Source organism: Porites lutea, chromosome 4 (genome assembly GCF_958299795.1).
Source record: "Porites lutea chromosome 4, jaPorLute2.1, whole genome shotgun sequence".
Classification (NCBI taxonomy): Eukaryota; Metazoa; Cnidaria; class Anthozoa; order Scleractinia; family Poritidae; genus Porites; species Porites lutea.
In genome coordinates, this window is record NC_133204.1 from 28,245,628 (window position 1) to 28,317,490 (window position 71,863).

At 39.4% G+C, this 71,863-nt stretch overlaps 4 protein-coding genes across 5 annotated transcripts; 1 reads left to right on the forward strand and 3 right to left on the reverse strand.

The window, feature by feature from the left end:
* Positions 1–401: 401 nt before the first annotated feature.
* LOC140933198 (nucleolar protein 56-like) lies at positions 402–11,547 on the reverse strand. Its single transcript, XM_073382712.1, has 8 exons — positions 11,496–11,547; positions 11,198–11,399; positions 6,079–6,445; positions 5,288–5,475; positions 3,947–4,098; positions 2,863–2,963; positions 1,766–1,914; positions 402–1,006 (listed from the first exon to the last, which is right to left on the reverse strand). Exons 1-8 carry the CDS (start codon positions 11,496–11,498, stop codon positions 561–563), a joined length of 1,608 nt encoding a protein of 535 aa, XP_073238813.1. The 5' UTR covers positions 11,499–11,547; the 3' UTR covers positions 402–560.
* An 8,039-nt stretch (positions 11,548–19,586) lies between these two features.
* Positions 19,587–40,391, reverse strand: LOC140933201 (STAGA complex 65 subunit gamma-like). The gene is made up of 12 exons (XM_073382715.1): positions 40,196–40,391; positions 38,802–38,949; positions 37,121–37,251; positions 35,918–36,027; positions 35,169–35,290; positions 31,312–31,455; positions 30,461–30,513; positions 28,798–28,855; positions 27,082–27,122; positions 26,575–26,609; positions 20,484–20,536; positions 19,587–20,126 (listed from the first exon to the last, which is right to left on the reverse strand). Exons 1-12 carry the CDS (start codon positions 40,357–40,359, stop codon positions 20,055–20,057), a joined length of 1,131 nt encoding a protein of 376 aa, XP_073238816.1. The 5' UTR covers positions 40,360–40,391; the 3' UTR covers positions 19,587–20,054.
* Positions 40,392–40,424: 33 nt separating this feature from the next.
* Positions 40,425–52,962, forward strand: LOC140933199 (solute carrier family 49 member A3-like). Of its 2 annotated transcripts, none has more exons than XM_073382714.1 (9): positions 40,425–40,759; positions 42,160–42,318; positions 43,014–43,230; positions 44,137–44,213; positions 44,626–44,760; positions 45,382–45,498; positions 47,783–47,939; positions 49,753–49,906; positions 50,658–52,962. In XM_073382714.1, the coding sequence occupies exons 1-9, from the start codon at positions 40,556–40,558 to the stop codon at positions 50,977–50,979; spliced, it is 1,542 nt and encodes a 513-aa protein (XP_073238815.1). In that variant the 5' UTR covers positions 40,425–40,555; the 3' UTR covers positions 50,980–52,962. The 2 variants fall into 2 exon arrangements, with proteins under 2 accessions (XP_073238815.1, XP_073238814.1); XM_073382713.1 differs by having other exon boundaries at positions 47,783–47,935; positions 49,749–49,906; positions 50,658–52,961.
* Positions 52,963–66,231: 13,269 nt separating this feature from the next.
* On the reverse strand, positions 66,232–67,658 carry LOC140935247 (uncharacterized). Its single transcript, XM_073384789.1, has one exon. It carries the CDS (start codon positions 67,518–67,520, stop codon positions 66,270–66,272), a length of 1,251 nt encoding a protein of 416 aa, XP_073240890.1. The 5' UTR covers positions 67,521–67,658; the 3' UTR covers positions 66,232–66,269.
* Positions 67,659–71,863: the final 4,205 nt, after the last annotated feature.

Consider the following 71,863-nt stretch of genomic DNA (forward strand, 5'->3'; position numbering starts at 1 on the left):
ATGTTTTTATCTGCACATTTTTCTATTTTGAGAAATTCTCAACATGAATCTGACGTTTGCCGTAAAAGTCACTCTAAATCTCTCTAATATCTCAAAATTTGCCGAGAAACAGGCAAATGATTTCAAGACGTTAACTTGAAATACCTGGAGGTAAGGATGTTTTAATTTGGAAATATCTTGAATTAAAAATACAACACTTTCATAGGATAAAACAAATTACTGCAGTCTTCGGCGGATAACACCCTCTTCAATCTGCATAATCCTTCATGTCATACGCAGCCACATTCAATAATAATTTGGTTAATACCATGAAGCCTTTAAAAATATACTATCGTGACTATGAGCAAACAAAACCAAGAAAAAAAACGTTGAACATAAACTGTCTTTTAATTTACAGTATAAGACAAAGAGTAGATCATTCTCCACTTCACTTCGGCCAAACATCACTTAGCAAAAACAGGACCAAAGAGAAAAAAACACTTTTCCATCACAATGCATCATTATAACAAGCGGCTAACGCGAACAGTTTATTACAATTTTCTTCACAGAACAATTATGAATTATTCCTCATCGGTTCTCTTCTTCTTTTTCTTCTTTTTCTTAACAGGTTCACCGCTTTCTTCACTCTTGGCCGGTTCAGCTTCCACCTCTTCTGTTTCTTCCTCTGCCTTTCTCTTCTCTCCTTTGTCCTTTTTCTTCTTCTTCTTCTTGCTGCTCCCTGGTTCCTCGTGACCATTTTCCACGACTGCGGAGTCCTCCATTGTCGTATCTTTCTCCAGCTCTTCCTCTGCAGCTTGAGCTTTTTCTTTTTTCTCCTTTTTTTTCTTCTTCTTTTTCTTCTTTTCGCCCATGTCTTCGCTCGCTTCCTGACTTTTTTCCTCGAACTCGGCGATGGCTTCCTTCATCACATCGATGTTCTTTCGCGGAGCCTCTCCAGTCTCGTAGAATTTCAGTCTATCTTCCACTTGTTCATGCAGCTTCTGGCCGAATACACACGACTGCGTTTCTGTACAATGACGAAAAATCACAAATTCCAACATTCACTTGAATCCACACAAAATTATGCTTTCATCATTTAAGGCCCAGAATCGTTTAAGAAGCTTTTAAGGAAACTAAGAAAGATAATTCATTGATTTTGACTGTTTTCGTAAACGACGAGCTGTAAAGCACCAAGTGGCAAAAGAAACGGGTTTTTGAGAAAGTCCTCGCCATATTATTAAGAAGAAGAAGAAGAAGAAGAAGAAGAAGAAGAAGAAGAATGATAATTGTCAATGCCCTGATTTTAATAAGACGGATAGGGTGCTGATCCATTAGACGAGGTATAAATCTACAGCTAAAATTTAAATCTCTAATAGTAATAATAATAATTATTATTATAACTATTATTATTATTATTATTATTATTATTATTATTATTATTACTGCTATTACAATAGTACCTATTAACAATTAATTTCGCTGAAGAAAAAAAAACTATTCCGTCAAAGCACTATTTACAAATCATTCCATTTCATAGGCTCCTGTTCATTTCGATTAAACAAGAAATTCATTTCAGATCTGAGAAGTGACACGTCATCAGTATGGGAGATCTGCGTTCTTTCCTCACTGATGTCATTTCGCGAGGACCCAGTGGTGTCTTTGCGAAACGTCGGCTGTTTTCTCACGCTAGTTTATTGTACAACTGATAATAACGCAAGTTAAAGAGAGCAGTTCTCGAAATTTAATGTATCTGCTAGCAAAAGTCTTGGTACAATAAATACGTTACCTGAGAAGCAATCGATTCTGGATGCGATAGAGCACTTATTTGCTAAGTATCTTGAGATTCGGCCCTTGTTCTTGGTACCAGCGCGGCCAATAAACGATGAATGGAATATAAGGCCATACTTTGGAGTGTTACCTTTCTTCTTTAGAGCTCTGCAGAGAGCAAGAAAATTGCAGAGTTATTTGCAGCAAATCTGGTTTCTTTTTTCTAGCCATCCACTTATGTTCACTTGCATCCTTACTAACGTTTTCGAATCGTTTTGCTCCATCCATAAAAAGTACAATGTTCTATTCAAAAGTTAGTTATCAATCGCGAATCGTTTCTCGCGTTTTCAACGTCAAACGAGAACAGGAAAGTGTGCAGAAAGGCCTAAACGCGACTTCCGGTGCTCAATTTACCACTCAGCCACTGGTAGAGCCAGATCATAGACCTGCGCGTGCCGTCGACAATGTCGTCGCGTTGTCTCTGCTAAATCTTCCAAGATGTTGCGAGAATCACTATGCGAGCTGAATCGGCAACACAGCCATAACATTTAACAAGAAAAATAAAGATCTATTATATTTGCAATTCAGTTCTGTTTCAGGTTAGGAACTTAGATCTTCAAGGTAAAACATGTTTACTTCACTACACACGGGAGCGCAAACTACCTTTATCAAAACATTGTTGACCCAAACAGTTATCAGGGGCACCCAACGTCAATTTTCGGAAAATATCTGTTCGGAAGACGATTTGAGAACTAGAATTTTCGGATCATTTGTTGAAAAATTTCTTGCTTGCCTGCCTCTCCTAGGATTTTCGAACATCTAAAAAATGGTGTAATTGCCCATTTTTAACGGATTTTTACCCTGAAAAGGTCACCTAGAATTTTCGGGAGCCTTTTTTCTGGCTGAAATTTTCGAAAAGGTAAGTTTTGATCCCTATAGTTTTCGGATCACTAGACTTTCAGCTAGGAAATCCGAACAGATGAAAATTTTTAGGCGATAAAAATATGCCTATAGATATCTACCGTTGAAATACTAAAATACGTTCAACAATGTTACGTTTAAGTGGTTTTGAGCTATATTCTCGTTGGGTGCCCCCGAGTTATCAGCAAACCTTACCTAAAGAGGGCTTTCTCAGCTCCCAAGATCTGAACTGTTGAAGCAGGATATTTTGCCAGGTTTGTCAAGCTACCAGCATGGGAAATCAGCCGTGCTCCAACCTAACACATAAAGAACATTGCTGGATTAGTCATTATCCTCTCCATTAACATTACCAATATCATTATTGAGCTTAATGATATCAGTAGCTCCGCATTTTGGTGGAGAGTCTGTACAAGTATCTGATTCACAAGTATGCAGATATATTCTTACCGTGGTGATTAGCGTAGGGAGCCCAAGTTTTGATTGGCCAAGCGTCCATTGTATATGGCATACAGAACCATGTCACGGAGAAAAGAGACCAACAAATCATCTTGCGGTTGTTATCATGTCGTAAATCCTCCATTAATCCCCCCTGGGGGGCTTATTTATTTCCAGCCCATTTGAGGGGGGAGGGGGGGGGGCTTAATAGAGACGGTGGCTTATTTAATTCAGAAAAGATGATGGTATCAGTTCTCCATAAAGAACTAGGATACAAAGTGGAAAAGCTCAGGTACAAGAAGATTGAAGGTCATGCAGCCGAGGATCAGAATCAAATCCGAGCTTTCCGTTGGTAAATAAACCATCCCGGATCAGTCCACACGACGCTTTACAGTTGGTGATGGATTAATACAGTCTATCATTTATTAGTGAAGAATAATTAGGGAAGGGGAGGGGGGGGGCTTATTAAAGGGAGGAAACTTATTTGAGAGGGGAGGGGGGCTTAATAGAGAAGTTACAGTAGTTTTTGTTCACTTAACAAAAAATTCTTAACACAAAAATGTTCTCTGATGAGAGAGCGCAAGTAACAAACTAGTTGCAGTTGTTAATACGCCTGTTAGCATGGCGATTTCATCCGGAGCGTGACTGAGTGGTGAAGCCGCAAAAACAAACAAGCAGCGAATCCACGAGAAACGTAAATACTTGGTTTTTCAAGTTGCTTCCACCCCAATCTCCTCGTGGCTGCTCTACCCTTGCCTGCCTTTATTATTTAGTGTGCCCAACCAAAACTGCCATGCTATGCAGGCTAGTTGTTAACTGATGAAGACAGAAAAATTGTAAATACCTGTTCTCCAATGAGAGCGGACAAGTTAGGGGCCACTTGATTCATTTTAGACACCAAATAGGAATGGAGACTTTTTCTGTATTCGGCAAGGCCTATCACTCGTGATGCAAAGGTCTGGATGTTTATCAAATCAATTGGTGAGATATCCATTCCTATGGGGGGAAAGATAATAAGATCAATTTGTCAGTCATCAAGAAAAAGGAAAGTTGGATGACTCAGAAAAATTATCGCCCGGAATGAATTTATTTAAAGAGGTTCTTTGACTAGTGCAGCTGTGTAAGTAGATACTCATTTTCTCTTAACAGATGTTTTACTCTCTTTGTTTCCTCATTTCAGGTCATGTGACATCCTTTGTCTTTTTGTAATTTTTAAACTATAATGTATACACACATAAAAGGGCTGAAACTACTTGAAACAGACAGGAACATTAGAGTTTAAAAAAAGGGAAGGCAGCGTTGCCGAGTGGTTAGAGCATTGAAAGTGCAATCCTTGGCCACGCTTGTAAATAGCCAACTGGTTTGTCTCCAGTAAGTTGGGATTCTTAACCTTGTTATGTTTATGTTCAAATGACTTGTTTCTGTCCTTATTTGTGGGACACAACAAAAATTTCTGGGTTACCAGTAATTGTGCTTCCCCTATAAGGTTATTTAAAGAAAAACAAAAACAACCAAAAAGAAAATACATAGAAGCAATAAGATAAAATATTGAAAAAATCAGCTCACATTCCATTTTGTTAACAACAACTAGCAGTGATTGAATGGCTCACAATAGACCTGCATTAGATGCTGCATTACATCGACTTCAAAGCTCAAAGTAAAAAGTTCAGGGATTTGAAAAGAGTCTTGTTACTACAACAATATTATTCATCATGGCAAGTAATGTTCAGGAAAACAGCTTTAATATATTTTTTAGTTCCAAATTCACTTGCTCTCGATTTGCATTATTCTTCCAACCAATGAAAGCTGTATGCAAATTTAATTTTGCCTTGAATCACTAAGGCGATACAGTTCTAAGATATGCCAGGATATTCATGCAAATGAGATACGTGTAACACACAATTGAAATCAACAGCCCTCATGAATAAGAAGACATCAACACCCCACTGTGATTCTGTAAACTATTACATGTACATGTTACAGGTTAAAATTGAATTCAAGTTAAACTTTTTAACCTAGGTTGATTCTTGATTTCCATAGCTAGTCTCCTAGTCCTACTGTAATTCATGAATAATTAGGGCTAGGAGACAAAGGAAACTGATAATCAACCTAGGTTAAAAGTTTTTTTTACATGAATTTAATTTTAACCTGTAACATGCAACGTATACACTAGCAGTTGACTTACCCATTGACGATTTAGAAGCATCATAAATTGCCTTGGCTTTTGCTGAATCCATTACTATCTCTTCTAGGCCTTCAAGCATGTCTTCAGTGAAATCCTTACGTGACTTGACGTATTGAGCAGTCTTTGCATACATGTAGTTATCAGAAACAATTTTGACAAGCTCGGGGAAGTGGTAAGAGTACCATTCTCTGTTATGAAATAAGAAAACAAAACTAGATCAACATTAACATTTCAATGATATTTCAAGTGCTTTCATTAACAACCATGCCCAAATTAAATGCTTCCACTGTCCAAATACTGTACAATGTTGAAACTAATATCCACCAAAGTTTACTTCACAGACTTTCACAAGAAAATAACTTAATAATATTAAATTGTTATTGATGTCCCTGATTTAACAGAGAAAAAACCATGAAACCTCAGCTTTTTATGTTTGCCCTTCACAGTGTCATAATGTTGGTTGTACATTAATTTATTACATACTTAAATTATTTTTTCCCTTTGGTCCTTAAAAGTATTTAATATGCTCTTATTTACATAAATATTTTGTGTAGCCACTGCTTGCCACCACATCATCAAGTAGCTCTTGCTAACTACGGGTGTGTGTATTTTTGTAAAATGAATATTATATACATTTACAAAAACGGAGGTGCACACTTCTTTGGTCATAGAGCACAAATCCACTGAGTGCCTCTGCTGAAAGATGTACCTGCATAATTTGCTCCACATGATAAGCTGAACAGTTTAACCATAAAAGACAAACTCAAAACAAAAAGAGGTACTGAATATACCTTATTCTCATGGAAAAAGTGTTAATGTCCTTGTCAAGCTGATCCAGCAAGCTGATAGACTGAATGATCATGTTGTCGACGCGATGAACATTAAACTTCACTTTTGCCCTGGAATAACTGTGCCCCAGGCCCAGCTGAGCTTTGGCTGCCATTGGCCCAGTTAATCCTTTGATCATCTTCTCAAAATGAAAGCGTATCCCTCTGAGAACTTCCAGTACCAGTCCACCAGATTCACAGTGGATGTCAACTGTTTCCTGAATGGCTGCGCCAAGTTTCGAGTCACCCACTCCAAGAAGAACTTTGCTTTTCTTTTTGCCAGTTGGTACATTTGCCTCCAGAAACGTCTTGAGATCATCGTGAATGATACCTAATTGATAGGAATCAAATAACAATAAAAATTAACAATCAAATGACTTGTGATGTATTGTGCCAAAAAATAACCATCAATATAGCCCACAGAAGCAGGTGATATTTGCACATGTAAGCCCTCCAGAAATCCCTTATTGGTTCTCTAGAAATCGTCCAAGTTCAGGTCCTGTAGAGATCCAATTTCAGCTTCATAATCTCCAACAATGTGTGGTTCCAGAAAATATCCAGACCTCCACCAGGGAGGGAATTGGAAATTCCAGGGGGGTGGGGGGGTCAGAGGCCCAGGAAATTCCAGAGGGGAGGGGGGTTGGACAATAAAATCACTTTCCGGGGGTAAATATCATTTCATTTTCGACCTGATCGAGTTCGAACATTGCTTCTTACTGAACTGTTAGATCATTTTTAGAACATAAATAACTTGAAATTTATCATTTAAGATTGTTCCTTTTGATCTTAACTAGGTTTCCTTTCCTCCAAAAGCGTTTTGGATGTAATTTCAAAGGAATTTGACCAACTACAATTCGTTTTATCGTATGCTCGTATATTGGGCTGCCATTACTCGTTACCAGTCTCCCTTAAGACATCAACGCGTGCAACACATCACGTTGGGTCAGTCGATCGATGGAAGAACCGTAGAGTGGCAATTTTACTTCACGAAGTACAAACTATACATTGTAACCACTTTAGAATGTAGAGTTTTTATTCTCCTTTTCATTTTCCCGTAATTTTGTGGTTGAAGATGTGGCATGTTCATGATCGAATTCTCACTCGCTGAAATGGTGTTGATTTCACCAAACATTACGCCTGGGGGAGGGGGCACTTGGGTATTTCTTGGGTGGGTATGTGCCGCCTGGGACTCCAAATTGGCACCCCGTTCTAAAAAAATTTCCACTAAAATTGATACCCCGTTTTAGAAATGGGCCAATTTTTTATACCCCGTTCTAGAATTCGCCCTAAAACTGATACCCCGTTCTAGAAATGGGCCAATCTTTTATACTCCGTTCTAGGGGGCAACAAGAGTATAACAGTTTGCTTGTTAACGCATTGAACCGTATTTTTAAAAGCAATCTGTCATTAAATAAAAAAGGTCAAATGGCTGCTTACAAAACTGGAGCTTTCGCACGTTCGAAATATTATACCCCGTTCTAGAAAACGCCTCTGAAACGGATACCCCGTTCTAAATCAGGAGCTTCAAAATCACGACCCCATTGGGCGGCACATACCCGTATAGGTAATGTATGGGAGTACCCCCCCCCCCTGGGACATTACGGCCATCGTGCATAACACACGTCGCATCAGTCGATCGGAAAACAGTAAATTGAACTTGGTTTCCCTTCAAGATGCAGGGGGTATTCATTGTTATGAATTCAGGAGTCAGAGTTTTTATTCTTCTCTTTGTTTTGCCCTAATTTTGGAGTTGAAAGTTTGACTTGTTCACCATATAGCATTCCCGCACGACTCGTTAATTCTACCAACATTACGCCTACCTTACGCCCATGAAGACAAATAACAAATCGTAACCTTGCCCTGATTAAGGTAAATTCATAAATACAACCGACTTGTAACTTTATCTATTTCATTTAAAGTTAGGGTTGAGCAAAAACTGCAGATTAGGTTACTTTGTGGTGGTGTAGTGAGTTTTAATGTTGCGAGATCAATCAAATAAATGGAAACAGAAGCATGCAAGCTTCTGATGGAAACCGTTACGTACTAACAATAAAATGCCTCATTCTTTTACTTTCATAGTCTTTCTTCGTGAAAATGAACTTTTCCAGAGGGGTTGGGGGGTCTTTGTCACACTTGTGGAAATTCCGGAGGGGTGGGGGGCCATCCGTTCCCTGCAAAAATGGAAAATCCAGGGGGGTGGGGGGGTCCTAAGTGAGATTCCCTCCGTGGTGGGGTCTGGATATTTTCTGGAACTACACAATAACTGTTTCCTTAAAAAATGCCACAAGGTAGACTGGCCTAACTGCAAAGTATACCTCAACATTACTGAGTACAGGCTATGTTGAGTTAACTATTTTTTCCTTTTAACTTGACCCACAACTATGACTTGTTCTACAAGACAAGTGATACAAGATGTGCCCAATATAAGACCCTTTTGTTTGAAATGAAAAGTCCCATCTCAACATATTGATGCAACAATCAGTGCATCTTGATTCATTAAATCTCAGCTGTAACGAAAACAGTGCAAGACAAAATCACTTTGAACAGTGTTTGTTACGGTCTGGGCAATTTTTCACAAAACTTTTGTTGCAATGCATCCAAGAGGGGGTATATACAGTGCCATCCACTCCCCAGGATAATCTGGGAGACTCCAGTTTTTGGACCGTATCTCGTGGATAATTGCCAAAGTTTGCCCTTTCTTCAGTAGCCTTGGCTTTCCGACAATAACATTCAAATACTTTGCGTTGTTTGAGCTATTTTAATGTTAACATCACACGTTTCCTCATAAACCGGCTGGTATGCCATTGTAACATAATAATGTGATTGGTGGGAAGTAAACCAATCAGGTCAATTGTTTTGGCCTGTGCGGAGAGAACCAATGAATATTTTTTGCACAAATGACATCATGTGCCGTGCGTTATGACATCATCTATCATCCCTTCCCAACAATGAGTGATTCCAGAAAATATCCATACCCCTCCCACCGATGGTTCTTCCAATTAGACCCCCCCCCACCCCCTCGGAATTTCCGTTCAAGAGGGGTCATGTATAACCCCCCACCCCCCAGGAATTTCCTATTTTCCTTTTCATGGCCTTTATTTTCCACATTTAGAGATTATCGACCGTGTACCACTTAAAATTAACTGTTCTCATCTTAAGACACAGTTTTTTATAATCTTTGACCTATTTGTAATCTTTTACAAGGCAATTTGTATTTGTTACGCAGGTAGAGCACGCTTGATAATGAACAGTCTCTTTTTTATTAGTCCATCCAGCGAAACGTGCGAGGCACGAAATGTTTATGTCATCTCAAGAAAACATTTACAGCATAACTTCAAATTTGAACTATTCATTGAAATAAAACTATGTGAACATTTTCAAATTTCAAAACGAATCTTCTTACAGGCAAAGTATATCGGTAAATCTTCTGCTTCTGGTCCCAAAGTTGAATTTCTGATACTGTAATTAAGTTTCAATGATGTACATGTCTAGTCAAAGTCAGTTTCATCTTAAAAGCTACACTTACAGCATAACTTCAAAGTTAACTATTGATTTAACATTAGGATATGTGAAGATATTCGAATTTCAAAACGGATCTACTAAAAACTAACATACAAATGAAGTTTGGCGTTAATTGTTCGGCCTCGGGTCCTAAAGTCACCACCAAGTCGATGTTTGTAATTAATTTTAACTTTGAATGGATTACTCTTGCAGTTAAACAAATTTCAGGAATTACAAAAAAAATTATTTGGGTTATAAAAGAACAAAATATGCAAACATTCATTTTGCGTCCCATATTTGCATCGATTCATGTGGTGAAACATGATCTATTTCGTTGCCTAGCACGTGATCGAGAGTCTCTTCGACAAAGAAGAAACAGATCATTAATATTTTCGGGCAAAAGTTGATTTGGCGTGAAGTCTGTTCCACAAACAGCTTGCCTTCAACAGTACTCGCGATGAGCTCTCTGAATGTCAACAGAAATTTGCATAAAGTTGTTTACACAAAGCTCGAGAAATATAGCGCCGAGATAGATGACATTTGTTCTCGATTAACCTAAGTTTTTTATCAGACTAATTTGCAATCGAGTCCACAATCGAGATACATGTTCGACATTATTAACCGATGCACTAAAATTTATTCCCGGGGAAGCAAGGGACCTGTTGAGAATTACACTGAGAATTGCGATTGATTTGCCCACAGGACAATATTTATTTAAACGCTAATAGTTCAAAGTCAAACGTTGGACGGACCGACCGTTACATCTTTACGTTTTTTTCTCGAAAGGGCATCTATTTCTGATTTTTGTTGTAATACAAATCAAAATAATCCACATATACTTAAGTATGACTCGTACGATCGTTCGCGTCTATTACAACCCTGTGGAAAATTCTTCTCGTGGCACCCCCCATACCCCTCGGAAATTTCTACCCTTTAGCCCCCCACCCCTTAGGAATTTCCATTGACCATCCGTGGGGGAGTATGGATATTTTCTGAAATCACACAATTCTCAACAGGCTGATTTAGCATCAGAATGAGATCATCATTTAACAACAGGAAAGCGCATGGAAAGGACTAAACTTTACTTCCAGTGCCCAATTTGTCACTCTACCATTGTTCAAGCCAGTTGTTTGATTTGCACGCACTGTCATCAGCTGACGTTCCCGTTCAAGCTTAGATTAGCCTAATATTCGAAGAAGTAGGGGGTTGATAGCCCTGTATATAAGTGGCCAGGTTTACTTATTATAGCTTTCTACCTAGAATAAAGGACGACGAAGCGAGAGCACAATTCAAGTAATAGGCGATTGGTTCGCGTTAATTAACAAATTGATCATAAAAATGTAGATCAAACAGTGCAAATTTCAACACAATGATTTTCATTTTGATCATTCGAATTTCAGCAACTATAACCTTTCCAACGGGGCAGTGTAAAATGAAGACTGCGGACTGACTGCGGACTATTGTTTTTAAGGTTAGAAAACAATACGACCATGTTGTCAAGTACTCATTTGCATGGGAAAACAATTATAGCCACAGTCTGCGTTTTCCACTGAATCCCTTTCCAACTATGAAGACAACAAACCTTCTGATATGCAGTTGATGTTGTCCAAAGCATTGGCTCCCGACTTAAACGGCGAAAATGCTGCTAGTTTCACTAACTTTCCAAATCGAGAAAGATCAGTGACAGCTTCTTGCACTTCAGGTAACAGAACACCGATCTCTTCTTGGCTAACAACTTTGAAGACAGCATAACCCGAAGCATGTTCATACAATACATATAACACCTAAGGAAAAAATGAGAAAGAAGATAATCAAGAGACTGAAGGCAAGATCACCTCGATAGGGAAATATAAGCACAACAAATCGACAAATTTGCCCACCATGTTGAATTGTTCGCAGCCTCGTGGTGTCACTTAGCCCCAGACCCCAGACTGTTTCTTTTTACGCGTACAATCCTGTGGAACTGGGACCGAGTGGAGCGTCACCGAAAGATAGCTGCGAGGTTGCTGCGAGGTTGCTGCGAGAAGCCTAATTGCACTTGATATCGAGAGAGAAATTTATTAGAAAGAACAAACAAAATCATTCCTTATGCTACATGCGATTTTTGCCCAGCGTTTTATCCCATAGCGGATCAGGGAAAAACTCGCTAGAAATCATCAGGCCTCACTTTGGTTCCAAAGGTGGATAACGCTATCCACTGGATAAATCATGATCTACCAAGTGGATAGCGCAATTATTTTTCTTAATGCTTATCTGCTGGATATTGCTATCCAATAATTGAACAACCGGGACCATTTGAAATCCAACTTTGAGAATTCTGGTATTGGGAGTTCAAATGCTGTTTCACACCAAAGTTGGACCGTGACATCATCATACAAGGTAACATCATCAGAGAACTGAATCATTAGAGAAAACCGTTGGAGTGAAATCTGTTCAGTCCGTTACTGGTTTAAATACATATGCAGACAACGCTAAGAAAAGAAAACCAAAGAAAAGGGAAAAAAAGGAAGTTCGCGCGTGCGCATCACGGTTGAAAAAATGTCCCTTTAAAAAGAACGCCTTTGGATCGGTCACTCTCCTGAAACCGTCTGGGCCATGAGCACCCCGACTAAGAGCAGACTCGTACCCAGTCGCTTCTCTGTATGCACTGTGATTAATGGAAAGGATTTAGTGAGTTCGCGGTGCGCCACTTTTTCTCCCTCCTTCCCAAGCGCTCTTGCGCGCTTGAAATTGCCTCTTCCGTATTCCTTTGCGAGAATAAATAAGTGGCGACTGGGTACGAGCCTGGACAAAGTCAAACGGTAAACGCGAATTTGTACCACGTGACCAAGTTTCCCCTTTACTTGTCGTTTATGGTTCATTATTTCTCCACATAATTTAGTATTTTTTATCCATAGGAATTGTTTTGAGCCAGGAGCCTATTTGAGCTGTTTTTATCTGCTTATTTTCTATTTTGAGAAATATTTTACTTGAATCCGACGTTTGCCGTTTGCTGTATACGTAAAGCTTAAACTCTCTAGTGGATTGTTTGAGGCGCGAAAAGCGTTAAATCTGGGACTTCAGTTTCTTTCTTAATGGCACAAATAGAAAAAGGAGCAAGCCGTGATCAGAGATCGGTCACCGCCGGTACTGTTTACACTCCACTACCCTGTTTCTCAAACACCTTTGCGATAATCCTCTTGTGGTGAACCGTTAAAAGGTAAGCCCGCGTTGCTGGTGGTTTTCTAATATTTTGTCTGGCCAGTGTCCGGCCCCACAAGCGCATCGAGGCAAACAGTGGCTGGAAACTGCAGAGCTCAGCAAATGAGCGGCGAAACGAAGAAGTCGCTGCTCGCTGGTGCTCCCTTTCAGGGTCTCGTCTACTACGCTTCCCCCAGAACACTACCAGCTACCTGGGCTACTTAAATGTCTTCGTTGGATGCGCACTCTGGTCGCTCTGGCTCGGTGAGAATCGACTTGGAAATTGATCAGAGTTCCAGCTTGAGAGGAAGAAAACAGTAGTGCCCACTTTATATCGTGTTTTGATTTCTACCCTTTTGATGATATTCTGACCGGAAAATGACACCTAAACTTTAGCCAATCAGAGCAGAACTGCATCATGCGCATTGCTTATAGACTGGATACCAATCAGAGAGAGCTTCAAGTGATTCAAGATGTGCCTGATGATGACGATGACGATGACGATGATGATGGTGATGATGATAAGAGATGGCGGTGAAAAAGAAGATGATGATGACGTTGATGGAGATGATGATAATATTTTTCGAAGAATTTGGCGAGTTCGCGTTTGAAGTGAGGGCGCGCTCGCCATCACCCATGGCCCATCAACCAAACACTCCCCCCCTCCCCCAACAACCCCTCCGCCCCGTGCGGTTAGTAGAGAGCTTAAGCAGTGACAATAGCGACGGCAAAGAGAACGCAAACAAAGCAATAGGTTTATATTAGCAAAACAACAACTTTGCACGTGATCACGCTTTTTGTACATTTCTTTGCTGTCGATGCACGACTACAACATGAAAGTGCCTAATTTCACGTTTTGTCGAGGACGGGAACACAAGACAACAACCTTCTTTTTTCTTTTCCTGAACTTTGATACAGTCCTCTAGAATTCAACTCCAAAAAATGTACCAACATCTGACGAATTAAACGAGATGGAATAAGCGCGATAAAGTTTGAGGCAGCGCGAATTCACTTTTAAAGTGACGTTTTCGTAGCCGTCGCCGTCGTTGATTGAGCTCCCCTATACTACGCGCACTCCACGATCTCTAAAGAGAAAATAAAATGGGACAACAAGACCAGACCCAGATAATAACAAGACAACTTGAACATTTCTTATCACTCTTTTATGTTCTAGCATTCATAATACTCCAAAACACGCCTGGTTCGTTCGACCCTTTTTGTCTTCAGACGCCGTGGAGCGTTCGCCTGAGTCCTTAGTATATCAGGGTTCTCTGGCTCGTTAGAACTCGTTTCTTGTCTTTGGCGTACGTTACAAGGACTGCAACGTTTTTGGAACAACATTCATGGCGTCATCGTACGATTCATCTTCTTTACCTTTAGCCTGGTGCAGAAATAAAAGAAACAAAACAAAAAGGAATTTTATTTGAGCTAAGTTTACTTGGTGCCAAAGCACTGGCGCCCAGGCAGGGCTCTTTCAACTCTCTTTAAGACGGACACCACCTGTGTGACCAGCACTAAGTGTTCGTCTAGGGAAGAGTCAAGTAAAGTGAGTAAAGAAAGGCAGGGACAAAATAGTGGGTGCCAGCTTACTTTTGTAAAGATGATGGGGCTGAACCAAAATCGGATTTGGCACACATAAAGAACTCTTTGTCCTTAACATTAGTATTTTTAAAGTATAAACTTTGTGTTAATAAGTCACGTGATATGTCACGCGACCATTTTGCTAAAAATCGTAAATTATTTACCAGTTGGTGGCCGGTTTAAGACAAGAATTGAGCGACAACATTTTTCTAATTCATACTCACTATTCACATTTTTCTAATTCATATTCAATATTATTTTGTTTAAGATATGACCCATTAATGATTTTTTGAAGGCAACATCATATAACTTTCATTTTCATAAAAATGATGTCACATGACCCCTTAGCGCAAATGGCCTATATCTCTCGCTATGAGACCTAGAACAAAATGATTTTTCCTCGATAGTAAATCTTGAGGTTTTCTTCTGTCTTGACGTTTAATTATGGTCACGTGACATGTCTGATCAAAAATTGAAAATGAAAGAAATTGGCGAATTGGTGGCGAATTTACTTTGTTTGGATCAACAAATTGACATTTCTGAAAGAGAATAAACATACCTAACTTTCTACGTTTGGAATGAATGTATGCGAAGTTTAAAATTAAGTTTTAAATAATTCAAGATTAAATTTAGGCCTTTAAAATGATGTTTTGCCTCATATCTTTTTGTTGAAGTGCAGTGGACGTCATTTCAAACGTGAAGTGTTTTTCAAACCCGCACCCTTTTCGTAAAATGACGAAGTTCGTATAGCTGGCAAAGGGACCAAAATGGGATTTTTAAAACTATGAATAACCTGAGGACTCATTTTTCTCTCTCCCCGCCGAGTGCCGCCTTTTCTCGCGTGGGGTGATTTTCACGCGCGCTCGCGTTTCGCACGCTCTACTATCCCTGAAGAAAAATGGGGGACTACTCGTAGTCTAGCGAATTTCGGTAATCGTCCATCGTTCTGCTAGTGATAAGCTGGCCGTTGAATCATTCACTCGTCTTGCTTGTTTTGGGTCGAGTCTTATTCCGGTCAAACAAAGAGAAAGAGTGTCTGGCAAGGTTCAGCTGAAGGTTTCCAATCAAAGATTTGTGAACTCGTGTCTGGCAAACTCACATAGTGTTAAAATATACACTGTTATACGCACCTTATAACTTCTTCTACTACCTAAGCAGTCCCTTGGGGATGCTCTGTCTTTACGTCATCCTAACCATTTCGTACTTGCGGGCGCAAGCAATAGAAACGTCATTATTACCTACCGATTCCTCGCGGCCCCTGTTCAAGCAAATCGTTTTTTTTTTATATATATATTGACTGTGACTCAGTATCTTTCAACTGTAAGTACTTTCTCTAATATACGCGCCTTCTGGGCAAAATCCCTGCGGGGGTAACAAAGCCCTAGGTATAAGGAACGATTTTCTTTATCCCAGTAATAGCAAAATAAATGAAAAAGACACTCGATAAAACGAAACCTCCTTAAAGCGAACAAATTTTGCCAGTCCCTTAGCCCTTCGTTATATCGAGGTTCAACTGTATATATGTTGGACACCGCCACCGCCACCGTCACGTACAAACAAGTGGCGGCAAAAGCAACAACCACAACAACAACAACAACAACTCAAACTTAATCGCTGATAGAACCAAGCAGAGCGGCAGTAAAATCAAGTTTGATTGATACAGAAATTGTATTTTTATTCGGTGGCACAGGTTTCCAAAACTTTTGAATCAGAAAATTTATAAGACGTGTACTACAATGATGCCCATCAGTTATAGAGATATTTCATTATTTATATGCTGTTTCTGTGGCTACCAACTGAGATATTTATCGAATGAATATAAACTCCCAGATATTTTACATCATCTTTCTGTTCTATTTTCAGATCTTGACGAATAAAGATCACTTATTGTTTCTATCTCCGGAAGTTCTGTAATATTGATGATATTAACTTTCAAAACTGATGAATGCGTTTATACAAGAGCTAATTCTCGATCTCTTGGTTTATAGCAGTTCTACTACCTTGAAAGGTCACTTTTTTGCATTAAGGTGGGTTTCCTCTGTCGCGTACCTTTTACGTGCGTAAATCAAACAGAGGCAATGTATGGAAGGTTGCGTGCAAACGTAAAAGTTGAACCTCACGCAACTTTTACGTAGACGGACGACCTAATACAGTGCCTCTATTTTATTTACGCCACAGTGGAAATCAACCCTTAGAGAGGCAGATATTGTAAAGGAGGATACTTGAAAAGCCATTGAAAGGCGCCACGACCTCTCCAAACTGTAGAATGACGGTCCTACCACTAGCCTTATGAAGAGGTTGGAGAGCTGTTTAAATTCTGGCGAGAATCTTTATCCAATCCAACTATCGCTACATCGAATTTTTATCCCCGTATTTTTAGTTGAAAATATGGCACTATCAACTGGATGTAAAATTTCGGTCCGTTCCTTTTGTTTTTGAAGGATATTGTTAATGAGATTATCAAACATCCCCTCCCCCTCCCCATCCCTTCAATGATTTACTGGTCAGTCCCAAAAATCAAGATTTCGCTATAATGGAATTAATTTATCTGCTTGTTTTAGACGCAAAACACGCCGAAGTCTGTTGAATTCCAAATTGCAATTTAACTTAATTCCTCACTGCTGCGAGAAATATAAACAGCTTTTGGGTGAAAATAGGTCGCCTAGTTATTTTTTAGTTAAAAAAAAGTCCTTTCTTCCTTGCTTGCAGAGGCCTGGCTTGGCTTTCCCCTGGTATCGGCCCAGGGGTGATTAAGCTGTTCGCCAATCCTTCTACCTTTAGTTGTCGATGAAAGATTCTTTCCACCAAAAAAGGCTTCTGCAGCGTTCCCAGTAAATAGCATGTTAGTTTTACATTTGCCCGACACAATATAATGATATAGCATATTGCTATGAGCTAAACAATCATAACTTTTGTCTCCTCTTTGTCTTTCTGTTGATAGCTTGATTCGTTCAAATCCACAACGATCAAAGGCATAGCTATACCGACGGTATAGTTCATGATGAACATGTAGAGAGCCTCGTCACTCATTTGGGACATTCTGGTTAAAAGAGAATCATAGCCGAGAGGTATAGAGATATGAATCGTCAAAGTTCCAATGCACATCGTAAACAACATTACGAATAGCACAGTTCCAAAGTATTCACGGAAACAGTCGAACAGAGAGGACAATTTTTGACCTTCATGGTCGAGGCGTGTTTGCCAGGCCGCAAAGACGAGAATAGTCATTATCAACAATAAGATAAACACAGAAACAGTAATTAGATTGGCTGCAGAATCGTTGTCCTGGGAGAAACAGCTAAACCACCACACAGATCCGGAGCCAACAGCAGCTAAAAAAATCCCTGGTAATAGCAAGAGTTTTGTCAAAAACTCTTCCTTTTCGCTCTCTGAAACTGGACCTCTAGATTTCAATGCTACCATCACCAACAAGTTCCCACATGAGAAAAATGTCGCGAAAATGGTGACCAGTTTGTAGAACGGGAAGCAATTCTCTGGATGCGCGATCCATATTATATCTTGGCTGTGTTCCTTCCAAGTCTCCACGATATTCACTGCAATGATTGTGACTTGAGCTATAAACTGACTTGCAACTAAGGCTCGCTTTGTGTTGTCTTTGAAACAGGTACAAAGCATGCGCACATTACATAAGATTCCTAGTATCCCACATATTGCTGTTAGTAGGAACAAAAACATGATTAGGACAGAACTAAACTGAATTTTGTCCCTTTCACTGAAAGAACGCTTTTAGACCATTCGAGTTTGACGCCGTATGATGAGCGATATACCGATTTTCCAATTTTTGTAATTAGCTTTTGCATGAAATATAGAGTGTTTTCACTCACGTGGCCAGTATCTATGCAAATTTATTGGAACAAAAGAAAGCGTTTCCATAAGAAAAGAGTTTCACTCCCACAGGACTGGTTTGGGACACCAACATGGCGACCATTTCATTGTTTTGGGACACCAATATGGCCGCCGTGGCGTCATGTGAAAACACTCTATAGCTGATTAAAAATTTGCGTATGCAATATGTGGGCATGTATGGGTTACAGTATCACAGAAGGCCAGTCAATGTTGATTTGACCTTGTCCATTGCTGCATATGAATTGCTAGAAAGAGTTAATGAAGTTCACAAGGGCTGAATTTAGGCCAAGAGGCCATAAAAAGTTCTCTCGATTTGGGTCAACGGCTCGAAAGCGTTGGTCAAACAAGTTACAAGACTATATCAATTTATAGTTGTATTATTCCACAGGACAACCAAGCTCGAAATATAACCATCAGCATTGTTGCGTATAAAAGTTCGAAATATAAGGATTTGTATGGTGAGAAAACGATTGTTTCTCTAGCCTACGAATGTAAAAGGTTTTAACAAAAACCGGTTAACCTAACTTAAGTCGAGTGTTTCTTCCTTCCTGGGTAGATTTCTAGCCCATTAATTATGGTCATTTAACCCTCAAGGGTCACAGAGAGAGCAAACTGGTTCCAATAAAACCCATGAAATGACCATAAATCGGTTTGGGGATCAAGGAAAGAAGAAACACACAATTTAAGCAAGGTTAGCTGGTTTTTCGTTAAATCCTTTTACATCCGTAGGCTACAGAAATAATCGTTCAGTTTTTCTCCCATACAAGTCTTTATATTTCGAACGTTACGCAAAAGAACCGATGGTCATTTTTCGAGCTTTCAGCGAGTTACGTGCAATAAAAAATTAACATAACGTACGAAAAGGGTTGATTTTCTTGAAAACCCAACATCAGCTCGTCGTTCAATATTATGAACAACATTCTACCACTACAACATGACTGATGTGCTGAAAGTGTACAAGAGAATTTTAAATTCTAATTAGGCACTGAGATTGGCCCTTAGATATAAGTTTGATCAACAATTCTGAACATTAACATTAACATTGACATTCCCGGAAAAGCTGTTTTTAACTTGCAGTAGTCCAAAAAATTGCGTTTTTTCTCTTCAGAAATATTCCAATAGGCGTATCCTTTTTAAAATTTTTTCCGTCATTAACAAATGCGTATCATTATCTAATAAAGTTGATAAAATAACATCTCCGAATATTGAAAGAGCATAACAATTAATTTAACGTTTTGTCGAGGACGGGAACACATCACAACAACATTACTTTTCGTTTCCTGAACTTTGATACAGTCCTCTAGAATTTACCTCCAAAAAAATTTGCCAACACCTGACGCATTAAACCAGATGGAATAAGCGCGATAAATTTTAAGGCAGCGCAAATACTCTTAATTGACGTTTTCGTTAGCCTGAAATTCATCCGATTGCTTCGAGTCGTTTTCTCCTCTCAACAACGACGTTATTGAGGGAGAAATAACGACTCGAAGTAATCGGATCAAATTCAGGCTTCGTTTTCGTAACCATTGCAGTCGTTGCTTGAGCTCCGCATATGTTTTTATACGCACACTCGGCGATCTCTAAAGAGAAAATAGAAGGTGATAACAAGACCAGACCCAGATAACAACAATCTTGACAACTAAAATTGTTCTCATCAATCTTTTATGTTCTAGACTTCATAATACTCCAAAACACGTGTTCTGGTTCATTCGACCCTTTTTGTCTTCAGACGCGGTGGAACATTTGCCCAAGTCTTTAGCGTATCAGGGTTCCGTCGCTCGTTAGAACTCGTTTCTTGTCTTTGGCGTGCGTTACGAGGACTGCGGCGTTTTTGGAACAACATTCATGGGGTCATCGTACGATTCATCTTCTTCACCTTCAGCCTATTGCAGAAATAAAAGGAACAAAACAAATATTAATTTTATTTGAGCTTTTTTCTTGGTGACCAAGCACTACTCCATGACTTTCTATGACTTTGTTCATGACCTTTCCAAGTTTTCAATGTCCCGTCTTGCGTGTCTCGCTCGCGCTAAAGCCCCGTGAAAACGGACACAACATTGTTGGCAGTTGTTGCGCCCGTTTGCACGTATCTAAAAGTTTGACTAGTTTCAAACTTTGCGCAACAACACGAAACAACATGTAGCAGGGTGTGCAAACGGGCGCAACATGTGACATCCAACAATGTTGCGTCCGTTTTCGCGGGGCTTAACGGAAAGCAAGTTGGCTCTTCAAGAAGTTACCTTAATATAAGACATTCCCCAGTTAGGAGATGTAGGATCACTGTTACCTTCTCCTACAAAAACAAGAACAAAATTAAATTAAAATTGAATAAGAAAAAACACTCATTTGCAGTGTGTCGCGTTGGCCACGCTACCCCCTTTTACCCTGTAAAAGAGATTCAAGCTACGTGCAAACGGACGCAACAATCCCCCACAAAGTTGCGTCCGTTTGCACAGGGCTAAATGATTGACCGGTTTCATACTTTGCGCAGTAACTCCCAACAACACGCAACAACATCCAACAGGGTGCCCAAACGGACGCAAAATGTGACATCTAACAACGTTGGGAGTTGTTGGCCAACAAAGTTGTGTCCATTGCAAGGGGCTTCAGAGACCACGGGTCCTGGGGCTCGTTTCTCGAAAGTCCCGATAATTAACGGGCCCGCAAAGCTGTTTTGGTTTACATGCAAGATAGAAATTTCAGTAGTTTTGCATCTAACATGACAAAACTATCAGTTAATGAAACAAAACAGAGTATTCTGCTAGCCAGGACCCGCGCTCTTATTCTTTATATTTCGATTTGAAATTTGATTTCGGGCCCGAAAAGTTACCGGGACTTTCGAGAAACGGGTCCCATTTTGTCGAAATGTCCCGGTAACTTTTCGGGTGCGGGATCAAATATTGAAATCAAAATCTAATGAATAGAAGCCATAACTGAAAAAAATAATGTCACCTGCTGTTTTTAAAAATTGTCCGTAAAACTTTTGAAAGCTCGATCATGAATATAAAAATCACCAACTTTCTTGGCCATTAATTTTCAAGACTTTCGAGAAACAGGCATCTGTTCAGGGACCAATTAAGCCAGCTTCAAATTTATCCTCGAGGTAACGATAAACAGGCAATCAGACAGACTTTTTTATGGAATCAAAATCGAATGGTTTTTCCGTCCACCAATATCCGTTTCTTTTTGAAATTGGATGTTTATAATAGGTTGGCCTTGTATCATGCTATAATTCTCCCCTTCTTCTCTAAAATCAATCTTCAGTCGACTTCATTGTCTTATCAAGCACTTTGACGTACATGTCTAACTCAGACTAACTTAAACTCATCGTTTGGACCTATGTTGAGTTGTTTAACTCCTCGAATTTTGAGACCGTCGACAAAAGAAGTTCTACTGATCAAAGTCGTATTCAGAGATGACAATCTTGAAAACCTGCAGATTCAGACCTCCTCAAATCGTGTACTGTCAACTTTCTTTAAGACGGACACCACTTTTGTCATCGGCACTAGTGTCCCCCGAACAGTAATGTCCGCCTCATAGGGAGTCAAATGAAGTAAGTAAAGAAAGGCTTGGACAAACAAGTGGGTGCCCCTTTCAGTAAGGAGTCCGTATTATATACAGAGGTGTCCTTTAAGAGAGAGTCGACTGTAAGACTTGGTATTTTTTGATAATCCGCATTTTTTTCCCCAGCGGGTTCGCCTTCCGTTCACACGTATCCAATGAAAAAGGCCTCTTTTTTCAACAAATTTTATGAAACAAACAAACAGGGAAACAAAAAAGAACAAGAACAAAACAAACAAAATGCACCGCAAAATCAAATCGATTATACAAACAGATTATTCTACATTTTTCTTTGTGCAAAAAGCCACAAAAGCAAGGATGTCAACTTTCAAAAGCCCATTTATTCTATGTCACTTTTGAATAAATAGTTTGACCACAGTCTCTTTGCAGTACGTAAATATCTCTTTATTTACACCATATATTGCAAACAACAATAATAAAAACGGATAATGAATCATCTTTAGGCATAGAAAAGGTAACGTACGGTGGACCTCGCTCTAACGAACCTCAGGAATCATTTTACGTCTCTGTGAAACTGCCCACCTACCCCTCCCCTAAACCAACACTAACACTTAGTTCTTACTTGGGGCAAAATGTTGGCTTAGGGGAGGGGTAGGTGGGCAGTTTCCCAGAAACGTAAAATGATCCCGAACCTCTATAAAACGAAGTCCTCGGTATAACGAACGATTTTCTTTACCTCAGTAATAGTAAAATATATGGAAAAGAAACACGATAAAACGAAACCTCGTTATAGCGAACAGATTTTGCCAGTCCCTTAGCCCTTCGTTGGTTCAACTGTACATATGTTGGACACCGTTATCGCCGCCGCCACAAAAAACAACAACAACAACTCAAAATAAATCGCTGATAGAACCAAGCAGAGCGGCAGTAAAATCAAATTTGATTGATCAAGATGTGTACTAGAATGATGTCCATCGTATAGAGACATTTCATTATTCATGTTGTATCTGTGGCTACTAACTGGGATTTTATCAATATTAAATTCCAGATATTTTACATAATCTTTCTGTTCTATCTTCAGGTCTTGACGAATAAATACATCCTTATTTCTATTTCCGGAAGTTCTAAAATGTTGATATTGTACGTAATCTTTGTTCTATTTTCAGGTCTTGACAACAAAGTATATTATTATTTCTATTTCCGGAAGTTCTGTAATATCGATGATATTAAGTTTCAAAATGAATGCGTTTATTCAAGAGCTAATTCTCTCTTGGTTATAGCAGTCCCGGCGGGCGGGGGGGGGGGGGGGGTACTTTAGGAATTTCTGGGTGGGGATGTGCCGCTGGGACCCTGGAACCCTTAACCCAGAGCTAGTTCAGCTGAATTCTACTACTCTATACTAGAGTAAACTCCCCAAATCCCCCCTATCCTAGAGTACGTAGCTGTTTTCCAGAAACTACTGAGGTCACTAGCACAGTCTGGTCAAAACAAAACCTTATACCACAATCCCTAGTCTAGATAAAATCTTCAACCAACTGAACAGTTTCCTAAAAAATGATACCCTATTGTAGACCCAAGCGCTCTGATTTATATGCCCTATCATAGAGTAAACTGCTTGAATACCATACCCTTTACAGCGGCACATACCTATATAGCCCTTATATGGCAGTACCCCCCCCCCCCCCCACCCCGATAGCAGTTCACTACCTTGAAAGGTACTTTTCGCATTAAGGTTGGTTTCCCCTGTCGCCTACAGAGTACAGCGTCCCCAGTAAATAAAATTTTATTTTACATTTGCCCGACTCGATGTATATAACATATTGCTATGAGCTAAACAACCATAACTTTTATCTCCTGTTTGTCTTTCTCTTGATAGCTCGATTCGTTCAAATCCATAAAGGCCAAAGGCATAGCTATACCGACGGTATAGTTCATGATGAACATGTAGAGAGCCTTCTCAGTGATTTGGAACTGTCTGATTTCAACAGAATCACAGCCGGGAGGTATAGAGATATGAATCGTCAAAGCTCCAATACACATCGTAAACAACACTACGAAAAGCACAGTTCCAAAGTCTTCACGGAAACAGTCACACAGAGAGGACAATTTGTGACTTGCATGATCGAGGCGTGTTTGCCAGGCCATAAAGACGAGAACAGTCATTACCAACAATACAATAAAAGCAGAAACACTAATTAGATTAGCTCTAGAATCGTTGTCCTGGGAGAAACAGCTAAACCACCACACAGATCCGGAGCCAACAGCAGCTAGAAAAATGCCTGGTAATAGCAAGAGTTTTGTCAAAACCTCTTCCTTTTCGCTTTCTGAAACTGGACCTCTAGATTTCAATGCTACCATCACCAACAAGTTCCCACATGAGAAAAATGTAGCCAAAATGGTGACCAGTTTGTAGAACGGGAAGCAATTCTCTGGATGGGCCATCCATATTATATCTTGGCTGTGTTCCCTCCAAGCCTCAACGATATTCACTGCAATGATTGTGACTTCAGCTACAAACTGACTTGCAACTAAAGCACGCTTTTTGTTGTCTTTGTAACAGGTATAAAGCATTTGAACATTACAGAAGATTCCTAATATCCCACATATTGCTGTTAGCAGAAATAACGACATGTTCAGAACAGAACGAAAATTTTTGTCCCTCTCACAGAACAAAAGCTTTTGGACCTTTCGAGATTGACGCCGTATGAAGAGTGAAATACTGATTCTTCCGTGTTTGTTATTATTAGTCGTCGCTTGCTCTTGCATGTATTATAATTGATTAAAAATTTGCATACCTGACATCCACGAGTTATTACGAAAAGCCAATCTATCTTCATGCGACCTAGCCCATTGCCGCTCATGAATTGTTAGAAGGGGTGTTAATGGGGTACACCGAGGAAGGCGAACAAAATCGTGAAAAATTATTAGTTTGTTAAAACTGAGTAAACGCGCATTACGTGTCCCTGTATTTGAATCAAATATCAGTGGATAACACAACAATAACCATATGACCATCGGCGCTGTTGCGTAACGTTCTAAATGTAATGATTTGTATGGGAGAGGAAACGAATGTTTCTTTAGAAACAAATCGGAAAACCTCACTCAAGTTGCGGGTTTCTTTTTTCTAGTGTGGTTTCTTGTTTATGATCGTTAAAGGAGCCATTTCAGGAGTACATAACGGTTTGAGATCAATTCTGTGCTAAAGTAATTACTTGATAGTGCCTTTACTTATACAGCTGATTCAATAAAGGTTGCTTTGGACATTGGGAATTGCGCATTGGACGCTATTGTTTGGTTGTCACTCAAGTAAATCATTACATTGTTCCATATGCCGTAGCCTGTGTAGCAAGCGTTTCCGTGCGGTTTAGGAGCAAAGAACGAGGAAGGAGAGTCAAAGACCGCGCGAAAAATGGCTCTTGTTTCATTTCTCGCGCGGCCAAAACCGAGAATCCCGTTCCTCGGTCTTTCTTTGCTCAAACGGAAACGCTTGCTACGCAGGCTACATATGCCGTAATGCCCAGTTTTCAATGACCAATTACTAAACTGAGCAAACTTTTTTGATTTAGCTGTATACAGTGAAGCTAATTTGTATAAACGACGACGTTTTTACCGTTTACGTTGTATGCTTATGAGCAAAGTGAAAACAAAGGATTCGCCTATACTGGGAACGTGCGAAGGATCAAAGGAAGCCGACTGATGACGTCAGTGACATGACTTGCTTTGCTCAGCTTTCGCTTCCAATTCTGGTCATTCCTTTTTGTTTAGTGGAATTAAACGATGTATCTGACTGTTACAAAGGAATGGCGAAGTAAATGAAGATTTTGAAGATGATTGGGGAGTTGTCGAAAACGACAAGCCTTCGTATTTGCTGCTTCCTTGATCTTGATAATTATTCGACATTTCTGTTCATCATTCTACGCCATACTTCAGTGTCAATGTGGCCGCGTAATAGGGGACATTAAAAAAGGTTTTGCAAGATTTTCAACAAGTTGAAATTTTGGATACATATTTTACGACAGAAAAAATCTTATCATACACTTTAATTTACATTCGTTTTAAGGACCAAGACGAAATCGAGGTCAGTAAAAACGAAACAAAAGAACGAGGCCAATATCTAGCCGCCTTGACATCGAACAAGCTTTGTCAATAAAGGATTTTTTTCCTTATGGGATCTGAGGGAAAAATCCCGAGAGGGCGAGATATAATCACTTTACCCGCTTGGGTAGCCAATCAGGTCAACGGATTCGCTTCAACTTGACTGCACCCGCGGAACCAGTAGTATAATAATTTTCATTGTCAGTCAAGTTATTTTACCAACATTTTTGGCAATGGACAAAAGCAGGTCCACTTATCACATGTTAGTTCATATTTCTAAGCGAAATTTCCGGGTTTCGTCTTAAAATTGTAGGAACACAGGCCTCCACTTTTGACCAAAAGAAGAGCGGCAGTTTTCGGTTTGTTTGTTAGCTTGTTTTTTTTGTTTTTGTTTTTTTTTGCAGTCGCACCGACAGCCAGAAACATTGTGCGCTCTTAGCACTGTAAACAGTAAGTTATAAAGAGCCAGTGTAAAAGGAAACAAAAAGCAAACTGCGATGATAAACATAAGGAAATATAAACGCAAATATAAAATATAAGGAATATGCGTTTGTAATGCGTTTATATTTCCTCATATTTATCCCTGCAGTTTGCTTTTTGTTAAGCTAAGATGGCCAAAAAAAAAAAAAAAAAACGAACAAACAAACCAAATGCGAGAGTGTCTACAATTTAGTCAGCGCAAACTTCACGCGAAATAGCACAAGATTCTCTTACCTGTGTTAGGTCCATTAGTAACAATTCCATAAGGGCTGCAAAAAGAGAGAAAAAACAATCATAACGATAACGATAAAGATAACGATGACAATAATGTGTGTGTGTGTGGGGGGGGGGGGGGGGGGGGGGAATGACGGTATGCAAAGAACTCTCTGTCCGAGTAGAAAATTCTGTGTCTGGCAAATTGTTTCCAATCAAGGATTTGTGAATGATAAACTCATGTCTGGCAAACTCTCCAAGTTTTTACTTAACGAGCGTCTTTTGGTCCATAACTTTCAAAACAGCTGTTCCACAGAATAACACTGAACACATGTAAAGCAAAAGAGTATCGAAATATGACTGTACAATAAGTGTCACAAAATACGTTACGTCATCCTAACCATTTCATACTTGTGGGCGTGGACAATAGAAACGTCATCAAAACCCAACGATTCCGAGACATTTGCCAAGGTGGTGAATTGCCCCGGGGTTTATAGCTACAGCCATTCAAGCCACATTATTCAGTACCTTAAATTGGAAAACTCTGAACTTTGCTCTGAGGTGTCGGTCTGCAAAGAAAAACAATAGCAAGGATACCGTCAGAGCAGGCTATTTGCAGGGCAAAGGCAGTAGCTTCCTTGTTGGTAATTTTTAGGGTGTTTATCAAGATACCAAGTGAATTTTTGTCAAGTGTAGGTGATATTCTATTAAGGTCGGCTTATAAGAAAAGTCGCTGCGTTTTACCGTCGTCCAAAACCGTGAAAATAGGAAATTTCATAGCGAGGTTGTGCCGGGACGGTAGAGAAATGTACAAAAACGTGTGCCGCACGTGCAGAGTTGTTTCGCGAATTAAACCTGTTGCTTTTAATTTTTTGGACGTTCTCGTTGCCGTCACTGTCGTCGTGACATCATGAACTCCCTTTTAAGACACTGAGCATTATACAATGATGTGAATGCTGCGCGCGCTGTGATTGGTCATTGCCCATGATCTGTTAGAGTACTGGCCCGAGTTGTTCAAAAGTTGGATAGCGATATCCACCTGAAAAATCACTATCCAGCGGATAAATATTAGGAATATCTCTGTCCAGTGCATAGAGATTTATTCGGTGGATAGCGCTATCCACCTTCTGAAAAACTGGGGCCAGATACATAGATGACGTTCCGGGAAACTAGTCAAGACTAGACTTGCAGTTTTGCAAAATGTTTTCGCTATTATTCTTCTTTCAACAAGTGAAGGCGTTGAAAAACGTTCTACAAGAAAGATAAAGAAGAAAAGAAGAAGTAGAGACGAAAAGTAGCGTTTGTGACTTGAAAAACTCCTAAACGGGCACAAATCCTCGAACAGTCAAGCGATACGAGGCAAGCCTGTCGTTTTTCCTTTCTGATTATTGTATAAAACAATAGATTCCATGTTGCCGTTGGTCTGTTCAGTAATAAATCACAGAGGACGTCAAAATAAGATAAAAACATTAGTAACACACTCGCCTGCGGCTCGTGTGCCACTTCTTTGTTTTTACCACATTTTGTCGTCAAATGTGATCAACAAACAAGGAGTTCAGCTATCTTCTCCAGCTCCGCAATAACAAATTCCGTGACGTCTGTGCGTTCCATTTCCGGTCGATATCAATAGGATTGACGTCAACAGCATTGATATCGACAAGCTTCTTCCAATTTTGGTCCAGGCTTGCAAGTTATGAAAAATTGGCACAAATTGACATTTGACTCAATATGTAAAAGTGGTTTTGATATCTCTAATAGAGATCTTTAGATTCGAGAACGAGGACCGTTCTCGTAATCGTCCTCGTCGAATTCTGAGGAGGAAACTTTAGCACTGACGACGGCGACGGCAGCGAAAACGTCACTTTTAAAATGAACCCGCGTTTTTTCAAACGCTGTCGCGGCGTTTATTACATTCGCTGAAAAACGTCAAATGTACGCGAAGGAATTTCCCTGCAGTTGATTTCTTGAGGACCGCATTCATATTTACAAAGAAAAAGAAAAATTGGTCGTCGCTTATTTGCGTCCTCCACAAAACATGAAATTAGGAAATGTGCAGTGACGGGAAAGAAATGTACAAAAAAGCATGATGCATGTGCAAAGTTGTTTTGCTTATCTAAGGGCCAGTTTACAAGGGGAGAGGGTTACCTTTGTGCTAGGATTTTTACCCTAGCACTCAAGTACGGGTACCCTACGCCGTCGCCGTAGTAGTTGCTTAAGATCCCTAAGGTCTCTTATATCACTCACCCCAACAGACGTCTTATACAACGCTCCACTTCCTTTAACGTTCACATCTTCTTTAATCCTACAGAGTATCAGAAAAAAAATTGTCAGGGCTCGACAAACACTTGAATTCCAGCACGTCCTTTGGGCAAGCAGTTTTCACATTTTGCCCGGTACAACTACTTGCTTGTTAGACTGAGGGCGGTCTCTCTTTTTCTTAACATTTAGTGATGGGAATGCACGCGCGCGCGAGCAGCGAGCGACGAAGCCGCGAGACGCGAGAAAAGAGGGCAGTCACGTGCTTGGTCATTTGCGTGTCTCGCGAATTTTCTTGACGGACCAAAAAAAAAGAGAGACTGCTCGTAGTCTACTTGCTTGTCTGAGTCGATGATTTAGTAGGAGGATGACTTGCCTCGACAACAGTGCCCATAGGGCAAGTAAGCTTTAAACGTTACTTGCCAAGCAAGAAAATCTACTCAACCCGGACTAAGTACCGGGCGGGACTTTTTTAAGCATCGTTAATGTTTTCAGAGAACATTACTATTCAACACCATATTCAATGTTTTTTTCTTTTCTATACACAAAGCAGTGTGAACTTTTAAAATAGTAGAAGAAAGGACCATAAAAATCCAACGATAATTTCAGGGCGGTGGAAGGAATTAGTAGGCGAAAGGAATCAATTGAGTTCAGAGTGAGTCACTTAATGTGCAACTAAAAATCAAGATATTTATTATAATAGCTTTGTATTCGGTGGAACTTTGAAGAAATAACCGTCCGACTAACTAACGATTCTACAGGCTTTGAAAACACTATCCTGATTTTTTATTGGAACAGATAAATGTCCCTGGCGGCAAGGACGGGTGTATCCGCAGACCACAAGCACATAAACCTACAAACAAAGAGATTTACTAGATGGAAAGATTCCAAAACCCGAAACTTAACTTTATTTTCATAGCTATTTTTGTGAACAAAGATGCACTTAATTGAAGGAAAAAATTTTTGTGTAAACTTCAATGCCTCCTTGCAATAAGTTACCTACGGACCGAAAATTTTCCAATACAAGAACAAGGAATGACTTGGCAACGTATACGGGGTTCCATTTCGTTAAAAAAACATGTGACGCACAGGTGACTGGTTAGAGCGATTTTCATATGACCTTGAAACAGAAACGCACGAACAAAACAGAAACAACAAACGAACGGAAATAGAACGATTTGATTGGTTTGTCGAAGGGATACAAACGCTTATAGCTTTTATTTGGTTATTAAGCGAACGCTCAGGTTGAAGAAACTTCATGCCCAAGAACTTTCTAGAAATCCATCGATACTTCGCTTTGACGTCATACTGCAACACGATTGGCCAATCGGACAATGCCTTCTTTAGATTAGGGTTTTCTTTGGCGGGAAAACCCAGAGTCCATGTTTTGATCTTTTCATCCATTGGCTAATAAAACAAATAACGAAAACTTATACCGAAACCACTTTTCAAGCTCATACGAAAATCGCTCTACCCAGAGTATCTACCTCAGAAAGATCTCATCTGTTTATAACACAATCAGAACAAGAAAAGTTTCCCTCAGTTTTAGAGTTAGCTAATCGACTAACACAGCTAACAAATAAAGCAGGTTTTAAACATGACTGAAAACGCTTTTTATTCAAAAGGTACGGTGTATTTTTAAAACACTTACGTGTTATAAACTCCCAAATCAGCACCTGCAGGTGAGGACTTCGTTGCCGGATCCTGAAATGACAGACAACAACCTGTTTTAATGTTGCTTTAACTATTTTCCTTAAACGTCACTGTAATTGAATCTCTGAAAAGAGGACATTAGGGCCATTTATACGAGGAAAAATAAGACGCGTCTTACATAAGACGCGAACTTTCCGTATAAACGGCACATTTCGTCTAAAATAAGACGCGGCTTAGCTAAGACGCGTCTTATTAGATAAGACATGCTCGTATAAATGGTACAGTTTGCGTCTTATTTAAGACGCGTCTTATGTAAGACGCGTCTTATTTGTGCTCGTATAAATGGCCCTATTCTTGGGTCCAGAGAATGTGTCCCCTTTGGAATGAGAGGTATCGCGGCTGGGACTATGACAAAGTCTCCAGCTATCTGCGGAAGGCATTTACCTGTGGAAGGCTTCCAGCTATCTGCGGAAGTCACCTGCGCGTCTGCTGTCGTAGGTGACTTTTAGCCGAGCTGTGAGTGTGCTAGTTGAAAACTTGAGGAACTACATTATAAAGTTATTTTCTTACACAAGACTCAAGAAAAAAGTAATTAGTTCTGTACTTCATGCTTTAGGAGGACATTTGAGACTCTAGAAATTCTGTAAGTGTTTTTTCCTTCTACAGTACAGGGATGCTTATACATGGGTTAGACCTTTAACATCGCAAAAAGGCAGACTCCAGCTACTTAAAGCCCTATACTGTACTCATGTTTGAGGAATAAGATTTACCCTCAGTCACTTCAAGAACCGCTAGTTGCTATATGAAAAAAAAGGAACAAAATGTCACTAGGCAAATATAATAGCTCACAAGAAATGATTTGTAATCTTGTATCATCTCCATATCCTCTTGGTCCAGTCTGACAGCATAGTCTTGCACTCCCTGAGTCCAATACTTTTGAATAGCAGCACAGCCACCGAGGCCTATCTCATGCAGGGCATACTCTATTGCATCCTAAATAAAGTAATGAGGAAATAATGTTTTGAAAAATTCAAGATTATATCAATACATTACCGCAGTGATGTGCCAATCATCTAAGGCCCGTTTCAAACGTCGTGCTACTACCGTGCCGAACTCAATTCATAGAATTAAATTCGAATTTAGCACGGCAGTAGCTCGACTTGGTTTCAAACGTCGTGTTACCACCGTGCCGAACTCAATTCATAAATTATAAATATATTAGAAAACAGTTAAAAGTTTGCTTTACCGTTTCTTTATTTTTTGCGTTTTATCTTAGGCAACAGCCGTTCTATTCGACAGAATTAAATTCAACTTCTGAAACCAAGTTGTGCTAGTGTCGTGCTGCATGCAGTCGAGCCAGCATAGCACGGCAGCATCTGTTATGCGTTCGAGGTACGAGAACGCAACCCCTAATTTCTGTTGGGTGTCCTGTGCAATTAATAGGCGAGATTTTCTGAGATTGCATTTGTGTCGACAAACATTTGCCTCGCTTTGAGGGGCTAGCATACGTTGTGCCTCACTATGACGCTCTAACTAGCGTAGTGGTTCCTGTCTTCGTAAAGCGTTGTTCATCTTTTTCTTGATCGTTGGCTGCGTTGGCAACAGTTTTTCTCACTGGTATCTATTTTGTGACACTCGTTCACAGACGAAATATTGGCGATAATCGAATTTCTGTTTAGATTTGTTTACCGTTTTCTCGCAGTGTTCAATTAAGTTTTTTTTTTTAATAGGAAAAACTCCATTCTAAGATACGATCGGATATGTAGATACAGCTGTATCATCTCAAAAATGTGTTCTGCACACTGTATTTGTTTTTTTATGAGCTCAGATTTAAAGTTAGTTCTATTTTTGACATCTCAATCAATAACTTTTCAGATGACTTTAATTTTCTGTATCCCAATTCGTAGCCAATTTTATTGACCATCCTACAGTGCAAAAGAATATCCTGAGGATCATAGTCAGTGTTTGACCCGTTGTTATTTACATGCACTTCACTTAGAGGTTTAGCCCACTGCTAAATAGCTAACAAACACGTCGAACGCACTCTCTTAAGCTCCGAATACTCCTAGTACTAGTAATAACCAAAGGTTACGGAATACGGGCAACAACGATCGAGGAAGACGCTTTTGGCCTCTTATAGCCTAAGTGGACAGAAAACAGCTCGACTACAATCGGCGACAAAATTGTTGAGACATTGTACTTAACTAGGGTAACTTCGGAGAACAAAAGAGTCAGCACCCCTCCCCTGTCCCCTCCATTCAAAGTTGGGGTGTTTGTTGTTTTCTATAGGTAGCTAGAACAAGGGCACAACATTGCACGGAGGAGATGGGGGAGAAAAGCAATATTTCTTCCTTTTGAAGTTAATAAAACGTAAAAAAGCACAGTTTTGGGCGAAGTGTCTCAACTCATTTTGTCGCCGATTGTCTGGATCGAAATCTACGCGCTGTTGTCTTATTAGCATCGGTTAGGAGACGGTAACTAGTTGAGATTACTATATTCACCGGGTCGTTTTTCAGAAGATAGATAAAATACCCATATAATCCTTTTCCTGTGTTTTTCGAGGGAAAATTAGTTTTGACAATCTTTGTACTCGGTAGTGTTTTCAATTAATTACGCAGCATACCCACGTACCGAATGGTTGATTTTCTTCTGGTAACTAAGTGTGATCGGTAGGAATCGATGGCAGATAATATATTGTATTTGAATATATCCCTAGTAAGTTCAAAGTGTTTATTCGAAGTTTGGCTATTTGATAAGGGTGTGATGGACGATAAAATAGCCACGATTGCTATGCGCAGGAGAATTTTCAGGAAAAATGTTCCAACTTCTAACGCACAGCACAGCTGCATAGCATCGCTAAAACTGTGCAGCAGATTCGTTGCCCATATACCCATAAGGGTCTTTGAAGAATGTACTTTACAGTAGAAAGTATGAGGTCAGGAGGAGACTGGCCACGAGTAACCACGAGTAACCAACTTTGTTCTTAAAAGATAATCCGATTATTTTATTTTATACTCATCGTGGTTACTCGTGGTTACTCGTGGAAATTCCTCCTAAAGAGCAATTTTAGCCATTATAACTACTTTAAGGCCTAGAAATCTATTAAGTTTTCTATCCTTTTCACTTTTTTCTTTGTTTCGATGCGCTTCGATAAAGGAGAGAATAAGAAATCGTTCGCGACGCGCCACATCGCACGGTGTCAAGGCACGGTTAAGCGTGACACGAAATGTTACGCACTGAAAATAACGAAATCGCCTTATTCTAATTGTTCTAAAATAGGTATGATGAAGTCGAACACAACAAATAAAAAGCCACCGGGGGTCTTACATCACAGCATAAAGAAATAAATTCAATTAACTTTCTAAAGGACGTACGACCACTTTTGAGATTCAGACAATCGGCGACAAAATTGTTGAGACATTGTGCTTAACTAGGGTAACTTCGGAGAACAAAAGAATCCGCACCCCTCCCCTGTCCCCTCCATTCAAAGTTGGGGTGTTTGTTGTTTTCTACAGGTAGCTACAACAAGGGCACAACATTGCACGGAGGGGATGGAGGAGGAAAGCAATATTTCCTTTTTTTGAAGTTAATAAAACGTAAAAAACCCCAGTTTTGGGCGAAGTGTCTCAACTCATTTTGTCGCCGATTGTAGCTTCAAAAGGTGATTTTCAGCAAAATTTTCAGGGGTAAAACAAAAGAGTGCAAAATTAAAACAGCTGGTTTAAAAACTGACTGTGTAAGTTTCAGTTATGATATCTAGGATAACCACTCTGTGTCTTTAGTTCAAGCCAGTCAAAACATTTACATAATTTAGCACTCGTCATCATTATCAAAATCAGTATCTGGAGTGAGGAATTAGTAAAGGCTGGAAGTTTGTTTAAGTCTTTGATTATGGACTCTAGAAGCTTATCGGAAGGAGGAATTACAATCATGTGTTAGAAACTAAGGGTCAGTTACTTAAACAAAGTCTAACTTAGGACGCAAGAAATCATTGGACCTCAAGATTATTTTCTTTGTTAGTGGGTCAATTTAAGAAAATAAGTGCTTTTTCACTCTACGCTATATGCGGTATTGAAATTATTCACGATAAATGGTGTTTAGATAAAAGCGCTGGGGAAACTGTAAATGACTTCCAACAGCACACAACGCAATTTTGTTAAACGCAGGCAAAACGCCGTTTAAATAACTGGCCCTAAGAGTTAGAGAAACCCTCGCTTTTGCGAACCTTGCGCTCTCGGTAACTCGAACCTCCCGCTAACTCGAAGTAATTTTATGTTTCCCCTCAGATCATTTCTATATAATTTTACCCTCGATAAAAACAAAAACAAAAAAAGTGCAGTGCAGTCCGATATTTTGAATTATTTTAAAACGACCGTGTATTCTTTGTCTTTCTTTTTTTTGCCCATCAAGCTTTGTTGCTTAATTCCCCTTTCAAAATGTCAACTAACCCTTGAAGTAAAGTATGCATGATACGTGTTTCCTTTCCCATTCCATATGCTTATTCCCTTATTTCGGGTTATTTGCTTTCAACCGATAAACCGAACTCCCGATATTAACCCGAACTTTTTTCTATTTCCGTACTAGAAGGTTCGGTTATCGGGAGTCAACTGTATTCTCAGGTGGGATTAGCAACTTCAGCGTTAAACTCAATCAACAAGATTAGATCTATGCATGGCTGCAAACATATCGTATCCTGAGTCACTTACTGAAAAGCCACTTCTTCCATTTAGGGCTTCATTATCAACTGCAGTTCGCAAAAGATGACAAAGCTTGGTGTTGAAGTCATCTAGGATGTCTGTAAGTATCTCCAGAGCAGATTCACTTGCCACTGAGGAAATACAAAAGAGTTAACTAGAGTATAGAGTGCTTTCGCATGACGTCATGGCGGCTATATTTATGTTTCTGTCTTGGACACCCAAAAATCATTAAAAAAATGTACTTTCCAGGCCATTACATTCAAAGTTGAAGAAAATTTAAAAGCAAATTTCTCCCTGAACGTCATATGTGTCCGGTACACAAATTTTTGACCCCGGAAGTTCGATGTTTCACTTGACGGAAATCTCACACAATGAATCTGAATGCCTTTGTTTTGACTCCTGCTGTAAGAATTTGTTGAGTCAAAGCACTGCAAAACAGAAAATATCAACTTCCGGTTGCTATTTTTGACACCAAACCTCTACGTCCCAGCTACCTTGTTGCATTAGGTCACTATTAAACGCAGCAGGTCAAGACCTTTACAAACATTTTTCAATATTTTCATACTTCAATATTTTCATACTTGTACAAACTCTTTGACCAATACCTTGGTATCAATCCATGAACGTAAAAGATTTTAATCCTAAAAAAAAACTGAAAACTTTACAACTGAAAACTACAGATTACTGGTAGATGACAGCTGTGTACAGAAGAATACAGAAGAATTGTGCTGAGTACTTGTATAGAGAGAGGAACTCACTATCAAATCCTGCAAGCGCACACAAGGAGGCTACAGCTCTCATCAGTAAGTGTCTGTTGGATGCACTGTCTAACTCAGCACATGCTAGTGTAGAATGTGTTCCATGAGGGCTGCAATAGAGATACAACATTTTTTATTATAATTAACCAATACAAAAAAAAATATATTACAGAAGAACTCTCTCATAACTCGAACTGTGATGGAAAACAAAAAAAAAGTTCGAGTTATCAGGGTCGATTACATTAATCAACTTGTGATGTTCATTTTTTATTTTGATAATTTACTGATTACATGAGAGAAAAGTTTTCATAATATTATCACTTTAACTACTACAAAGACCAATACAATCATGAATAATTAGGTTTTGGTTATAAAGGAAATTGAGAGTCAGCCTACATGTATTGGACCCATCAGCTGTAACCAGAGTGAAAAAAATCAGACAACGACCTTGGACGTTTACCTAATTCTTCTCCCTGAATAGTGCGAGGGTTCTTCAGTCTGCCTCATGGACAGTCTAGACAGCATCAATAGTAAGTTTGATTTCTCTACAGTGTATTTAGGCAGGGTTTTTGGTAGCATTTGGAAGTACCAGATGCAGTGGTTCAGCTGGTGGATGTGAACCATTCACACCATTGAGTGTCAGAGGCATGAACTCCTAGGGGGGTCCGGGGAGTGCCCCCCCGGGAAATTTGTAAAATTGGACTCTCTAAAATGCAATTTCCTGCTTTCCCTGGACCGGAATTGGGTAACCGGGATTATGACAGGAATTATCTCCTTTTTTTTCGATTGTTTGCATTACATAACTAAGTGGGTAAAATAAAGGTCAAGTCTTTCTTTCGTTAGTAAAGAAAAAAACGATTTTCACACTTAAAAAAATAATTATTATTTTGTGTGTGAAGTACCAGACATTACATGTCAAACAACCAGACGTTGCGTCTGGCGTCCGGCCTGAAACGAAACCCCTGTTTAGGTCTTGAGTGAGAAGTCTGACTGCAATGCAGGCTAGGGTTCTTATGAATAGAGAAAGATAAGAAGACCTAAGAGGTTAAAAGAAAAAAGATCACTGGCAAATTACAAGATCATCCTTTACGTTTGAATCCTGGTAGGTAGTCAGATCGGGAGTTAAATAAACACAGACCATGACTGCTATTCTGGTGCCTTATTAACAACTTAACTTTATTTAAGCAGCTAAGTGAGTATTACCTAACAGATTCCTTAGCTCTTGAAAGAATGGTGGACTGAGTTGGCGGTGTGACAATTCCTTGACTGGAGCAGAATCTCTTGGGTCTGGGTGGATGAGCAGGTAATGAAGTTGTTTCAGCACCATCAGATCTCTAATAACAACAAAATTTTCTGTCAAAGACAAGCTCAGGTGACCATGCAGATGCATGACTCAGTTTATATTTCTCACAAGAAAGAAAGAAAATAATTTGAGGAATTGGAACTTCATCCTACATGTATTTGCTATAAAAATAAAACTATACAGTACCATTAAATTGAAATACTATAGCTGTCAAGTGGCAAATGGCTTGAACCCAAGAGTTGTTTCATTAAGTACTAAGTGGAATATGATTGTCTAGGTGAGAGTAGCATATAGGATCCCAGTGTTCTTAACAGACCACAGCATTCCAGCACTTTTCCAGGAAATACCACACTATAATTGGCCCAAGGGGTCCCAAAGGTGCAAAGAAGGAAAAGAAAACCTTTTACAAAACATATGTATTTTACATACGTACACTGAACCTTATAATATAAGCCAAGATTTAATTGGTTATGGCATCTTTACTCTAACTCAGAGCTGTAGAATGTTGAGTTAACTGCATGTAAAAATTGGATATTTATTATCTGAGAAAGTATGAGGTATTTACTCTAACTCAGACCTGTGAGTTAAGCATTGAATTAACTGTATCTAAAAATTGTAACCCACTTTTCTCCCTCATGACCCCCTTTTACAGCTGTAGCTTCTTTATGGGTGGAAAATCCTGGTACGAACACTGGGGTCCTGAATAGGTCTGACATCAGTACTGTTGATGGTATCTGGTGGCAGATCCTGGGGAGGGGCCTAGGCCCCCATGCCCCCTATTTTTAGACCAAACTGAGGCCCAAAGGGCTGAAAAAAAATTTTTTGGAGAACAGCCCTCCCTCTGGATCCGCCACTGGTATCAAACAATGGTTATTGACCTCACTGGTCAATTAAGTCGTGATGTTATTGGATGTCTGTCAGTTAACCCTTTGCAAAGTCACCAAAGATTAGAAAAATCAGTTTTCTCCTGATAACACTTATAATTATGAGGCTATTAATAAAATGTAAGCAAGCGAATATTAATGTTAAAAGCCGACGTTTCGGTATCATCATGACACCATTCTCAAGGCAAAATGAATAAGTAATGCCAAGATTTGATTTCTATAGTCTCTACAAATTAGCATAATAACAAAGGATCACAAGTTCTTCAAGTGAACACCTTTGGGCAAATCGAGTCTGCCTGCACGTTTAGGGATGGTTTGAGTTTTCTTATAAAGAGCATCTCCTTAATTAGGCAATCAAATTTGTTAGAACCTAAGAAATCATTTTCTTTGGTCTCTTAGATTGAGTCCTAAACATTTGGAAGCCCTCTTTCTCTTGCACATAAAGTTAGGTATCAAAGTTGCCCAAGAAAGTTAAAATTTATGTAATCACAAGACAAGTTGACAAGAGGCAGTGAAGAATGTGGCTCCACACAAATAATCATTATGACGGGTTGAGATGAAATTGTGTGAAAATGAGCACTCCCTCCCCCTTCTCCCCACTTCCCCCTCCCCAACATCTCTGGAATCCCAGGCATAAAAAATAAACATTAATGATTATTGTTACATTACCAGAAACAGAAAAATCAATGTCATATACCCCTGCTTCTCCATACTGGTGCTGTGCTGCCATCAGCATCAACCGCATACGTCGTTTATGATGTTGTAGCTCAATACAGTGGAGTGTCAAGTTTTGTGAGTGTTTGTCAACTGGAGGCTTAACAGATGCCATAAATTTTGCAGGCAGTCTACAATGGACAGGTAAAAGAAGGTCAAATATCTAAAATTATTTCAGGGCTACATTACAATGGTGCAAGACAATGAAAAACCAAAATAGCAACTGGTAAAGAGACTGTCATGCTGTTGTATGCTAAATGTATCAGCTACAACAGGCCAAGGAGTTGCATGATTGAAACATGTAAAAAATGATGAGCACGTGATCTGACATAAAACAGTCTTTTCAGAAAGTGGAGCAGATGGAAGTTCCTATTGACTTACAAATGTTTGTTTGGTATATCAAAATACTTGAACTAATATGTCAAATCACCAGCAGACCAACTCGAGCTTGGATAATTATACTGATTATAAATTTAAGAAATACAGAGGAAAATCGTAATAACAGCTACAATTTGTTCCAAACTATGGATTGGAAAGTTAATCTAAAGCTCACACAAAATGATTACGCACTTCTGAGGGTCATCTATTAATATTATGATATCCCCACCCCCCGCTGAGAGGTGACCCCTTAAAAAAATCATTCATTGGAGAAATCGACATTTCTTGCATCAAGACCTCAGAAATATAGTATTACATTTGTTCTGTACCCATCCCCAAAGAAAACGTGGTGATGTTATTTTCCCCTTTTAGAAGGGAATAGCCCATTTTATAGATGGAAGCAAGGCTGGGGTTGACCTTGTTTTGATACAATCCTTCCTGCTTTCTTTAATATGTAAATTATGTTTTTCTTATACCAACTAGTATTTTTCAAGTATAATTTGGAGGTTTGTACCAAAACAAGGTCAACCTCAGCCTCGCATTCACTTGAAGGCTAAGGTACTGAGCCCTCAACAGTAAAATGGTCTATTACAGCACTGACTTCATCAGAAGAAATTTTCCACCATCCCTATATTGGTAATGTAACTTGGGTGTTTCTAAAACGAAGACTCAAAAAAGAAGACCTACGACCTAAGACCCCATGGACTAAAATGAAGACCCCTTGGACTCAAACGAAGACCCCTTGGAATAAAACGAAGACCCCTTGGACTAAAACGAAGACCCCTTGGACTAAAACGAAGACCCCATGGACTAAAACGAATACAAACCTGTTTAATCTTGCTTGGCTAAACAGGTTTTTATATTTTTGAGTATTAAAATGGCAACTACCTGCCAGCAGGTTCTAAAACCACTAGGTTCTTTGTTCTTCCACGCGGGTTTTTACTGTCACAGAAAACCGTAGGCATATTAAACTTAGATGCGACGACAATTGCAACTTACTCGTCTTTGGGAGGGAAATGTTCCGAAGAGGGCTGATGCAACGTTGGTAGTTCATAGTCCGCTGGCTTTGGCTCCGTTATTTCAATATGAAGAGTGGGTGCTTTTGGCAGCGGTTCGAGAATTTCTCCCCAACGTGTCTGAAAATCTTCAGTTGTTGCCGCCATATTGGATTTTGAGATGATAAGTACTGGGACTGACTAGTACTTAGGACCTTTGGCCTACAGGAATGTGACAGGAATACCAAGTTCAAAGGTGAAGAAAAAATGGCATAAACTGAACGTTATGTTTCTTCGCCAGAAAATCGCAAATTTACCAGCTAGCGGTTCATATATTAAGCCGTTATTCTTAGACTGACCAGTTATGGAGTCTCCGAAAAACGTTAACAGTGAAAGATCTCCCCTTCTGCATCCTAATCCTTCATTGTACACGAGAAGTATATCGCAAGAGGAAGCTATACTTCATCTTTCGAAGTCGAGAGAACGTTTCTTCGGCGTGTATAGGTTGTACGGAAGAAGATGGTATGTTCTATTGGTGCTTTTTGTCCTGAATGTCTCTAACGCGATGGTGAGTTGACAAAGTAGTCGTTCAATGTCTTAAGTCAGTATTATATTTCATCAATTAGAGCATCAAAGATGTTGAAGCTCGATCGAGAACCACAGGTAACCCAAGCACAAAAGCGTTTGTATGACATACATAAGGAACAAATAGATGTAAATGGGTAAAATTCCTCAAGTGAGTACGTGTATCATTGCCTGGTATCGCCATTTTTATTTGTTGCTGTTTTCTTTCTTGTACAGTTTCAGCATGATTTGAGTGGCTTTACCAGTGTTTTAGATCGGCTTTAGGTTCATCCCTTCATCCCTTCCCCCCTCCCCCCCTCACCAGCAGGGTTACACCCCCAAAAAGACTCATTTGAACCCTATTTGCCAAACATTCAGCATTGTTTGAGGTGGGAGGGGGAGGCCACCAGTTTTACTAAAAATATTTAACAATTATTCCACAAGTGCTCGTTGGATATGAGATGGTAGATAGCCAACAAGGCGCATAGCACCGAGTTGGCTATAAACATCTCATATCCAACAAGCGCAAGTGGAATAATTGTTTTATAAAAAAATGCCCACAAAATATTGGGAGCTCTTCCCGACTTTATTTTTAAAAACAACGGATTTTCAGCTTGGTTTTAATTTTGAGCAGATGCGTATCCCAGTTACAATATTTGGAGAGCATGGTATAATGGCTCATATACCATGATAGCTGAGCCAATCAGAGCTCTAGAATAAATTGCATTATCCAATGATTCAGATTTTAATAAATATAAAGATATCACTGGAAAGGTTCTAAAACTTTTGACCCCCACTGTAGAGGCAACTTTTGATACACACTGTTTACAGGTAGCCATTATGACACCTGAAGGAGGATCATGAGGTTATCCCTATACCATGTATTAAGATCCTTCCTAGAAGATAACCCACTCAGCCCAGCAAAGGTGGGCCACACCATCGGGGTCTACGTCCCCTACTCTTTTCGAACAGTGGTGTCGGTTCTTTTATGTCCCACTAGAACGAGATAATTGAAAGTGCTGTGAGATGGTACCTACGGTTTTTCGTCCTTATCTGAGAAGACTAGAAAGTCTTACGGTAGATGTCATTATAAAGGCAGGACTTTCTCAGTTATTTAAAACCCTGAGCATTGGACAGACCGGGTTATGAACCCGCGACCTCCCAATCAGCAGACCTGTGCTCTCTCAACTGATGGTCTTTACTTCATGTCAGATCTCACAGAATGTCCTGAGCCACACCCTGTGTTGATTTGTGTTTATTTTTGCAGCAGGGGTAGGGGCCGGGTGTTTCTGGTTTTGGTGGGAACTGCTTAAAAGACAATCTCAGAGTTTAGATCTCCCAAGGGTGGCACCTCTGTTTTAAATGTATAACTTACTATAAAAATTATCATGTTTTATCACATAGCTATGGTTGTCATTTGCTCCAATCGCTGATTACACGGCTGGATATTACCAGAAATCTGTTAATGATATCAACTGGCTTTCTATTGTTTATCTTGTTTGCTATTTGTTGTTCGGCTTGGTGACCATGTGGATTCTGGATGTTCTTGGATTACGAACAGGGGTGAGGATTTTGCTTTTAGTGTCAGATATACATTTCCTTTGTTTCAACTGATTTTTAATAAAGCATTTTATGATTCTTATCTTTCCAGTGGATACATGTAGCTCATTTGGGTGATCAAAAACTTTTATTACAGTTGTGGTACCTCAATATAACAAACCTCTATACATATAGGAGATCCTTAATATAGGCCGGTTGACCTCTGGGGTTCCTTTTCTTAATAACTGCACTTGTTTGTAACAATGCTTGCTTTTTTGAAATAAAGTATTGTATTATAATGAAGTCCTCAGTCTGATGAATGATGTTTTTTACCCCAGTAATAATAAAAATGAAAAAGAACCTTGATATAACAAATCCTCATAGCTATTTTGCCGCCCTTCATACTTATACCCAGGTTCCAGTGTATTTTCGCCTTTAAAAGAAACAAAGTGAGCTGAATGGGCAGTTTACAACAGCATCAAGGCTGTGCTCTAAGAAAAATTGAAGTGAGCCCAGTGCTTAAACCTGTGAAATTCAGGATGCCCAGTATAAGATTTCTATGAAAAGAAAATTGTCCAAAAGCAAAATTGAGGTGCCACTGGGCACTGCTAGAGAACATGAGCACAGCCCTATGAGCATACATGCACACAAGGTTTTTTTTGTCCAAATGTTAACATGTTGGTCCATTTAGCTTACAGAACCTTTTTCTGTCTATTTAGATTCTTTTAGGTGCCTGGCTTAATGCTGTGGGAGCAGCAGTCAGAATATTAAGTGGAACTAAGTTTGTCCCTACAAACTCCAGATTTGTTGTAGTGATGATTGGTCAAACCTCTGCAGCATTAGCACAACCTTTTCTTCTTGGTTCCCCAACTAAGCTGGCTGCTGTGTGGTTTGGAGCAGATGAAAGAGCTACCGCAAACATGATAGCTTCATTAAGTGAGCTCAGTCTTCAAATGAAAAAAAAGATTTGTTTTGATAAGTTCCATTTTTTGTTGCATTGTAGCAACTTGCTGTTCATTGAGATTTTAATACAGATTGGAACCTAGACATACATGTAGAACCTCCTCAAAAGATATAAGAACTGCTCATGCCTGAACTGCAGATTTGTAATCCGTTAGTCAAATTAATATTAATTTAGTATATTAGTAATGCGTATCTCACATTACATTTGCCTCAAGTTGGTTAATTATAATGTACATCAGATTTTTACAATATCTTTATTTTTAAGTCTACTCCATTTGACAGGATTAAAAAAGAGAAACTTACTGTATTTCCTGGAATAATAGCTGTCCTTCGATTAATCGCCTCCCTTTGACTATCTGCTCCCCTTAAATGGAAATATTGAAAATAATTGCCTCCCTCAAATAATCCCACCCCCACCCCTCTCGCCATCTCTTTCTTTTATCCCCTCCCTGTCAAGTTGAAGTGGAGTCTCATCCAGCAAAACTGATCAGTGATGATTCATGCTCTGATGCCAAGAATATTGACACTGAAAATTAAAAAAGGCACCAAATTTGGAACACTTAGAAAGCCCATGTTGAGTTATTTTGATGTGATCATTTTTTGGTTAAATGGGATAATAAAACAAAATATTTAGGGCACAAATTCCAGTGAGCACTACTTGAAATAATCACCTCCCTCAAATAATAGCCTCCTTTCTGTGCGAGAAAAATACATGTAATAATCACCCCCAACTGTCATATTTCAAGGAAATATGGTATGTCAAGTGACCCGCAAGCAAATGATCAAGCTAGAAATTCTGAGATTGCCCTTTCTATGGATCAGATGAAGTTCCAAGTTTTTAAATGTTTGTTTGATGAATTTTTTCACTTTGGTCTCCAGGTAATCCTGTAGGTGTTATGGTGGCTAATGTGCTAGGCCCAGTTCTTGTTAAACATGACAACGACATACCTTTCGTGGTAGGCTCTTTCACAGTTGCTTTAATGTTGTCACATCAACTCCAACTTTACTTCACACTGCTAAGAATAAGTTTGTCCAGTCTGTCTTAACACTGTGTGAAGATCGTTATTAAAATCACTTGTCGTCATAGTGACCAGTTAATAGTGTACCAAAACAACTAAATGGCAGCCATGTCTGTGTACCAAAAATACCCTGTGGGGATTAAACTGTTTTCTCATATTGAGACTTTCATAAATTTTGTTCCAAGAAATTTGAAGTAATGTGAAAACAGTCTTAAGTCACGGCATGATATCCCGTCCCAGAATTGTTGTTGCCTGTCAATATAAATGTAATGCTAACATAATTTGCTTATAATTACGATATTGTGTGGGTGTTATTATCATTAATTTTATGCTCAATATATTTCCTTAGTTAAAAATGTTCTCTGTTCCTGCCTTTCTTGGTGTTGCCATGGCAACTCTGGGAGTGTGCAGCAGTTCCCCACCCACCCCTCCAACAGCTTCAGCAGAATCAAAGTCAGAGCCTTTCTTCACAGGACTTAAAAAGGTGGGTGGATGACAACTTAAATACTCCTGATATTCTTCTGAAGGCAATCTTACCTAGCTTCATTTGTAGCTTCACTTTGTGAATGTTCACAGACAAAGACTTCTGCAATACTGACCCATTATCTAAAGGACTCTTCTTGTAGAAAAAAGTGTTCATGGACAACGACAGTGATCTTCTTAGATGATTGTAATTTTCATAACGACATGACTCCATTGTATTTTTTAAAACTGATAACTTTTGCTGACATAAACATATTAATTAATTATTAAATTTCAATGTCATTATTGCGGGTGACAAGAGGAACCCGCAATCCTAATCTTCAGGTTGCTATTACACATACACAGCATGTATATACAGTGAGTAGCCAGCTTTACTTGGACTTCGACAAAAAATGAATGGAATGTATCGTAGGTAATCTGATCATGCGCATTTGGACCTTCTATCACTTGTAGTTTAATCACACATGTTTTGACCATCTATCACGTGAAACTTATGCAAAGAACAACGTTTGAGCAAAAGCGTTTTAACCTTCAATCATTCTTGCCCACACTCGGTAACCCTTGATTACTACTAGTTAATAATTACTTCTTATTGTCAAATTTGTTGAACTCAACTTTTCAGATTTTACAAAACAAGGCATACCTGGTGTTGATGATTGCATTTGGTAGTGGGATTGGTCTTTTTACATCCCTAACAACCCTCCTGGAGCAGGTCATTTGTCCATGGGGCTATAATGATGTACGTTTCTACAGATTAAACATGTTGGCATCAGGTTTTTTTCTGGCTGGCAAAACAGGCTTTATTTCTTAATCAAAAACATAAGAACCCACCTGTAATATGTATGGCTATGCAAATGACAAGTCTTTCTTTTGATAAAAGGAAGGTGGGTACATACTCATCAAGACAGCACCTGACCAGTCTTTCTGTGAAGTAGGCTTGGGCGGGGGACAGGGGGTTACTGTCATTATGGGCTATATAAATTATTGTAATAGGTATGTGCTGCTTTGTGCATAGGTTTACATTATTTTCAAGTAGTTAAGTCTGGGATAGGTTATAGAAATTAGAGAAACTTGGTCTAGAAAAGGGTATCATTTTCCAGGAAACTGCTTAACAATCGATCAGTCAGTTATTGGTTGAAGATTTTAGTCTGGACTCAGAAAATCGGGAATTGACACTCAAAAAATGTAATTGGAAAATTTAAATTTACCCGCATCTCAGTTTAATAGCCAAAAAAATTGTGAGTAGATGACCTTATTAAATATAGCGACTCTAGGATGGTGAGTGGTGACTCAGGGTTGTCACTAAAATTTCAAGTTGTTGTGCAAAGACAACAGTACATGTAGGTGGGGAATCGAACAGCTAGGGATGTCTTTTGATTCCAGATTTCTTTTATTTTCCAATAAAAGGAGCCAGGAGCCACACTCATTGTAGCCGGGGGGAAATCCCTGGCCCCCGGCTCTTAATGACCTCCCCGGTGACAGGAGCTTAGTCTTGTATAGGGTAGCAACATTCAGCTGAATACTAGGTGTGGTATAAGCTAAGGGTTCAAGGGTCTCAGCGTCACACCCCCACTCACCCATCCCTTCCACCCGGTCCCCCTGGGAGTAGTCGTTCACATCCCCACCAACCTACTCACCCATCCCTTCCACCCAGTCCCCTGGGAGTAGTCGTTCACATCCCCACCAACCTACTCACCCATCCCTTCCACCCGGTTCCCCTGGGTGTAGTGGTTCACATCCCTACTCACCTACTCGCCAATCCCTTCCACCCGGTCCCCCTGGGAGTAGTCATTCACATCCCCACCAACCTACTCACCCATCCCTTCCACCCGGTCCCCCTGGGTGTAGTCATTCACATCCCCACTCACCTACTCACCCATCCCTTCCACCCGGTTCCCCTGGGTGTAGTCGTTCACAGCCCCACTCACCTACTCGCCCATCCCTGCCACTCGGTCCCCTGGGAGTAGTCGTTCACATCCCCACCAACCTACTCACCCATCCCTTCCACCCGGTCCCCCTGGGAGTAGTCGTTCACATCCCCACTCACCTACTCGCCCATCCCTTCCATCCTGTCCCCCTGGGAGTAGTCGTTCACATCCCCACTCACCCACTCACCCATCCCTTCCACCCTGTCCCCCTGGAAGAAGTCGTTCCTGGCTGTTACAATAGCTTGACGTCTTTCCTAATATTGGCCAGAGTGAATCATTAGATAGTTAATGATAGCGGAGCTCTCGCGCGCGAAGCGCGCAGCGGAGCACCATGGGTAAGAAAATGTGGTAAACTACCCATCCAAGAAAATTTGGTAATCACGTGACCGTACACCGAGCGAGCGAGCGAGCGAGCGACCGTCCGTCCGCACCACAGGAATACCAATGTAAAATAACTCAATCAACAGGTATGGCAACCCAAATGCGACTCAAGGTTTTATTTAGAACAAAAAACAACAACATAGTCATGTCTTTCCCGGCGTTATTTTTTATGCTTACATTTACGTGGACAACAGTGAAAGAGCTAGAGCGAGTTATTGAAAACAAAGAAGACGAATTTCTTAGGAAGAAAACATGGAAATTCAAAGCGGCGGTGAGAAAATGAGAAATGCTAGCGACCAGCAAGGTGAAAATGAGCGGCAATGAAAAATAAAAGCGAACATGAACACAGGAGACAAAATATTGGGTAAGCACATACGACAATTCCTCCATGAAAAAAATGTGTAACTAGGAAGTTTGACGTTTTAGCCGTACAAAACAGCGTTGTAGTCGTGCAAAACAACAACAAGGGAAAGACAAAAAAGCGTGCTACGTGCAAATTTTTTTTTGCTAATTAGAAGAAAAAGTGTGCTGCACGTGCAATTTGTTTTTTTTTTTTTGCTAATTACATCTATTAGTCTTGAAGCCATATTCATTGTCGTCCGCGTTTAGCATTACACGATTTAATTTTTTTTGTTTACACGTATCATTAACCAGAGCTTCGCTTTTAGCCCTGGCTAAATCTATATATTATTTTATTACTGCTCATTCTTTCAGGAAATGGCAGGCATAGCGGGAGCAGTGTTAATAGCTGTTGGTCTGTTAGGGGGAGGTTTAGCTGGTGTGTATATTGACAAGACCAAGAAGTTTGAGGAAACCGCCAAAGTTGCATATGGTCTAGCAGCAGTATCATGTGCCCTTTTTGCTGTTGTAAGTTTGAGTAATATAGCATAATCCCTGATTTTTCGCTTGAAATGTGAAGTCTCCTGGTGAAAAACTCACCGATGTCTCAATTTTGGACAAAACCAGGGATGGTTGATACCGTAAAATTCAAAAAAATAAGCCCCTCCATGTATAAGCCCCTCAAAATAAAAGCCCCCCAAACTCGTAACGCAAAAACCCTCCGTTAAATCGCCCCTCCAAATACAAGCCCCCCGGGAGTTTGTACTTGGAAATTGCCCTCAAATACAGGGTAAAACAAAGCAAAAACGGTAAATTTCCCTCCAACTATGAGGCTAGCCCAATCGATTTTGAAACGCAAATTTCCCTTCATAGATAAGCCCCTCCAAAAATAGCCCCTCAAAAAGGCTTCCAGTTCCAGACCTCCTGTCTTCCCCCCGGGAAGACAGGAGGTCTGGAACTGAGTGGCCCCGGGGCTTATTTTCGGAAGTTTACGGTAACTTGTTTCCGCCACGTCGACATTTTCGCTGAAACTCGTGGTAGATTGATGACAACTATCACTTTTCCCCCCTAAAATAACGCTAGTTCACACGCGCGCACTAGTTAGTATTGAGGAAATCTCGTTCTCATAGTCGTCCTCTTCTTACCCCAAGAGCCTCAAGACAAAGGAAAGGACTCACTGGTACTAAGAATCGTGGTCGCGTTCGCTTACGAGAGCTCTTCGTCAAAGAGTTTGAAGGGATAGTTCAAATGGGGTTTCACAATAGCCTGCGTAGTAAGAGCTCCTCAGAAACGTTCGTTACGCAGGCTAGCTTTTACAATGCCGCTGGTCCCAACTTGCAGTGGTGGTTTACGAGAGTTGTCGCAGGGATAGCTTCCATAGCACAGTGGAACCCTGCCCTACGGCTCCCCATATAAAACGGCCAGTTTCGTTTGTTCCGACGAAATGCTCATACATTTTATCGAAAATTAACCCGCTTTTAAAGTAAGAACACTACTTAATATGGACAACGGACACTATTCTATGTCCCGAGTCACATGTCATAAATCGTCAGCCTCGCTTTACGGACATTGGTTATCAGCACAATGTCTTTAGAGAGCTTTAGATTTGACGACAACGACGAGTACAGGTACGACATTACATTTAAAGTTTTTGCGCGTGTTGTCAAAAAAAGAGACTCCCCGGAAAGCTTCATGAAATTTTTCCTTTTTTTGTCACAAAAAAATTAGTACGGTTATTTATATTGAAGGGGGTTAAGCCTTCTCTCGATAGCAAAATGATAAAATTTCTTACATTTGATAAAATTTTCCCGCCACTACGACATTCTCGCGTAAACTCGTAGTAGAATGACGACGGCTATCACGTTTTCCCGGCAAAATGAGGCTAGTTCACGTATGAGCATCTTCGTCCTCGTCTCAAAATATAAGCTCTCTTTTTACCGAATATCTTATCGATGAAAACCTAGCAGAAACAGCGAATTACCTTTTAAACATTCTGTCTAATGTTCAGTCCTCCTGGCCTGAGTTGCAAGCTAAAAGCGTCAGTATAAAGTAAAGTTATGGATTTCATCGTTGTATTTCAAGACAAGAATACTTGAAGGCTAGTTTTACTCTGAAACTGATAAATGATAGTAAGATTTCTTAAGATTGAACTTGTTAAAATTACAGACAAATGTTTAGACTTTTTTTAGACTTTTTTTCTAAGAGCCCACTTAACACGGACACCCAGATAATACGGACATTATTGCATGTCCTCTCGTTGTCCGTATTAACCGGGTTCCACTGTTCCTCTCTTCTTCAGAGTCCTTACAAGCTAAGTATAAATATCTCTGTTTGTTATCAGGTAGCAAGGATGCCTCATCAGCCTGTTCTTATTGTTGTTAGCTGCGGTTTATTTGGTTTCTTTGCGTTCGCTCTTATGCCCGTCTGTTTGGAAGTCGGGGTGGAGTGTACCTATCCTGTGGCTGAAGCAACAAGTGCAGGCCTACAGTGGATGGCTGGGTATGTTGTGTACGATGTAGTTAGCAGTCAGTTCTTTTCCTACATTAAGGCAACAGGGAAAGCAGGCAAAATCTACAAAAAAAAATTAGCTTTGGAAACGGACACTCTAAATCTCCAAGCAATCAACGAAGGCTTTTTATTCAACTAATTAATAACTATGATGTAATCGATCTTATTATTCATTCAGAATAATTTCCGGTTTCTGACTGGCTAAAATCCCAGGCATAATTAAGAATTATTCCTCGAGCCCGAATGGGCTCTGAGTCAATAGCCATTTAGGCTATTGACTCAGAGGCCATGAGATAAGGGATAAGGGAAGGGGGGCGGTCTGAAAAAAAAAATTTTTATTGCCCTTCAGGCCTCAGTTTGGTCTAAATATAAGGGGGGGCAGGTTCCTTCCCTGGATCCGCCACTGAAGACCCTGGAGTGTCTATAAGGTCATTTACGGTACCTAAGTCCACTATTTTCGTTGTTTTCGAGCAAAAAGTAAAACCAGTTCTATTTTGCACATAAATGGAATTACTTGATTTGGATAAGAGAACTAAGTGCCTGACGTCACTAATGCAGTGTGTGTATGCTCTTGATTCTCGCGATTTGCCTCGCTCGCCACTTGTTGAAGACCCTTTCTCTCCCGCGATTCTCAATTGAAGAACTTCTGCTGAACTTCAAGCAAAGAGATGTTGCTAAGATTTACAATATGTTCGTGGAATAACAGAGTTATGATCCTTTTTTTATGTTTTTTCTTTTTCAGTCAAGCCACCGGTATCGTTTTCATCTTACTTTGCCAATTGTTAGAAGTTCCAAGACGTTTTAAAGACCACAAATGTCATGGGAAAGCTAAGGACGATAAAGTCCCAGACTTTGAAAGGGCCATGTACTTTATGACGTCAGCAGCGGCTGCTATGGCAATTCTCCTAATTTGTACGTTTAAGCCTTCCTATAAACGCCTGGAAATGGAGCGGAGGAGAGCAGCAATAAGAATTCTAAACGCAGGCAATCAGAGGAGATTACCTACCTTCCCTAGCAATGGATCTATCTCAGAGAATGGGGGAGATGTTCCAGGGTCACCCTAAAATTGACATGCTGTCAAAAGGTTGCCTTGCCTAGCAACCATCTTTGACTGACGGTGGCCATTGCCGTAGGCGAAGTAGCTGGAAAGCCCTCTCTGTTCTAATTTAGCTGAAAGCTTAGACATGGGCTAACAAGGACAGCATCAGGTACCATGTTGCCCATCAAAGACTGGAAGTCTGACATTGATGTGACAGCTTTCCTAACGCTAGGATGATTAGGTTTATTTCGGGATCTTCCTCGAAAAGCGATACATACACTAGATGTCACGTAAGGCGTGGAACTTAAAAATAACGTAATGTGCAAGGTTAGTTCAACGGAAATTAATTGGAAAAGGTTTCGTTAATGGCTCTAATACGAGTTGAACTCGTCTTCCATTAGTTCTTTAAGTCGACGTATTGGCCATCAACTTGATTTCCTTTACACCATTCTTGCATACTATGTTATTTTGTTGTTCTCATTTTAGCCGTTAGAGGTAAAATGTTTCCCCCTTAAGTTTGATGATTGACCTTGGCTAAAATATTTTTAATGCAGAATTTACCGTTATTCCGTGTTCCAAAGTAAACAGTCGAATATTTTTAAAGGTACTTTTGTTTTAAATGAAGGCTCGTAGAAGATGCCTTGCTAAGGCCTTTTATCTACACTCCCAAGTTTTATTCTGAGCAAGGTTTGTTATGTAAGCATATACAACAAGCTTTGCAACATTTTTGGAACTTTAACTCGTGTAACCCTTTACTTTAGGTTTTTTTTTAATTCGTAATATTTCTCTGTTTCTGCTTGGTGTAAATCCCACGGCTAATTCTTCATAGGTGTTGACCAACTTGAATTATGTTTGCTTTGAGCTTACGATTGACGTCAATACTAAAATATCAGACCGACGAGGTCACACAAACGTCACGCAAATTAGTGGCGTGGTGGCTTAGCTGTTTTGGCAAAGGAGAGCTGCAGAAAATGACGAAAACTTCCCCACGTCAGTAATGCGAGTCGAAATTGCCGAACCACATGCCTCAAAAAAACATAGCGAGAATACACAAAAATAACACTCGACGGATGAAAAACTGCTGTACAAACATTATTTACCAGAATAATCATCCCTTCATGTCCTTAAAGTGACGGGTAACAGGGGTATGCTTTCAAGATGAAAATTTAACGTTGCGATAAGCGTATTTAATTATCATAAATGATTTACAAAACCAAAGGAGATTCATGTTAATGAGTGCTTGTTAATCAGATGAAAAACTTCTCATATTTGCATGCTTAATTTCTCCAGTCATTTTATTGGTCAAGCATCGGACACAGTATTTCATGAGAAAACTGTATCAAAAACATCGAAGTTGGTAAAAAATACTCCGCTACGCCTCTTTCAACTCTGTTCTCAGTGTTTCATTTTACAAAGAAACACTCTGTCTCGTGTTTGATAAACTACCAAAATAATTCTTGAAGATGGCATTCGTTGGAAGAATTACGTCCTCAACCTTCTGAGTAGAAACTCGCAGGTTAAACTTTCTTTAGTATTTTTTACCAGCTTTTCTGGAAACAGGCCTGCCCAGAGGGAATGTGCCCAACTGCAAACGAATACGAAACGAAAATGCCCGGCAGGCGAAAGCCTTACCTTCTGCCAGGAGAACGTGGTCCTAAGAACAAGAAAGATGATTTGACCCCATCAGATGTATTTTACCTCATGATATGGAGAAATTAAGGAAATTTGATCCAGTTAACCGCGTAAAAATGATTTAGGAAACGGGTCCGGCGGGATGATTTGAAAAATCTTGCCTACCTCTGGAAAATTTCAAGCTATGCCCTGGATAATTCGAACTAACTCTTGGTGTTTTTTCCCATTTCTCAAACCTTACTATTTACGAAACTATCATTTGCCCCAGGGAGGCTCAAAACCCGTGGTATTAAGGGCCTGTTTACATGGAGGTGGGGGACCCCAGGTAGGTGAGGTTACCCACTTAGGTGGGGTAACCCGCCTTTATAGAATCTCTCATTTTAATTTGATCACGTTTCCCAAGAGAGGATAAAGCTTCTCTCTTGCGTTTACATGATAGGTGGGGTGACCCGCCAGGGATGTTCTCACCTACCTGGGGTACCCACCTCTATTTAAACAGGCCCTAAAGATTAAAAAATAAAACGTTTTCTTAAGGGAGCTTAAAGAGCTGTAGATTAAAGTGCTGATTACATGAGCAGGGTTGACCGGTTTGCTGGGCTGACTCGCTTTCGCTTTGCTGAGGAGATTTTTACTCCTGTAATAGGCCATCTCGATATCAGGATTCGAACCAACCATGCCGCGGCTTGCTGGGTTGTCTTCTCAATCACAAAGTTGATTTCAGTTTGTTGCGTTTAATTAACGAGCCACGATCTTGGCAAAGCGAGCCTGCCCGGCTCATGCATATAATCAGCCCTTTGGCACTTATATCAGTTTAGAACATTATAGCAGAACTAATTTATGCTTCTTAAAGTTATGAAACTATATTTTGATAAATAAATTATTGGAATACATAATTTTTGTGTTGGTTATAACTTCTTTTGATTGCTAATACCGGCTTCGCGTTCTTTCTTGACTTGTGCTGTGTTAATTGTTACGTCGAAGGAAACCCTGACGTATGCTCTCTTTGACTGTTACGTTGGTAAGTTTGATTGTTTTAAACTGTGTTTAGGTTTTTTAGTAGACGAGAATACAGTGAATACATGGATGCCATGTGGTGTGGAAGCCCAAAAAGAAACCATAAGGCTTATAAATATTGGGCTCACTATCTTCCACTGTATTTGATTGTTACGTTGGTCCGCTCGCTGTTTAGGGTTGTATTTGACTGTTACCTTTTTTTTGCTCCGTCTTGTCCTGCATTTGAGTGTTAAATTGGTCTGCTCGTTGTTTAGCGTTGTGCCCCTTCCTGCTATTTGTCGTTTGATGTTACGTTAACCCTATAGAGAGGAGAAGTGTGACGTCACGTTACCATGGTAACAACATTTCTGGATCACTACAATGGGAAGTTTAAGAAACGACGACGGCGACGGCAACGGGAACGACAAAAAAGCAATTGGTTTATATTAGCAAAATAACAACTTTGCATGTGCCGATCACGCTTTTTGTACATTCCTTAGCCGTTGTTGCAAGTCTGCCACATGAAACTTCGTAATTTCACGTGCCCGCCTCATGGAGTCACAGGGGCCAGAGGAGTTTCGTGTGAATAAATGAATTACTTATTTAAAATTAGCCCAATGGGATCTCTATGAATCTTCTGTAAACGATTGCACGAAATGCCGAGCAAAAAAAGAACTCCCTATTTTATACTGTAAGCCGATCTTGCGAGCCCTCAGTCTCTTGGTTTGCGGTATATAGGATGTGTAAAGAAACTGTAACGCGATCAAAATAATCCATTTTTTCAGAGGTTTTCGACGGGTTTTGATGTTCTAACGTCAAACACATCTCCTCTGGACCCTGTGATGGTGATGTTGATGGTGAACATAGCACAAAATTTTCTTTTTCTTCTTCTAAACGAGATACGGTCCTTTCGGGTTCAACCTAAGTGAGTCCCAGAAACTTTGCTACCATGGCATCGTGACGTAACGACTTCTCCTCTCTATTCAGACCGGGCTTTTTGTCTTTTTCTTCCTGCGAGTAGGGGGACGGCCACCAAAGTTACACAGAATGATGTAACCATCATTTCACTGCATGTAGGTATAACGTGATTGACTCACTGACGTAATTTAACGTCGTTATGACCTTACATTGACGACGTTTTTGAAAAACCCAAATTTCATCAATTGTTAACAATATGAGTGATGTCATGATGGCGTCTTTTATTATTAAAGAACGATCTTGAACCATTCGCCATCTTAAATCCACCATTTTGAATTAATTAATGGTATCCACTTTTACTTAAAACCCTTATATATCTAGGTAATCGTGAAAAAAAAAAGATGCTTAGGAAGCAAAAATTCCGCAAGTTGTGAAATTCCGAGAGAAATAAACACTCTGGTAAAAATTGAACCCAAGATCTACCATTTCGTTAACCTTCGAATCAGGCTTTTGTTTTTCGGAGAAACAAAAAGAGAAGAAGGATTGCCTGATCGCAGGTTACCATTTGGTCATTTTAAATTCATGTTTTTTGTCCTTTTACTTTTTGCAAATTAGTCAGTAAAAAGCCTGGATTACTCTAACAGATAATAAATTTTATAGTGTTAAATACTGATTTTACTTAATCCCTGAAACGTTAGACGAACAATTAATTTCATTTCAATTAATAGCTGCAAGTACAATAGCGCGTACTGGTCTACCATCTACTGCACGCGGGTTAAGTGAAATCATTTTTGTATTGTTAAATTAAGTAAAATGTTATAATTTAACAAGTAACAGTATTTATATGAAACAAGCAAACTGTCAAAAACATGGTTGTCAAAACTCGGTTGCCATGACAACGCCACAACGACTGTTAAATGTTTCCAGATAATTAAGAGGCTGTCTCAGTAAAAACCGCCCACTCAATTTCGCGTGAAAAATAATTTTGCCTCAAACTCTGGCGAGTGAAAGGCTTTATCGAGACTATAACTAAAATAGGTTTGCTTTGATTCACAATAATTTTCTGGCCGCGCTGGGGGGCGCCGAGTATTTTGTCCCGCCACGGCCATTTTACACGTCTTGAAAACTGAAAATTTGGCATTTTTTGCGGCGCTGTAAAATGTTTGATTTGCAACATTTACCAATGAATTTTATACCTATTTATAGGTAAACATCTCTAGTTTTTTCTGAAAGTAATAGTTATCCGCTAAATTTAGCTGGAAAGACGAAATCAAGCAAAATATGACCCCAACTAATTGCCTTGGAGCGAAAGGCCAAAAATGACCCTGTTTTAAAAGCTTATTTCTGACTTTTGGGACGTAGATGAAAGCTCTAGACTAAATAGACGCAAAGATAGACCACCTGTTATTAATAATATACAAAACCCCATGTACGTTTTCAGTATTTTAAAAGTTATGACCGTTTGTATCAACGCGTATGCGAGCTAATACGATATTTTCAGATTTAGCATAACGGATCTATCTCAAGCAGATTTTGTCAAAAGTACGGCTTACCTGATTCATTACTGGCACTGACTCACAAATTGAGACATATTCCAATCCCTGAGATGCCGGACTCCATAAAATTCCAGTAAGATGTGCTTTAGAAACTGCTGGTATGCGGCGATTTTTGAATCCCAAGCTAACAGATCAAACCAGGTGAAACTATGTCACGTTTCGAGCTAAATAGCTCGGTAAAACAACCGTTCAGAGGTGAAAGTTTGCTCGAGAATCAGAAAATTCACTGGAAGGTCTCATTTTGGATCAGGAAACTGAGATTTCAGAGCTACAACCTCGAATAAACCTTTTATTCAACCGGCTCTGCAAGGTCAAATGCAGGTTGATACGTAAACCGGAAATGTTGAAACGCGGAAATACGGAAAACCGGAAATCCGGAAATCCGGATCATCCGGAAATCGGCAAATCTGAAATCAATCAGGAGCCGAAGGCAATCCCAAAAATTAGAGACAGCTGTATTCGTTTAGGGCTTCTTTTCGACGTTGAGACACGTAAAAGATAAAACCTTCCAAACGGGCGTAGCTGTTTGATTTTCACTTAACTGAAACGCAGTTCCACGATCGATTGCGTTTGGCAAATAGGCTCCATAAGAAACAGTAAATATCATTAACCGGTTACAAACATTCTATGTGCGCTAACATATGACACTTGTGACTAATACTTTACAGAAGTTGGCTATATATCGAAACTGAATGTGTCGAGATCTAGGAAACCGAGCCAGCTCGTTTGTCTGGGCTTATTAGTATAGAGGCCCTTGAAAGTCGCTTGTTAAGAGCGGATAAATAGTCCCGGCCGGTGAATAAGTTTTTAAGAAACCGATCATTACTTATAGGGGGTTAGGGAAGGCTTGAGTGAATGGGAGAAAGCCTTCTTCACAGTATACTGATCCTCTTCCTGAATCGTCTCCCGTCCCTTTGACTATTTTACAACAGGAACTAGATTTTCCTCCTCCGTCTCCTACCAAACTTTACCTAATTCATTACTGGCACTGACTAAAAAATTGACCAATATTTCATTCAAAATTCTAGTAAATGCGCTTTTGAAACTACTGGTATGCTGCCATATTTGAATCCCATGCTGAAACTACCGTAAAATTCCGAAAATAAGCCCCTCCATGTATAAGCTCCCCTAAACTCGTAACACAAAAAACCCTCCGTGAAATCGCCCCTCAGAAAATAAGCCCCCCGGGGGCTTGTACTTGGAAAATTGCCCTCAAATACAAAGTAAAGCAAAGCAAAAACGGTTAATTTCCTTCCAACTATATGCTAGCCCAATCGATTTTGAAACGCAAATTTCCCTCCGTACATAAGCCCCTCCGAATATAAGCCCGTCCAAAAATAAGCCCCTCAAAAAGGGCCTTTGAAAAATGTAAGACCCGGGGCTTATTTTCGGAATTTTACGGTATGTCACGTTTAGAGATAAATAGCTGGGTAAGAAAGAAAATAAGAGAAATGTCCGGAGATGAGACTTGTCCGAGAATCAAAACATCAGCTAAGCAGATTTCGTTTTGGGTCAGAAAACCCAAAATTATCGACAAACGGTAGGATTATTTTTTCGACCATTTAATGGTGTTTTGTAGCTAATCCTAAAACAAAGTTGTATCGGATTTTTGGTCTACGAAAAGGGTCGCCCTTAGGACTTGCCACTAGTGTCACCATTCGGTGTAAATATTGGTCTTAAGGTCTAAACACGCATACATAATTAATTCCTTTCTTAAAGCTACTCTAGATTAAATCATGGGAGTTTCTTGCAACCATACCCTATAATCCAAATGACTTTCCTCTGCTCTCCTCGCGTTATCCGCTGTCCAAGTTATCCGTGAATCAAAAAATAACTCAATTAAGATGGAGTCCTTGGTTCAATAATTTTTTGAGAATTTCTGGATGATTCTTCGAATCTTTTTAATGTATAAAAATTAGGGAGGATGTTAAAAATGTTGGAAAAGTTGGAAAATATTGGATTTGGGGGTTGTTAGAAATTAAAATATGAAGTGAATAACGGAAGACAAATTAATAGCAGAGACTCCAACAAGGAGTGCCTCTGATCCCATTAGCGGACTAACTGCTTTATGTGCATACCTTTTCTACTCTTATTTATTTCTTTCCCAAATCACCATCATTTTCCCCGAAAAAAACCAACCAGAATGCCCCCTTAACAAGCGATTTTAAAGGACCCTCTATACTAATGAGCCCAGACAACCGAGCTGGCTTGGTTTCCTAGACCTCGACACACTCAGTTTCGATATATGACAAACTTCTGTAAAGTATTAGTCTCAAGTGTGATATGTTAGCGCACATAGAATGTTTGTAGCCTATTTGCCAAACGCAATCGATCGTGGAACTGCGTTTCAGTTAAGTGAAAATCAAACAGCTACGCCCGTTTGGAAGGTTTTATCTTTAACTTGTATCAACGTCGAAAAGAAGCCCTAAACGAATGCAGCTGTCTCTAATTTTTGGGATTGCCTTCGGCTCCTGATTGATTTCAGATTTGCCGATTTCCGGATGATCCGGATTTCCGGATTTCCGGATTTCCGGTTTTCCGTATTTCCGCGTTTCAACGTTTCCGGTTTACGTATCAACCTGCATTTGACCTTGCAGAGCCGGTTGAATAGAAGGTTTATTCGAGGTTGTAGCTCTGAAATCTCAGTTTCCTGATCCAAAATGAGACCCTCCAGTTAATTTTCTGATTCTCGAGCAAACTTTCACCTCTGAACGGTTGTTTTACCGAGCTATTTAGCTCGAAACGTGACATAGTTTCACCTGGTTTGATCTGTTAGCTTGGGATTCAAAAATCGCCGCATACCAGCAGTTTCTAAAGCACATCTTACTGGAATTTTATGGAGTCCGGCATCTCAGGGATTGGAATATGTCTCAATTTGTGAGTCAGTGCCAGTAATGAATCAGCTAAGCCATACTTTTGACAAAATCTGCTTGAGATAGATCCGTTATGCTAAATCTGAAAATATCGTATTAGCTCGCATACGCGTTGATACAAACGGTCATAACTTTTAAAATACTGAAAACGTACATGGGGTTTTGTATATTATTAATAACAGGTGGTCTATCTTTGCGTCTATTTAGTCTAGAGCTTCCAACTATGTCCCAAAAGTCAGAAATAAGCTTTTAAAACAGGGTCATTTTTGGCCTTTCGCTCCAAGGCAATTAGTTGGGGTCATATTTTGCTTGATTTCGTCTTTCCAGCTAAATTTAGCGGATAACTATTACTTTCAGGAGAGACTAGAGATGTTTACCTATAAATAGATATAAAATTCATTGGTAGATGTTGCAAATCAAACATTTTACAGCGCCGCAAAAAATGCCAAATTTTCAGTTTTCGAGACGTGCAAAATGGCTGTGGCGGGACAAAATACTCGGCGCCCCCCAGCGCGGCCAGAAAATTATTGTGAATCAAAGCAAACCTATTTTAGGTATAGTCTCGATAAAGCCTTTCACTCGCCAGAGTTTGAGGCAAAATTATTTTTCACGCGAAATTGAGTGGGCGGTTTTTACTGAGACAGCCTCTTAACAACTATTGGACGAGGTTGAGCAAAATACCGTGAATTGTCAGTGGCGAGCAGATCAATTATTTGCCGAAGTCGAAGGCTGAGGCAAATAATTTATGTGCCAGACACTGGCAAATCACGATATGTTGTGGTAACCGAGTTCAATAATTGTTTTATCATTGGATCACCAAGTTTGTTTTTTAATGAATATCTTCAGGAAGCGAAGCGATCTGCCTTTTTTCACGCAATAACGTATCACGCGTGGTTTCGTTCACGCATAAGGCAGAATATTATTTGCAGCCAAACACAGTTGGACGACAGTGCGCATGAGCAATATAGTATTTAATCCACTGGAAAAAAGTTAATGAACTTCAAAGTAAAATATGGGTTGATTTCCTTCGTAAGAAAATGTAACATGTAACAGATCATGGATTGTGGAAGAACGTCGATGTGACCAATGTCAACTTTGCTTGTTTTGAGCGAATCATAGGTATCACTTTGTCAGCTGTCGTCGGTTTGAACTGTTAATGCAGAACTTATTCGCTGTGTGATATTCCCTTTAAAATGATGTTTACGTGCTTTGTATAGCTGTTCTTACATTTAGATGAGTGACTGCGGCTGTCGAATATTTACTTACGAAGCCAGATTGTTCCTCAATGTTAAAGGTTTGTTTATATTTATCTTTATTGTATCAGGCGCCTTTGCAACGCCTGGATAACAAAATAAATAAAGAAACAACTGCTTTTTGACTTTCTGTTGTTAAAAGTTGTTCTGCGGCTAAACTTTGTCTATTTTTTACCATTTACCATGAATATTGATTGGCATTACTTTTTTAAATTAACGACTGCTATGCTTTGACTGTTAATAAACATTCTTTCTGATTTCAAAGCCTCTCCGCAGCCATATTGCAGAGCAGATCGTGATTCGGGAATTTTCTGTAACAGTAACAATTTTCTGTAACAGCTGCAACAGTGCTGTTTAACACCGTCAAAACGCTTTCCATCGCAGTGCTCAACAGCCCAAATTTGAAACTGCTGCAGCTCAGTCCTTTCACATCTCTTTTGCAGAGCTTCTTGAATTCGAATCACCTCGATCAATGCAACGCAACGCCTTCTGGGTTACTGGGTTGATAATTGAAAGTGTTCATTGTTCGATGTAGGAAAAAAGCCCATTTTATGAAGTGGCCGTGCCTTGAGGCAGTCCACTTAATAAAATAATTCGATTTCACTGTTGGTAAACAGTTTTTACGAAAGTAGCGCTTGAGTGGACTCTACTTTTCAAAGAAAATTGCGCTAGTGGAAAATTGTGCTAATATTTTTTACTTAAATTTCTGGTATCAGCTTTTATTACTATAACTAGAGTCGCGAAAAGGCGATTTTACTGGGCTGCCATAGAGACCAAGACTACACAGAAATATTGTGTTGTATGACAACGAAAAGTTTACGAAAACAGACAGCCAATTGCCCACATCACGATGGTCATTTGCAAGGGCTTTTCCTCCCGCAACTTCTTAAATTCAATTTTTGGCTCACAGACAAGTAGTTTGTATTCCAAATGAAGCAAGACTTTAGAACATCTTAATTAGAGAAAAATTTTCTTTCAATTTTTACCATTGTAAGGGTGTTGTTGACGTTTCTTGAAAGTATGACGTCATAAGTGACACCAATTTTTAGTAACAACATCAAAAATTTGAAAAAGAGTACGGTGTTCAAAACGTAATAGACATTTTTGCTACACAAAGAAAATATGTATAGTGAAAACCGCATCTCGATCCCATAAAATGGCGTGAAGTTACAGCTAATAATAGAAAATCAAATTTCCCTCCCAATGACCATAAATGGTCAAAGTTAGGGGTATTATAAAAGCGAGAACAATGAATGTATTTGCACAGGAGCAAAGACAAAGTTGCATAAAATCAAAATTGTAGTTTTTTACTTAGTGTATGTGGTGCTATGACGTTTTTTCGTCACAAAATACGTCATTGTGACGTCATAATGACGAATTTCGTGACGATAAACGCGTCATAGCACCACATACCTAGCCTGAATTTCATCCGATTACTTCGAGTCGTTATTAGAGAGTTTTAGATCCCAGTTTACCTCGAACCTCTAACCGCGGTTTGCGGTTCGACGGTCAAACAAAAGTCGATTTAGATTGGCGGTGGATTAAATTAAGGCCGCCATTTTGAATCAGTAGCCATGAATGGCACTTTTTTTCAGTACCCAATAGGATTTATAAAATGTAGCATTTCGTCCGAATTGTGCGTCTGTTAATGGATAAAGACTTGCTCCACAAGATTTTCGTATCATTACGTGGGATGAAACAAGAATTATACGCTGAAAGCTTTCAGGTAAATGACATACGTGAAAACCTACCTCCCCACGTTGAAAACGCACATCGTAAACCTCAAACGTGACGCGAAAGACTTGTCACGTGACCTTCAGCGGTTAGAGGTTCGCGGTAAACTCGGATCTAAAACTCTCTATTACTCCCTCAGTAACGTGTGAATCGACCGGCCGTTAATGCCGTCCAGTGACGTCACTACTCATTCATACAAAAAGTCAAACATTTTCAAGTGACAAACCAAGAAATATTTTTTGGAAATTTCTGCATAACACAGACTGGCTTTACTTTTTTCGATCGGAATTCATGTTTAACGTTCAAATTATCAACTGCATGCAGTACTCTGAACCGGATGTAATAACACAACGATTTGCTTTAATTGAAAAGAAGCTATTGGTCCTTAACGAAGAAGAAAGAAAACAAGGAAACAAGAAAGAAAAGCTAACAGAATCATTACACTTGACGGTGAAAATAGCAAGAAGGTCGAATTACAACATTGGTCTCAGAAACTTGGCAGAAACAAAATCACTGCCGAAACCACAAAGAGGCTCTAAATGAAAAAACCTACCGACTCTCCACAATAATTCTTCGTTCGCAGTTCAATTTAGCATTTTGGTTTCGAAGACCAGGACAGTTTTGCTGTTTACGATAAAGATTATCGAAATGTTTGAACTCCACGCACGCATGCCAGGGATGCGATCCGCTGAAATTTTTCATAATTATACATAATTATGCGAATGTTTAGACAATCAACCAATCAAATTCACTACCCGGTTTTCTGGTAGTGATTACGTCACTGGACGGCATTAACGGCCGGTCGATTCAGACGTTGCTGAGAGGAGAAAACGACACGAAGCAATCGGATGAAATTCTGGCTACTACATATACCCTTAGTGAAAAAAAAAACTACAAATTGATTTTTTGCGGCGTTGTACTTGCTCCAGTGCCAATACATCGATTGTTCTCGAGTTTCACCTTTTTGTGACGGCCGGTGATCGAGTAGCGAAAAAACTGCATTTTCACCAATTCCTCTTCTTTGGACTGGTTCTCGGCTAATTAGCAAAATGGTAGCTGAAAACGAGTTTTGTAAGGAAAAAGGCATATTTTCCGACTAATCTGACGTAATAAAACAACTTTTTTGTTTTTCACTCAAGCGCAAAAGCCAAAATTTGGACTTTTTTTGCGAATCTATTTCGATCTTTCTCTCTCGCTCTCTTTTTTCCCTTTCTTTTCTTTCTTTATTGGCGGTTTTGTAGCCCACTTTATCGCCTTTCTTTTGCTTGAAATTGTGGCCGGCTAAATTTTTAGTAAAGGGGCAAATTTACTTTTCAAGGAGTAGTATGTAAACAGCGAAATTGGCAGTGTATTTTTCCCCAAAATGTTACCTTTTGTTGTGAGTGTAACTCTGTCAAGATTGGTCAGAATATCCAAAACGAGGTATCACTAGAAAGATCTATCTTTCCTGACTTTGTTGCTTACTATTTTATTAGCTTTAATGGAAAGCTAAATGCTTCCAGGAAGGAAGATATGCATCGTTCCATATGGAACGAAAACGACAAGGGTTAAAATACCCCTAATTTTGACCATATATGGTCATTTGGTGAGTAATTTGAATTTCTTTAATTATCTGTAACTTTACGCCTTTTAATCTGATTGAGATGGGGTTTTCAACAGATATCATAGAAATCTATGCAGAAAACTAATATAAATTTTTTACCATTTCTTCCCTGAATTTTTATTCTAATACCAAATTTGGACATCATTTATGACGTCACAACAGGGATGAAATAAAACCAATTGAAAGGTAATTTATCAACCTACTTCCCTGCCAAGTTTCGTCACCTTTGATTCATTTTATTTTTTCTTGTGCCTAAAACTCTCAGTTTTGAGAAAGAGGTAAGAGCGGTGGGGGGTTGGATGGAATCCCCCCTAGAGTTTTTGATATGTTGCAGTATTTCGAAACGATTTTACCTTCAGTGGAAAGCCTTTGATCTTCTCTACGAGCTGAGGTATATTTTATGGGTGGTGGCGCTGCTGGGGGCCTGTGACGTCACCAACAATGGTCGCCATCTTGGATTGTACCAAGAATTAGAAATCAATTTTTTGTGCTTGACATGAAAAATAACACGTAAATAAGCACTTTACATAATTTTAGCCACAAGATTTACTATTATTGTTGAAAAAAAGTTGAAAATACTTGTACTTTCGGTCAAAAATGGCTTGATCACCTCCTACTTATGACGTCTAGCTATAGAAGTGCAACTATTTGGAACAGTCTGCCCTACAATCTTAGGCAAGAGAAATCTCTAAATCGTTTTAAGCAATTGTTAAACTTTCATTTCAGTTAATTAACTTAGATACACGACATTCATGGAAAACAGGTGTAGTTTAGTGTAATTTTGACTAGTATTTTTAAGAGACTCTTTAGATATATATTTTTTATTATTAAATATTGTTATGTAGTTATACTTTATATGTAACAAAAAACCTGATGAATTTTTGACCGTGTTAAAATAAACATTTGAGATTTGAGATTCGATTTGAGATTTGAGACGTCATCTCTCGCAACCATAGAAACTGGCCATCACTGAACGTGACTGATGTGTGCGAGCAATGAACGAACAGCTACTAACTAAAAACATCAGGTTCTGATGTTTTATCCTCTAGGAGATTCCCCCTCCCCCTTGTCCCTTGTACATCCGAGGTAAAAGCTTAGCAAGATACAGACACCAACAAAAACAAAACCTATAGGCCACATTGAAACCAACCGGGGCGGGCGAGGTCCAAAAAAGTATTCGCGCAAAGGAAATTGTATGAATGTAAGAACATCGTTTCTCAGTTCCAGACCTCCTGTCTTCCCGCGGGTGTTCGTTTTCCCGCACAAACGAACAAAAACGGAGTACGCCAAAAAAAATTCAGAGAAATTGTTAGAAAGTCAGTAATTCAGCTGTTTTAACAGCTTGTTTGGAATTTCGAGCAAAAAATCAGAATTTGTCTGAGGCAGAACGAGCCATCAATTCGAATTTTCCGAACTCGTAATTTTAATGTTGTACAGTCGCCTCCCTCAAATGACGGACAGATGTTGCGTCCATTTGCTCCTAGCTTCATGATATGATATTTTATTGTTTTATCAATTTTGTGCGGATAAATAAACAAGTCATAAGTTATGATCTAGGTAAGTTTAGGTTGCCTAGGTAGTATTTTGTTGCGATAACTCCAGCGACATACAACACAACGCAAGATTGCGAAAATAACCAGACAACATCATTCCCAGCCTCATTAATAATTCATAAAGATAATACAAAGGAAATGAATGTTTGCGAGTATTTGAAATCAGATGAAAAACTGCTCATTTTTTCCCTCTTAATTCTCTTTCTAAAATCATTTTGTGTCGAAGCTAATATATATCAAGCATTCAAGGCAGTGTTTCATCACCAGATGAAACACCTTGAAGTTCGTCAAAAATAATCCGCTGCCTGTCGTATTTTCAATACTCTACTCAGTGTTTCATACAGTGGTGAAACAATGCGTCTCGTACTTGATATATTACTTCAAACATTAAGATTCTCAATTAAAGAAAGAATGATGATTAAATAATGCATAAGTAATAAGCTGTTATGAATTCACCGCACATCAAGGCCCATTTTGATGTGAAATAAAGCGGTTGTTGCTATTGTTGTGATAACACAAAGGTTTTTATTTTCATATCTCACACAAGGTTTCATAAAGAATTGGAAAAAAATATGACTACTGAAAGGTTTTAGATACAATATTAAATGAATCTCCTTTTCGGCTTCGCATAATATATTGTACCTTATACTCCCTGGGGCTTTTTCAGGTTTCTCAGCTGTTTCACATGTGCTGAATCTAAAGCAAATGATGGAGAACAATAGATTTTCCCTATTAGGGGCACATTTGAAGTTCGACGTTTAAAATGAGTCCTCATAAAGTAGAAAAGACTATCTAAATACGAAAGAAAAGAAAATGAAATACCTCGGTAAAGTCCGTTTTATCAGACGTTTTTTACTTCTATAATTTGGTCACAAAGCAGGACCTAAGTAATAATGTGTAGAATGCATGTAAAGTAACGTTTACTTTTCTCTCAGAGAAAAGTAAATGTTAGTTTACTTGCATTCTACACATTATTACCATGTACGTGAAAACATAGCATAACTGATAATTTTCATACACTGAATACAGACTCAAAATCTCAGTTTTGCATGCACCTGATCAAACAATTCGCGTAGCACACGCCAAAATAATCATGGGGAAATTGGGTAAATGAAGCAAGGCAGAAATATTTATTACTTTTAAAGCTTTTGGCAGTCCCGTGACTGCTAAACTCCAATTTCCATGTTCAGCTGGTTTTCTTTAGAATCTTTTGTTCTTGTCTTGTGCTGGATAAACGGTCGCAATTTTAGCTCTAACTGGAATATTGTCGGTATCCAGACCTGGTGTTTGACCACGAGTATCAAACTCGATTTTAACTTCGGGTCGAAATATAAGACAGTGCGTGGAACCACCATAGTGGAACATTCCGAGCTGGTCGCCCTTCTTGACTCTGTCCCCCTCTTTAACAGTGATTTCGTTTGAAGAGACCTCTGACATACCGATTGCTACGAAACACATCAATCCAATATCAGGATTATCAGCCATAATGTAGATTATCCCTCGCGCAGCTACCTGGGCCAGGTATCCTTGAGACATGTTGGGTGATGCAGGGTCGTCCTGGATGTTATGGGTCTGCGAGTAATAAGAACCATAAACAAGTTCTGTTTTGTAGATTGTACCCGACACTGGGCTGTGCCATCGGTGATAGCTAGTGGCGCTAAGAAACCCTTGGTAGACGGTTCCACCATGAAATTTCTTGGCCAGGTCACTCTTGTTCAGCATAAAATGCAAAGAGTACCGTTGTCTCTTAATCCAGAAGAAGTCCCTCTTTTTGACGCATGTAGCTATCTGGTAAGGCGCCGACTCACAGGCGTTTGCAACAATGTAATCATCGTCTGGAAATTGTACTGGACGAACTCCAGGACGAAACTCTCTGGTGAAAAAATCATCCCATGACTTGAAACCATAATAAGGGGCATCTGGATCGCATTTAAACTCCTCAACAAAGTTTGGCATTGCTTCCATTGCATCCTCACCAAACCAACCATGTCGAGGATGGTCAGTCAAGACATAGCAAGACTCTGGAGTTGACAGGAACTCTCCCCAATAATTGAGAATGCTCTTGAACAATCTGTTGACTTTGTCGTTCAGGAAGGCAGCAAATCCAGCGGTGGTAGCCATCGGCCAGTTCAAGATAGCATTGATTGGAAAGCCAACCAAAGCAGTTTTGTTAAACATTGGAGCTGTTGTCATGATGTGGTCGATTATTATTATCATCAATTGCCAGGACGGAATTTTTGTTCCTTCTGAAGAGTTTGGGAGTTGATACTGTTGCCAGAACATTTGATGAAAGAACATGTTGATCTCATGGTCGGTGAGAATAGCATTCTTCAAATCTTCGACCGGTTTATGCAGAGGGAGGTGTTTATCTGTAATTTTAGTATCTGTAGATCGAAGTACACACAGAGCTGTTTCGTCGTCTTCAGCGGGTGGATGAAGAGTTAAAAGCATTTCTAACTTATCTTTGTATTTACATTGACACTCGTGGATCACGTTGGCCAACCATTCGTCAGTGACGTTCCAGTCGGCAGGAAGCCATTGACCAAGACGAAACGGCCTGCTGCTTGAGACTGATTGTATTGCGTGCAAAAAGCAAAACCAGCGAAAAAAACTTAACATCATCGTCGCCATCTGTGTGTAAACTTTAGAGTGCAATTTTTAAAATTAGCACATGCGCATATTGATGAGTTGAGAGTTATGCTTGTGGACTGCCCTCTGGGTATTTTTTCGATAATGAAACGAGGGACGTTTCCATACAATTAAATTTTCGAAAATTTTGAAACAGCGACAAATGGTGGAGAATTTTCCCAGAAAAGTTTCCAGAAATTATGGTACCGTTGAATTTTCAAAATTCAAACCATTCAAGAACCGAAAATTTTAGATTTTCCGGGAGCAAGGAGAATTTAAAGAGAACTTCCGGGAAAGAAAAAAATTCGAAAATTTGGGTATACCTCGCAAGGGAGTCCTCTTTTTTGTACATTTTGGAAAATACTGTTCTTTTTGCTCCCGGAAGTTGACGAAAATTCCAACCGGACCTTTTGGTTAAATGGAAAGTGCCCATGGCTTTTAACTCTGAATATGAAAATAATCATGATATTACGAGTGTTATATTGGTGCTGATTCCTCACCATGAAGTAGTTTCCGAGGGAACGGAAGACAGGCTGCCCCCTTGTAAATCAACAATGCGTCAAATCAACAATAGCCTGTAAATCAACAATAGCCTATAGCCTGGGGAGTGAAATGTGAAAAATTAAACTTCTGAAAATCGTAGGGAATTTATTAGATGAGCTTCGAAAATTGTACATCAATAGAACGGTCATCAAGAAATTTTTAGCCGTCCTTGAGTAATAAAAAATTTTGGGCAATATATGCAATATATGCATATATATGGGCAATATATGCTTGCAATATATGAACAGATATTTTAAAGAAAACAGTCATTGGGTGCCCCTGTGTAATTGGTTGATTTCGATCCATGTTATTTATTTCGTTTAGTGGTAATCATGATTGGCAATTAACTTTCTCAGGATGTATTGTTATTTTATCCTGTAATCTGACTGGTCAATTTTGTCTAGGTGGCCCCGGTTAAGGGATCAAAATAACTAGAAATACGTGAATCGCAGAACCTCGCAAAGCTTTGGGGTGGGGGCCCATCCAATGCAAGGAATGGAAGGCTGGTAGAGAATTGGAGTCACCCATGTAACTGAAATACAGTCGATTTCCTTGCGCTGGAAGGAAATTGGACCCTATTCCCCTCCGTGCAAAAAGGAAGAACTGGTGTGGATGTGGTATGGGTGTAAGTGGATTACTACAGAGTAACAATTATTCAGTGGCAGTTGGTTGAGTTCCGGTGACATAAGACTTTACAAATGAGGAATACAGTGTATGAAATGAGTAATGAGTGAATGAAATGGCAGAAGGTATGCTGTAGTGAAAAGAACAAGTAAATGATAGGTATTAGTGGAAAAGTATTGTTTACTGTTATCCAACCAGAGCAAGGAGAATTTTTACAATGTTCCTAATCGATCATTACCTTGACATCTATTGTTTACAAAGAGTAAAATGAAGTGACATTGAAAGACATTTCAATAAGGATGTACATTATGAGAATCATAAAACTAATCAGCCTTAACTAATGAATATTGAATGACGGGGTGTTCATTCGCAGTATGTCTGTAGAAACTGGCACAATGAGTATGTATGGGGACATTATTGGTGGCGCTGTATGTACAGGGAACATACACCTTTGCAAGAGGGAATTGGTATGAAATTACAAGTTATGGTTAAGGTGACCAGTTTCTTAATTCTCTAAATGTGTCAGCGTACATGAACATGGTTGCCACAGTGATTGGTGTTTGAAATAACCATACTTATTACATTGATATGTACAATTTTCCAGAGCAACTGAAATGGCAATGAGTCCATAATGATGGCCTTCATCCTCCCCTTACAGCCATTCTATCCACCCACTTATGATGTTTTGAGCAAGTGACATGAATGTCATGAAAGAATATAATTCTGGCAATGCAACATTGCTCATTATGTGAATTATAAAACTTCTGTATAAAATGGTAGAAACGAAATACATTTGAAAAACCAAAAAGAAAGAGGATGATGCTATTCCTGAACGAACGAAACAACAACAAAAAAACCCTTGCCTTTTTTTCTGATATAGTGAAGATAATTCTATTTCTTCTTTGCTGAGGTGTAACCTGATCATAGGTTAGCTGAGGTGTGGCAACCATGTGCTTCACTAATATTATGAGGTGATGTAATTATGCAGATTTTCTTGCAGAATATAAGGCAAGCAAGAAGAAATTGACTGAAACAACACAGTGGTGTTTATATATAAAGCTGTTATATGTTATGTTATAGTTAATTGGTCTATGTAAATGGTTTGAAGCAGAAAATATAATGGAATTTATTATGAACAGGGATACTGTTGTTAAAAAAACCCTTGAATCCCAAATACAGTCAAACCTGAGTACAACAGTGACCCGAAAAAAATGGTGTGGTGACCGTTACATACAGGGCCGTCATATACAGGTTTGAGTGTATCCTCATCCCAATTATACTCTTTGCTGTGTAAACATTTTCCTAAAGTATTAGTTGAGAAAATTTGACAAAAGGTGAAAACATATTCTGTTAGGTGATTATTTTATTAATTGTCATAACCTTTCCTCCTGGTGAAGTATTAATATTGTTAGGAGGAAAGTGATGTTGACTACTCTTGGGACTTAAAGGCTTCAGTAAGGACTAATTGTAAAGTTGGGAAATACTAATAATATATTGAATTGTCACATACTATGTTCCGAAGCAGAAATGGTAACTGTGATACAAAATAATAGGCTGATTTAGCAACAGAACGGGAACGTCAGTTGACGACTGCGCACGCAAATCAAACAATTGGCTTGACCAATGGCAGAGCCGCAAATTGCGCACCGGAGGTCGAGTTTAGTTCTTTCCGCGCGCTTTCCCGTCGTCAAATGACGTTCCCGTTCTGTTGCTAAATCAGGCTAATGCTTCACTATCAGGGTGTAGTTTCCCTGTGATAATAAATGCTCTGTGATGATATTAATTATTTTGAAAGAGTTGAATTTGTTACTACTAACTTTAGGAATGTACTGTATTGGAAAATGTATCAACTAAATAACACCACAGAGTACATTAGATTGTGCTCCAGTCAGTTCCAAAACTGGCCATCTCCTCCCTCGTTGTACCCGGGGCATTTGCTTGGAGGTATGCTTTAAATGCATAATATTGTCTGGAAATAAACAATCCATTGTACAACAGCTTTCTGATACTTGAGAGATTGTGGTTGTGTTTAGTAGGATTTAAACATTACAGTGGAAATTTTACATTATTGAAACTGCCAAAAACATACCAGGAAAATTGACCAAAATGTGTCGAAAAAGCGAAATACCCGGGGGTTTGACTGGGGGCGGGGCATGGGTGGTTTCAGTTGCCTGGCACATTAGGTGGAGAAAAATTGTACTCTTACCTGAAAGTACGTTGATTATCTCCTTGTATTATGTAGTATTCGTGACTCTAACAATTGTTTAACTATGTTATAGGTTTAAGTTTTTTTGGGGCCCAAAGTAAGTGCACGGCTTATTTAAAACTTACTTGCCTTGAGATGTTGGTCCATTAAATGTCACAAATGGACTAAAGGTGCGCGTATCGAAGCGCGGTAACTTCTGCTAGATTTCATAACCTTTCCTCTTCGCGGAGTCTTTCCTGTAATTGCTTGCTTTTTCCCATTGCTTGTAGTCTTTGAAACGACATTGGCTGCAACACCAAATTTTGTAAGGAACGCACTCTAGAAATAGCAACAAAACTAATTGCAGCCGCTTTTTCTACCGTACCTAAGTGAACGACGACTTGAGGTAATGTTTGACCTTGCCATTTATGAATAGTCAAAGGATATCGCGATGGCAGTGGCAGCTGCTGTCTGGAAAGTCTCTGACCATCACTTTCCTTTGATACCCTAGATCACGCAATACTGCTATCAAAATTGGAAGCATGTGGCATCACTGGGACTGCCCATCAATGGATAACTGACTATTTTCGTAATAGAATGCAATATGTCTAAATTGACGATTCTAAATCCGGCGCTTTAAGACAAATTTGTGGCGTACCTCAAGGCTCTATACTAGCCCCCCCTCTTTTTTATTATTTATATCAATGATCTCCCGGCCTGCTCTAGCTCTAATGAACTCGAATTTATATTATTTGCTGATGACACCAGTATATTTTTTGAACATAGTGACCTGGATGTACTTACCTCCCATCTC

Coding starts and splice junctions, on each gene's coding strand:
- LOC140933198 (XM_073382712.1), bottom strand. Junction 4,099..5,287: donor TGCTTCTAAATCGTCAATGG/GTAAGTCAACTG, acceptor TTCCCCCCATAG/GAATGGATATCTCACCAATT. Junction 2,964..3,946: donor CCGCTCTCATTGGAGAACAG/GTATTTACAATT, acceptor TTTATGTGTTAG/GTTGGAGCACGGCTGATTTC.
- LOC140933199 (XM_073382714.1), top strand. CDS start 40,556: ATGGAGTCTCCGAAAAACGTTAACAGTGAAAGATCTCCCCTTCTGCAT. Junction 42,319..43,013: donor TTCTTGGATTACGAACAGGG/GTGAGGATTTTG, acceptor CTGTCTATTTAG/ATTCTTTTAGGTGCCTGGCT. Junction 45,499..47,782: donor GTCCATGGGGCTATAATGAT/GTACGTTTCTAC, acceptor TCATTCTTTCAG/GAAATGGCAGGCATAGCGGG.
- LOC140935247 (XM_073384789.1), bottom strand. CDS start 67,520: ATGCTTTTAACTCTTCATCCACCCGCTGAAGACGACGAAACAGCTCTG.
- LOC140933201 (XM_073382715.1), bottom strand. CDS start 40,359: ATGGCGGCAACAACTGAAGATTTTCAGACACGTTGGGGAGAAATTCTC. Junction 31,456..35,168: donor ATGGAAGAAGTGGCTTTTCA/GTAAGTGACTCA, acceptor TACTTTATTTAG/GATGCAATAGAGTATGCCCT. Junction 20,537..26,574: donor TACTAATGGACCTAACACAG/GTAAGAGAATCT, acceptor TTGTTTTTGTAG/GAGAAGGTAACAGTGATCCT.